The sequence below is a fragment of the Nerophis lumbriciformis genome, linkage group LG21, assembly GCF_033978685.3.
Source record: "Nerophis lumbriciformis linkage group LG21, RoL_Nlum_v2.1, whole genome shotgun sequence".
NCBI lineage: Eukaryota > Metazoa > Chordata > Actinopteri > Syngnathiformes > Syngnathidae > Nerophis > Nerophis lumbriciformis.
Window position 1 is genome coordinate 19,403,042 of NC_084568.2, and position 72,089 is coordinate 19,475,130.

A 72,089-nucleotide genomic window follows, 5' to 3' on the forward strand; every position below is an offset into this window, starting at 1 on the left:
GATTTGATTCATAATCGATACTCAATACAACACGATTCTCGATTCAAACTGATTTTTGCAATGTATTATTTGATTCATAATCGATACTCAATACAACACGATTCTCGATTCAAACTGATTTTTGCAATGCATTATTTGGTATAATAATAATACTATAACAAAACGTCTTACAGGTTACAAAACCTCCTTTTTGTTGCTGACGTATGACACATACGTGCACCAAGTAAGCAAAGAGATGGCCTAAAAAATGTTTTGGTTTTTTTTGGCCAAAAAAATTTGATTTAGGAAAATTACTGAAAAAATCTGGATTCAAATGTGATAAAAAATTTTTAGCACCCCTACTTATTATATACCGTTTAAATTTGTAAAAATAACAAATACTGAAATATCTGCTTGTCACCTTGGCTTACGATTTCAAAGCAAGTTATCCATCAATTTGTACGTACAAAAATCAAATAACCAAATGCATAGGCTATAATATATAATGAGGCTATTATACTTTTATATTCTTACATTCACTGTTACAAGCAGCCCTCTGAGGGCAGCCATGACTGCAATGTGGCCCTCGATGAAAACAATTTTGACACTCTTGGTGTAGAACATTCTTTAATATGTCTTCCGCTCTGCTGTTTTTAGCTAAACTCCGCTATACGCTGGCTGCTGTCTCGTGCGCCGCCATCCATCCCGCTCTGCTGCCAGACTCTGATGCATCTCGTCGAGGCCAGCTTGAGTCATGAGTTCAGTCGTAGGGTTTCTGCCGCGTGGGCCGCTACAGGGCTCTCTCCTCAGGATCCCGCTCCCGTCGTCGAGCTGTACAACGCCGTCATCCGTCACATCGCGGACAAAGTGTCTTCCGAGGAGCTCTCTGGAATCGCGTGGCCTCCTGGAGAGTTCTCCCTGCCTGACACCAGAGAGTTTGTTCCTCATCTGGGCTGGAACAGCGGCCCACACCTGGCCTGGTTACGCAGACTCATCCTCAGCCTGCAGCTGCCACAGTGGAGGCAACTTTCTACCACAGGTCAGTGAGCAGTAATTGTTGTAATTTATGGGTTATATAGTTCATGTGTGATGATCATTCATAATTTGCATGCTTGATTTAATTGCTGATAAATTAATCTATTATTATTTATAGTTAAAAAGAGTTAAAAGGGAATTGATTTGATTTATACATTTGATATTGATTATTTGAGAAACATTGAATTGAGTTGTTTTCTACTTCATAGCCTAACAAAGGGTTAACTAAAATACTGCATGTTCCACAATTCATTGCGGCAAACCAGGTGTTAGAAAGACCAGGAGCAGGTGCATTGTGGTTGATGAGATTGAGCCTACGGGTGAATGAATGAACGACAGATAACAAGATAAAAGGATCGTTTTGTACCGTTTTGGATGCCCATTTATTTCTTATATAAAGTACAACTTTATTACACATTTCCGACATCCTGTCCAATACTTTGATCGTAGTTAATCTACAGTAATTCCTATACAGCACATACCCCTCAATACAGTGTTACCTCGGTTTTTCATTAGTAACCCCTTCCAAGAAGTCTGACGAAAACCAAATTGTACACAAACTGACGCAAAAAATCCCCCATTAATTTGTTCCAGATATCCAAAAACACAAACAAATGTAACTGAGAAAAAGTATGGTTTTACATTCAGAAAACATGAAATACTGTACACATAAATGAGGAAAAACATTTTTTAGATTTATTGAAGATTTGATAAGCCAAGAGGGTTATTTTAAGGTTGCACAAAAATTTGTGCCATGGTCTTGCATTACATCATTCAAGAGTCAGCAGGTATGACGATAATAAGAATAAGATCAATAAGAAGATTTTTACAGAACAAGATCGTAAGAGGAGAATAATAATCCACACCAAGAGTATGTGTAGATCAGGGGTCTCAAAGTCACGGACTACTGGTCATTTGCAGCCCGCTGGCTCATAATTTGTGGCCCTCCCCTTTACGTCATTGGTATAACTGCAGCCTACACACCCTGGGCAGCTAGTAGTTAAATATAGTGGTACCTTAAAGGGGAACTGCACTTTTTTGGGAATTCTGCCTAACCTTCCCAATCATTATGAAAGACAAGAAGACTACCGTATGTATTTTTTTAATTATCCTAACTCGTAAATAAGTCTGCTTACAATGGAGCCAATGGGAGGTCCTATATTCCGCTTACAAAACCCAATAAATAACCATCCAAAAAGCACCAACAATACTCCATTTACATCTAGATCATCACAAAATGCCTCTTACCTTGATAGTAGAAGGATGAGGACTTAATCTGACATGTTGGTAGACTTATTCATCTAAAATGAGAATATAGATTCTATCAGTCAGCATCCTAATGACAGCAGACCTTGTACAGTAAGTGATGTTTTATTATGTTTGTTGGCTCTCATGAAGTCTGCAGTGAGTAACAATCAGTGATGTTAGGGAAAAAAGCAAACGGTGTGATTTGTTTTTGAAATTAATGTGCCTCAAATGAGCAAAATACGAAAATATTACATCTTATTATAAGTGTGCCTGTTACTACATTACATATATACTTACATTATGTATATAAAACCTCAATGCAGGTGTTTAGATGTTTTTTTAAGGGCTTTATAAGCAGAATAGAGCGGCTCCTATGGGCTCCATTGTAAGCGGACTTAGTCGCATTTTTTACTATTTAGAATGCTTAAAAAATGCAGTTCCCCTTTGCAGTAATTTGAGATACGAGCTGCCTGTCTGCTTTTTGTTATGCTTCATATTGAGAGCATACCTTGAGTTACGAGCGTTTTTGCTCTGTCGTTAGCGCAATAGAGAGTTTATATATTGTTCGGAGTCATTTACACTAGAAACAAACATATAATTTTTCCGGCAGCAGAACGCTCAGAGAGCGACATGCTGCCCTCCAACTATCAGAACTAAGAAAGTTAATGTGAAGGAGGAGAAGCGGACAACCGAATGAAAAACAAACCATTAAAAATATGTCCTACCTGTTAGCAGCCGACCCAGCGAATCAGTTTGCATCACACATGCTGCAGCGAGCCTCCAAGCATGCAACCACAAACGAAAAACATAACCATGCCCTACAAAGTCTGGCGCGTTCTCTCTCGATTGTCCCTCTGTTCTTGTGCTTCTGTCCTCATTGCTGCCCCTCCCTGATGGAGTTGTTTGGATGTTGTCCACTGAAACCTAAAGTTAGCCTAAGCGTGTGTTTTGTACACAACCCACCTTCGTCCACTCTCACTTCGTCTTGTTCCTGGCACCTCTTCTCACCATCGAAACCAAAAAAGATAAAAGACAGGGTGTACTCATTGTGTTTTGTCCTTGAACAGAACAAAGTGAATAGAGTGAGACTCCCTGTATATTCCATATTGCTTTAAGGTGGAAAATATTCCCCTAACATCACTTTAACCATTTTTCTGCTTCTATCTAGACACATGGTCAGAGTTGTGCTCGGGCATCTATATCTATGCTGCTCAGATCCCAGTGACACGGGGCAATCAGCCCCTTATCATGTCGCGTCTGGAAAGCCTACTGGAGCGTGTCAGACGAAAAGAGCACCACAGAAAAAGAAGCGCTCTCAAAAAGACTTTGGGCTTCTGGAATGAGGACCACAACACTGAGTGCTCTGCATACAGTCAGATCCCTTGGGTCGATGTGCTGTTCATCTGCATTGACCACAAGCTGAAAGACTGGCAGGTTCCCGGACCACCTGTCTGTGAAGGTAGGGGCATTATTGGCAGTATTTCACCTGTTGTTAATATTATATGATCTTAACATGAAGCATTTGTCCTTTTATTTAAGATGCTGTGACAGACGATGGGGAGATTCTGGTTTACTATCTCAGAGAGTCATTAAAGGGCTTCCAACCACCTGAGGAGTGGATTAAGGCTGTCAGACTGAGCCACAGAGTGAAACAGCAGGATGATGGGTACGTACTTTTGTATCATGGGCTTGAATGAAGTAATCATTGCTACTGATTAGCATTAGCGATTCTACAGACCAATTTCAACACCTCCTCATTAGAATCAAAACTAAATTACCGTATTTTCCGCACTATAAGGCGCACCGGATTATTAGCCGCACCTTCTATGAATTACATATTTCATAATTTTGTCCACCAATAAGCCGCCCCGGACTATAAGCCGCGCCTACGCTGCGCTAAAGTGAATGTCAAAAAAACGCTGCGCTAAAGTGAATGTCAAAAAAACAGTCAGATAGTTCAGTCAAACTTTAATAATATATTGAAAACCAGCGTTCTAACAACTCTGTCCCAAAATGTACGCAAATGTGCAATCACAAACATAGTAAAATTCAAAATGGTGTAGAGCAATAAATAGCAACATAATGTTGCTCGAACGTTAATGTCACAACACACAAAATAAACATAGCGCTCACCTTCTGAAGTTATTCTTCATTCGTAAATCCTTCGAATTCTTCGTCTTCGGTGTCCGAATTGAAAAGTTGCGCAAGCGTGGGATCCAAAAATGGCCGGCTCCGCCTCGTCGAAGTCATCGGATTCAGTGTCGCTGTTGTTGTGCAGCAGTTCTGTGAATCCTGCCTTCCGGAAAGCTCGGACCACAGTTGTGACCGAAACTATCTGCCCAGGCATTTACGATCCACTGGCAGATGTTGGCGTATGTCGACCGGCGCTATCTGCCCGTCTTAGTGAAGGTGTGTTCGCCTTCGGAGCTGTGTGAAAAAAGCCACCCGGCCTCTTCGCGTAAACTTCCCTTAACCACTCGCTCATCTTTTCTTCATCCATCCATCCCTTCGAGTTAGCTTTTATGATGACGCCGGCTGGAAAGGTCTCTTTTGGCAAGGTCTTCCTTTTGAATATCACCATGGGAGGAAGTTAGCATGGCAAGCTAGAACCACAGTGAAGGATGACTTCTCATTCCCTGTGGTGCGAATATTCACCGTACGTGCTCCCGTTCCACAGTGCGGTTCACAGGAATATCAGCTGTGAAATACGGTAGTAATCCGTGTGCGGATGGAGAGATTGCGTCTTTTTATGAACCGGATCGCTTAGTAGGAGCCATTTTGTGGTCTTTACAGATGTAAACAGGAAATGAAACGTACGGTGATATCCGCGCGTTTTTTCTTCTTCTTCCGGGGGCGGGTGGTAGCTTACAGTAGAAGAAGAAGCGCTTCCTGTTCTATGGGGGCGGGTGCTTTCCTTGGCGGTTGCTTGCGTAGAAGAAGAAGCGCTTCCTGTTCTACCGGGAAAAAAGATGGCGGCTGTTTACCGAAGTTGCGAGACCGAAACTTTATGAAAATGAATCGTAATAAAGCGCACCGGGTTATAAGGCGCACTGTCAGCTTTTGAGAAAAATTGTGGTTTTTAGGTGCGCCTTATAGTGCGGAAAATACGGTACAATCAAACAGCTGATGTGCATTACCGTATTTTTCGGACTATAAGGCGCACTTAAAATCCTTGAATTTCCTCAAAAAAAGACACTGCGCTTTAGGTATGTATTGATTCTGGTTGTGCTTACTGACCTCGAACCAATTTATGTGGTCCGCGGTGTAATAAGTGTAACCGGTAGATGGCAGTCACACGAGAGAGGTGTGGACTGCATTAAGCGAGCAAGACCAAAACGTTGAGGTTTCATTGAGAATATAAAACATTACCCACAGCGGTCGACTTTGGTAAGTGTTATTTACCTTAAAAAAATGTATTATTTAATTGTTTATGCTAATCATGCTATGCTGTTTGTTTTGGAAATGACTTGACTAAAACACAAGGAAAGCTCAAACTTGTTGGAGATTTTAGATGCAAGTCGATATCATTCAATACTTGGTTTTTGTTTCTAGCTGATATCAAACCGATATCAATATCGAATTGGAAACGCCCCTTTTCATAATTTCTGACTGCAGTAACTATTATTTGTAACTTCAGCTTTATGTGCAGCTACAGTACATTGTTTCTCTTCTTTATGCACAATCAAATTTATGCATAGAGGCTCAAATATATACAAACGTCCCCCCTAATATTTGGTCAAATGTCTCTTAGCAAATTGCACTTTGACCAGGCGTGGGGTGGTAGCACATAGGTGGGGAAAAACAAACAAAACAATATTGTCAGTGGATAACAACAAGGCTAGCTTTATAGTGCACACCATTACCGTTCTGCTGGAAACAGAATACCTTGTTGACCTTCTCTCTACACCCTGTAGGGCCAGTTCAGCCGCCAGTGCTACGCCCACCAGCTGGCTGTTCAGACAGGGATTGTTCACCAGTCTGGTAGAGCCACTGGAGGCCCAGACAGCACCGCTTGATGCATCCTACACACCCACAAGAGTAGAGGCGCTGAGCCACAGAGTGCTCCACACCTTAGAGGAGGAGAAAACTGAAAGCAAAAGGTACTGATTAGAATTGCCCAGCATGCTGTGCTCATAAGTTGACATACCCTTGCAGGACTTCTGATATCCGGGTCATTTTTCAGAGAATATGAATGACCCTACAATACAGTGTTAATTCCTCACTTAAAGTGTGTGTGAAGAATGCACTACCGACCTGATAAGTTTGAAGAAGAAAGACATGATTCAGTATTATCTGCTCACAGATGCTACCTGGTGCACACTGCAGTTAGTCCTACTCTTTAACGCCTATGTGTCAAAGTCGAGGCTCGTGGGCCAAATGAATTCTCTATGGCCCCCGGGATGATGTTTGATTAGTATTAGAACCGTCCCGCAGACCACAGCCGCCTGCTGCTGTTTTGCACGCACCAATACTTCAAAATGATGTCCCAGGGACCCCATCAAGTCATAAAAATGGGGTACCAGAGTAAATTTTTGGGGTTATATCTCACATTCTATATTGTGTTTTGGAAAAAGGTTGTCATAAACGTTACTTAATTTAAAAAAATTATACAAAAGAAAATACATTTAATGCATATGTAAATGTATTCAGTTATAAACATTCATTCACTTTCTTCATGGATCTAAACTTTACCGCTGCTTGTATTTTTTTCTATATTTTTATTGTAATATTTTCAGAATGTCTTTGTTCTATTTTTGGCCAAAGTAAGATAAAAAATTTTTTTTTGAAGTTGTCTTTATTTTTTTGTTTTAATGACATGATTTTAATAGTCCAGCCCGCATGTGCACAGATTTTCCTCCATGCGGCCCCTGAGCTAAAATGAGATTGACACTCCTAATGCTATTGTCATACGCAGTATTCTCACAGTAATGATGGTAAAATGCAACCTTACTTATTGTCCTTTTCATGACCCTGATCAAAAGTTGACACACCCTAAAGGTTTTGGCCTTACAACAAGGTGACACACAAAAGTTCACATGGCCACCAAAGGTAACCATCCTCACCTGTGATCAGCTTTTAATCAGTATGTGTATTTAAGATCAGTAATTTTCTGGGATCCTGACAGTGCTGCTAGAGTCCAAGTCATGGAGAAAGCTAAATAATTATCAAAGAATATGCAAGGAAGAGTAGTTGTATACAAAGTATACTGCAAAAAACAGGACAATTATATAAAAAGGGAATAAAGAATGCTCTTAAAAGGGTCATATTATGATATTTTTTTACATTGAAAACACTTCCTTGTGGTCTACATAACATTATGTAGTTCTTTGGTCAAACTTGTGCATAGATTTTGTTTTAAAAACATCTTCAAGCTGCTTTCTGACAGTCTTTTTTTATATTTCAAAGCCCTCCTCCAGGCCAAAGCCCACTTGGACTGCGTCTCCATGTTGTGGTTTTGAGGGCTTCAATATCAAGTTTATTGTCAGATATAAGTTAGAACTATACGCTTGATGCTGGTTTCTGTTGTATTTATGATTACAAGACCATTAGATAATAAATGTCCTCACCACTAACCAAGGGGGTAAAGAAAAGTGTTGCATCATTATGTATATTCTCTGATGAGCACGATGCACATATCCTAGTATGAAAGAGGTTTTTCTCACCGTATGTCTTATTTTTCACAGGACGACAGAGCAGCTTCAACACTGGCTAGATGGTGATTCTTTAGACAACTGGTGCACGCCACTTCTCCTCCCATCCTCCATCCTGCTCTCCATGCCCACTGCTCTCAAGCAAGGACCCCCAGCCAAACATCGCGATGCCCTTTACACAAAGGTTTGACTTATTCATGGAAAATATTCTATCCTGTTCCAGTATTGATATAGCTGGCAGATAACAGGTTGTCTCCTTGTGTGAGTTTTTACTTCAAAACACAAAAAAACTGGACATACAGAAATAAAGTACCATATTTTTTGGACCGTAAAGCACACTGGATGAAAGGGTCTGTTTTCATACAAAAGGCGCATTAAAGGGGTCATGTTATGATTTATTTTCCTACATTGAAAACACTTCCTTGTGGTCTACATAACATGTAATAGTGGTTCTTTGGTCAAAATGTTGCATAGATTATGTTTTACAGGTTGTTTTCAAGCGTGCATCGTTTATTGAACAGGTGTCAACCTGCAGTCCACATGGGTCGATGTGTGACTGCCATCTACTGGTCACACTTATCATTACACTTTCTACCATATAAAATTGGTTTGAGGTCAGCACAACCAGAATCAGTACATACACAAGGCGCTGATTGTAAGAGACACTGTCGAGAGTGTTTTAATTCCCACCTTTGGAAGAACTTTGAACATGTCACTGAGTCCGAGTGGACCATGTTTTGTGCCTCTGGTTAGTAGTGCCTGTCGTGGTGGTAATCCCAGAACCCCCTGGTGTCTGCAGTCAAGCTATGGGGTCCTTTTGGCTCTTGGGATTTCGGAAGTAGCGGAAAAGTACCAGCAGGCCAAATGGTGTGCGGCTTTGGCGGTCACAGAGGCGAAAACCTAGGCATGGAAGGAGTCCGGGCAAGGCATGGAAACAACTTCCGAATGGCTTCGAAGCGATTCTGGACCAACATCAGCTGCCTCAGCAGAGGGAAGCAGTGTTTGGTGGGGGTGGTGTGCTGCTGACCTCGACTCAGGATGTTGTGGATCGTTGGAGGGAATACTTTAAAGCCTACATCAATCCCACTTCCCATTTCTGGGGCTGAGGTTGCCAAGGTACCGGTAGTTAAAAAGCCCCTCGGTGGTTGAGATCCCCCTGGAGTTCCTTAAGGCTCTGGATGCTGTGGGGCTGTCATGGTTAACAAGACTCTGCAACATTGCGTGGACATTGGGGGCGGTGCCTCTGGATTGGCAGAGTGGTGTGGTGGTTCTTCTCTTTAAGAAGGGGAACCGGAGGGTGTGTTCCAACTGTGTGGGGTCAAACTCCTCAGCCTTCTGTCTAAGGTCCATTCAGGTGTACTGGAGAGGAGGCTACGCTGAATAGTCGAACCTCGGATTCAAGAGGAGCATTGTGGTTTTCGTCTTGTTAGTGGAACTGTGGACCAGCACTATACTCTCGGCAGGGTCCTTGCAGGTGCATGGGAGTTTGCCCAACCAGTCTACATGTGTTTAGTGGACTCGGAGAAGGTATTCAACCGTGTCCCTCAGGAGGTCCTGTGGGGAGTTTTCAGAGTATGGGCCGCCTGATTGAACTTGGTCCACATTGTAAGTAAGTTGGACTCTTTTCCATTGAGGGTTGGACTCTGCCAGGGCTGCCTTTTGTCACCGATTCTGTTCATAACTTTTACGGACAGAATTTGTAGGCGCAGTCAGGGCGTTGAAGATTTCCGGTTTTGTGGCTGCAGGATTAGGTCTCTGCTTTTTGCAGATAATGTGGTCCTGATGGCTTCATCTGGCCAGGATCTTCAGCTCTCACTGGATCGGTTCGCAGCTGAGTGTTAAGCGACTGGGATGAGAATTCCATGTCCGAGTCCATGGTTTTCGCCCGGAAAAGGGTGGGGTGCCATCGCCGGGTTGAAATGCGTCGGAGTGTTGTTTACGAGTGAAGGAAGAGTGGATCGTGAGAACGACAGGCAGAACGGTGTGGCGTTTGCATCGATCCGTCGTGGTGAAGAAGGAGCTGAGCCGGAAGGCAAAGCTCTCAATTTACCGATCTATCTACAGTCCCTTCCTCACCTATGGTTATGAGCGAAAGGACAAGATCACGGGTACAAGCAAAAAATAGTTTCCTCCGTCAGTTAGCGGGGCTCTCCCTTAGAGATAGAATGAGAAGCTTTGTTATTTGGGAGGAGCTCAGAGTAAAGCCGCTGCTCCTCCACATCGAGACGAGCCAGATGGGGTGATTCGAGCATCTGGTCAGGATGCCACCCGAACGCCTCCCTGTGTTTAGTGCACATCCGACCAGTACGAGGCCATGGAGAAGACCCGGGACATGTTGGGAGGACTATGTGTCCCAGCTGACTTGGGAACGCCTCGGGATCCCCCGGAAGGAACTGGACGAAGCGGCTAGGGAGAGGGAAATCTGGGATTCTTTTCTTAGGCTGCTGCCCCAGCGACCTGACCTCGGATAAGCGGAAGAAGATGGATGGATGACGATTTCTGAGAAAATGAAAAGATTTTAAGTTTAACCTTTATAGTCTGAATAATACAGTATGTCACTATAAGTTAGATGAGATACAAAATAACTTCTCTATGACATTCTAACATATAATAAATGCAATGAAAAATGTGCTAGCTCAATGCTCATTTAAATTGGCTATACCAAATATATGCTACTGATTAGCATTAGCGATGTTGCATGGCAATTGCAACACTTCCAAATTTGGTTATAAAACAACGGCAACTATGATGCATGTTACAAACAGCTGATATGTAATAAGTACAATATTACAGTTTAAAGACTGTCGGGCTCAAAAGTCATGACTGGCACAATCCACTTAATGGCAAAGACTACTTCCTGACTACGGCAACACAACTAGGACAAACTTCAATGCGTGCATACTTTTGAAAATGTAAGATATAACAAATACTGTAGTATATAGTCCAGGCTATGTTTGTTTAAGGTAAATAAGCACCTGTTGACAGCATGGAAAAAGCCCTTTTGCACCACATGATGTTCAATATAAACACAAATAAAACATGGCAGTGTCAACACACACATGAACTGATTAGATCACATGACAACAATGACTGGCTTTTCTTGGACAAGTTTGTTTTTCTTACCCATTTTTGTATGTTGTGTTTTTGAAAAAGAACTTACCGTACAGTAAAAATGTTTCCAGGAAGCGTCGACCTTTGTGTCAGCGGTGAAGGAGGAGTGGCCCAGGACTTCGTCATCCCTGACTGAGCGATTGAAGCACCTTCAGCAGCAGGTTCGAGCGAGCCAAGAAGAAGAGTCGGCCTGCAGACTGAAACTGAGCGCAATGATGAGCATTGTTGAAGACTGAGTGAACTATTTACATGAAATATTGTCTAACTTACATATAGTGTGCCATTATTTTTTATGACACTTTAGGTACTGAAAGAGCAGATCTGCTTCTAGCCAAACGTTTGAATCTGTAGTTTTTCTATAATAAAGGAAAGTGACAAACTTCTGCTAATCGTTGATCAAGATGGCTACTGTTGAGGGAGCGTTGGACATCATAGATATAGACGCCACATTGGATGCTGCGGCGCAGAAAATTCGACTGCCATTTTTAACCGGTCATCTATTTGAGCAGCAGAAAGAAGAGTATGCTAGAGCATTGTGCAGAATATTCTTTAACGTCACGCAGGATTACTTAACGACTAGAGTGAACATTGCTATAGGTTGTATTTTGTTTATATGTGTATATGTATATATGTGTATATATATATATATATATATATATATATATATATAATGTGTCTATATATATATATGTGTATGTATATATGTACATATATATATATATATATATATATATGTTTATGTGTATCAGTGCGGTGAGGTTCATGGCTGGTGAGGCACTGACTTCATCACAGTCAGATTTACAAACATATGAACCCTAAAGAGTATCTTATTCACCGTTTGATTGGCAGCAGTTAACGGGTTATGTTTAAAAGCTCATACCAGCATTCTTCCCTGCTTGGCACTCAGCATCGGTCCTCATCCCACTTGCTGGTAGACGGCTGCGTTGACCCTGGATCTCAGGAAACAGAGTGGACCGACACCAGCAGATGACATGGCACCCCAAACCATCACCCAACCATGCAAATTTTGCATTTCCTTTTGAAATCGAGGTCCCAGAGTCTGGAGGAAGACAGGAGAGGCACAGGATCCACGTTGCCTGAAGTCTAGTGTAAAGTTTCCACCATCAGTGATGGTTTGGGGTGCCATGTCATCTGCTGGTGTCGGTCCACTCTGTTTCCTGAGATCCAGGGTCAACGCAGCCGTCTACCAGCAAGTTTTAGAGCACTTCATGCTTCCTGCTGCTGACCTGCTCTATGGAGATGGAGATTTCAAGTTCCAACAGGACTTGGCGCCTGCACACAGCGCAAAATCTACCCGTGCCTGGTTTACGGACCATGGTATTTCTGTTCTAAATTGGCCCGCCAACTCCCCTGACCTTAGCCCCATAGAAAATCTGTGGGGTATTGTGAAAAGGAAGATGCAGAATGCCAGACCCAAAAACGCAGAAGAGTTGAAGGCCACTATCAGAGCAACCTGGGCTCTCATAACACCTGAGCAGTGCCAGAAACTCATCGACTCCATGCCACGCCGCATTAACGCAGTAATTGAGGCAAAAGGAGCTCCAACCAAGTATTGAGTATTGTACATGCTCATATTTTGAATTTTCATACTTTTCAGTTGGCCAACATTTCTAAAAATCCCTTTTTTGTATTAGCCTTAAGTAATATTCTAATTTTGTGACACACGGAATTTTGGATTTTCATTTGTTGCCACTTCAAATCATCAAAATTAAATGAAATAAACATTTGAATGCATCAGTCTGTGTGCAATGAATAAATATAATGTACAAGTTACACCTTTTGAATGCAATTACTGAAATAAATCAAGTTTTTCAAAATATTCTAATTTACTGGCTTTTACCTGTATATATATACATATGTATACATACATATATATATACATATATATATAAATATATATATGTATATATATACATACCCGTACATACACTGCTCAAAAAAATTAAAGGAACAATTTTTTATCAGGGTATGGCATGAATTCAATTGCACTTTTCTGATAAGGTTTTGGTCAGGTACGTGGCAAAGGGGGTTGTTAATCAGTTTCAGCGGCATTGGTGTTGATGGAATTAACAACAGGTGCACTAGAGGTGCAACAACGAGATGGCCCACAAAACAGGACTGGTTTTGCAGGTGGAGGCCATTTCAAGTTCCTCCCTCTTGATCTTTTTAAACTGTTTTTCCACAAGTGTTGGCTTTAGCTAGAGTCATTATCACGACTGGGAGCATGAGGCGATTTCTTAACCCTCCTGAAGTTGCGCAGATTGTCCTACTCCTCCAGGATGGCACATCCATGCGTGCTGTTGCAAGAAGATTTGATGTGTCTCCCAGTACAATCTCCAGAGCATGGAGGAGATTCCAGGAGACAGGCAGTTACTCTAGGAGAGCTGGACAGGGCCGTAGACGGTCCTCATCCCACCAGCAGGACCGATATCTGCTGCTTTGTGCAAGGAGGAACAGGTTGAGCACTGCCCGAGCTCTACAGAATGACCTCCAGTCAGAAACAGTCAGTCAGTCAGAAACAGACTTCACGAGGGTGGCCTCAGGGCACGACGTCCTGTAGTGTGCGCTGTGCTCACTGCTCAGAACCGTGGAGCTCCATTGGCATTTGCCATAGAACACCAGAATTGGCAAGTCCGCCACTGGCGCCCGGTGCTTTTCACAGATGAGAGCAGGTTTACCCTGAGCACCTGTGATAGACGTGAAAGGGTCTGGAGAAGCCAAGGTGAGCGCTATGCTGCCTGCAACATCATTCAGCATGACCCGTTCGGTGGTGGGTCAGTGATGGTCTGGGGAGGCATTTCCATGGAGGGACGAACAGACCTCTACAGGCTAGAGAACGGCAGTCTGACTGCCATTAGGTATTGGGATGAAATCCTTGCACCCATGGTCAGACCCTACGCTGGTGCAGTAGGTCCTGGGTTCCTCCTGGTCCACGACAATGCCCGGCCTCATGTGGCAAGAGTATGCAGACAGTATCTGGAGGATGAAGGAATTGACACAATTGAATGGCCCTCACCATTGACATATTTATTTGAGAAGCTGTCTCAGAAAATTATGATATAAAACAGCAACTCTTCCAGTTGGAGCTTTCCTAGTCACTGCACGACATGACGTGGATTTGAAACCAATCCCCTTTGAGTGAGAGCTAGCTGCCTTAAACACTCAGCTATCATTGGTCTGCTGGAGCAAAGATTTTGGGCCCCAATTACATATTTAATTGAGAAACTGTCTCAGTAAACTATGATACAAAAAAGTAAATCCTCCACCCGGAGTTTACCCAGTCACTGCTCGGCCATGACTGGGATTTGAAACCAGTCCTCTTTGATTGGAAGCTAGCTGCTTCAACCACTCAGCTACCCTTGGTTGGCTGAATAATAGATTTTTGTGCCCCAATGACATATTTAAATGAGAACCTCTCTCAGTTAACTACAAATGAACGTGTAAAAAACACTGCCTCTTTTGGCTGGAGCCTTGTAACCTGACCGGGATTCGTACCCAGTACCCCTTGGTTCACAGTTACCAGTGTTAACCACTCAGCTACATATATATACTGTACATACTGTATATGTATGTATACATATACAAAAATGAACATTTATACCGTATATCTAAGGGCTGTCAAGTGATTAATTTGTTTTAATCAGATTAATCACACTCTAGATATTAGGGGTGTGGGAAAAAATCGATTCAAATTCGAATCGCGTTTCTCACGTTGTGCGATTCAGAATCGATTCTCATTTTTAAAAAATCGATTTTTTTAAAATTATTTATTTATTATTTTTTTGTTTTTATTAATCAATCCAACAAAACAATACACAGCAATACCATAACAATGCAAATCAATTCCAAAACCAAACCCGACGCAGCAGCACTCAGAACTGCAATAAACAGAGCAATTGAGAGGAGATGCAAACACGACACAGAACAAACCAAAAATAGTGAAACAAAAATGAATATTATCAACAACAGTATCAATATTAGTTACAATTTCAAAATAGCAGTGATTAAAAATCCCTCATTGATGCCATTTTGGGATATTTTTTAAAATTGTGAGCCATGTATTATGTATCACAATGGAAAGAAAGGAACCTTTGTCCATGGGGTGGAATATTGTCTTTACAAGATCCAGGATAGCTCAGTCGTTAACACAGGGGTCACCAACCTTTTTGAAACCAAGAGCTACTTCTTGGGTGCTGATTAATGCGAAGGGCTACCAGTTTGATACACACTTAAATTGCCAGAAATAGCCAATTTGCTCAATTTACCTTTAACTCTATGTTATTATTAATAATTAATGATATGTATCTTTGTGGAAACACTGACCATATTAATGATTTCTCACAATAAATGTATATAGAAACAGATAAATATCAATATGCAACACTTTATTTTTACATTTTCTCTAAGTGCACATTTTTCAAATTGAACATTTTCAAATGATCACTTCTAAGACAGTCTTGTGAAATCACAATATCCCATTTTAACAAGCTAGCCACTAACATTTTTTAACAAATCATGAATTACTTTGCATCATGTTTGTACAAATAATAACTCATGTAAAATACAAAAGTCAACTCTCAAATTTTTAAATAAATCATGTCACACTTTGAACTGGACACCAAATCTGTTACCTGTTTCTTTGTCCAGAGTTAGACCAAGTCTTTAAAATATTACATGACCCAGAAGAGCTAATTGGTTAACGCGCACAATGATTAATTATTCATGTTCCTATTCCCACCCATCACCAGCCTAGGAATTACGATGGTACACTTACCAACTTTAGCCTCGGCACACAGGAGGAGCTAACCCCCGAGGTTACCCTTGACTTTTGGACTATAGACTATTTATTATTATTACCCATACTTACCTTTTTAACTCTAAGTTAATTAACCCACTACCACTTAGCTTTACTCTGTGTGGGGGAGGTGAAACACCCCCACATTGTCCGGCGTCCCCACTCCTGCATTCTTTTGGCTTGGCAAGCCGATCGACCTAGACTGGGATTAAACCCTGGACCCATTGATTGGGAGCTAGCTGTTTAACCATTCAGCTATTCTTGGTCTTCTTAAAGCAAGATTTGGGGCCCCAATGACATCTTTATTTGAGAAGCTGTCTCAGAAAATTATGATATAAAACTGTAACTCCCCCAGCTGGAACTTTCCTAGTCACTGCACGGCCATGACTTGGATTTGAAACCTAGTACCCTTTGATTGGGAGTTAGCTGCTTTAACCACTCAGCTATCCTTTGTCTGCAACTAAGAGTTTTTGGGCCCCAATGACATAACCTGTCCTAGTAAACTATGATATTAAACAGTAATTCCTCCAGTTGGAGCTTTCCTAGTCACTGCACAACATGACTTGGATTTGAAACCAATCCCCTTTGAGTGAGAGGTAGCTGCCTTAACCACTCAGCTATCCTTTGTCTGCCAATTCACTGTTTTCGGGCCCCAATGACATAACCTGTCCTAGTAAACTATGATATAAAATAGTAACTCCCCCAGCTGGAGCTTTCCTAGTCACCGCTCGACCAGCTCCTGCTTTACTCTACCTTTTGACATTTACCCGACCGGTATTTTACGAGCATCTAACCGCTGTTAAACTTATTTTCTACTACTACGACGCATAAACAACACGCTTCACCACCGATAATGCCTCCCAAATCTGCAAAACAGCAAGAGAAGGCAGAGGCCGGAGCTGCAGCCGTTAGCAAATCTGAGCTGATAGCCATACTATCGGACCACAGATCAACCTTGCTAACAGAGCTTATAACATCCCTTAACGGATGTAAATGATGTAAATAATTCAATGTGATGATCTTGTGCGATGACTGTATTATGATAGTATATATCTGATAGCATATATCTGTATCATGAATCAATTTAAGTGGACCCCGACTTAAACAAGTTGAAAAACTTATTCGGGTGTTACCATTTAGTGGTCAATTGTACGGAATATGTACTTCACTGTGCAACCTACTAATAAAAGTCTCAATCAATCAATCAAAAACGAGAAGCTGGACGGACTTCAAGAGACTGTCAAATGTCATAACCACAGACTGACCTCTCTAGAAGAAAAAGCTGAATCCCTACATCAGCGGTTGGAGCAGGTTGAGGCTGTTTATGACATGCTACAGACCGACAACCAGAAGCTAAAGGCTAAACTCACCGACCTGGAGGGAAGGAGCAGGCGGAGTAATGTCCGGCTCGTTGGCTTACCTGAAGGGATAGAAGGCCCGCATCCTACCAAGTTTTTCTCCATGTTGCTGAAGGAAGTACTTGGTGAGGAAGTCTCCGCCTCTCCACCTGAGCTGGACCGCGCTCATCGCAGCCTGGCTCCCAAGCCGAGACACGGGGACAAGCCCCGACCTATCCTGCTTTCTTTTCATCGCTTCCAGAGCAAAGACCTGCTGATTCGGGAGGCAAGGAAGAGGGGTACGCTGCAATACCACTGGCACGCGTTCAGAGTGTACGAGGACTACTCCAGAGGTAGTAAATCAACGGAGGGCTTACCGGACTGTGATGGCGTCATTGTACAAGATGGGACTCAAACCCTCGCTACTCTACCCGGCCAAGCTCCGCATCACACAGACGGACGGCATCCGCGTTTGGCTCGGATCAGTAGCCGAGGCAGGACAACTACATCAAGGCGTATAAAGACTCTTCATAACGGTCTCATCAAGAAAGTGTGTTTATGAGTCACAGTGAGTTTACGACCTGAACTGTATAATCATATTAAGTGTGTGTGTGTGTGTGTTTAGTGTAAGTGTTTCACTGGAGGTGGATACAAATGTGCCACCTGTACAAAGAAAAATAAACTAAAAAATATAATGGAAAGTGAATTAAAAAATATCTTTACCAATATTGGTAATAAGGAATTAAAATGTAGAAATACTGATAATAGTCATAGTAGTGAACTGTATAATAATTATAATCACATTCAACTAGACTTTTATGACAACATCAATTACAACTGCAATTCAAAGAGTTTGGCAGTGACATAGATCCCGATTGTAATCTTTACAATATTACCAGAAACTGAGTACTACACAGATGAACAATTTAAATGTGTGAATGTGGACAAATCATTTACCGTAATACATTTTAATAGCCGAAGCTTATATAAAAATGTTGACAATATTAGAGAATATCTGAGCCAGTTCAAAAAATTTAGTATTGTTGCAGTCTCAGAGACTTGGCTCGATGAGAACAAGTGTTGTGATATGAGATTGGAAGGTTATGAATTATTCACCACAGAGTTGGAAAAAGGGGAGGAGGAGTAGCACTTTTTGTAAATCAAGATTTAAAATGTTGGACAATTGACAGCAAATCAACTGCTATAGCTGGAGTCTTTGAATGTATAACTGTAGAAATTGAAGTAGAAAAAAAAAAAAAAAAAAAAAGTCAGTTGTGTTTATAGAACACATTCAATCAAAAATTGGACTATTTGTTTAATAAGTCAAACAAGATCCATATTGTGCGCGGTGATTTTAATATTAATCCTCTGAACCCCATGGACAGTACCAAAACAACACATTTTATAACAGGATTGTACAGCAATGATTTCTCTCTCCTTATCACAAAACCAACCAGAATAACAGTAGACTTTGCCACACTGATAGATAACATTTTCACCAATCAACCGGAGAATCAAATAACAGCAGGACTACTACTCAATGACATAAGTGATCATCTACCTGTATTCGGCATTTTCCACAATTTCTTTGATAAGAGAAAAACCAAAAAAGCAGTTCAATATAGATTAGTTAGACACCAAACACCAGAAACTATGGCAGCATTCAAGTCTGAGTTATGTGCTCAAGACTGGGGGGAGGTTTATACCTCCACAGACCCGGATGAGGCATATCAAACTTTTCTTAACATTTTCATAACACTGTATGATAAGCACTGTCCAATTAAAAAACATGACATTAAGGGCAGCACTGTTAAGGACAAACCGTGGATCACAAAGAGACTATTGAAGTCCTGCAAAAAGAAAAAGTATCTTTACAGAAGACATTTAAAGCACAGAACCAAAGAAACTGAACACAAATATAAAACGTACAAAAATGAGTTAACACAAATAATAAAGCACAGAAAAAGAACATATTACGGTACTGTAACCTATTAGAACAACATGAAAATAGCATCCAAACTATAAATGACCCTATTTTTAGGATTAACTAATTATTGTAGAAATTGAATACCAAATTATGCTGAAATAGTAGGACCATTAAGTAAATTAATGTAAAAATGTAATCATCTGTAGAGTGGCATTCAGAAGCTGAAGCAGCATTCTGTGAAATAAAAATATAATAGGATGTGCGGTTGTTATAGCAACTAAATGTTTTGAAAGCTATGAAATGACCATAAAATTACTCAATGCAAGCTGCAGAACAAGTAGCACTAATAGAAGCATGTAATGAAAGATCAAGGTCACAATATACACAGATAGCCAATATACATTTTCAACAGTGCACACATTTGCACAACACTGGAAAAATAGAAGAATGATAACGTTAACAGGAAAACCTGTAACACATGGAGAACTACTTTTAAAAAAATAGTAAAAGCAGTACAGCAACCAGCTAAAATAGCAGTATGCAAATGTGCAGCACACACCAAAGGAACAGATACAGTATGCTTAGGAAATATGTTTGCTGACAAAACAGCAAAACAAGCAACGGAAAAGGAAATACAAATTTCAAACGACAAACTAGTGACATGAATAATGATATACTAAAAGATATGCAACAACAAAGTACTCAAAAAGATAAATGGATTAAAAACGGAGTCACGTTTATTGTCCAGACAATAAACCAATCTTATAAAAGAAAAATCTGTATAAGTGGGCAGCAATATGGAGCCATGGTTGAACTCATGGCTCAACAGGAGGGATATGAATACCCTTATACAGAAGTACTATACTTCCTATAGTTTAATTCTTATTAAAAAAAAAAAAGTATAAAACATCTATGGATTTAACTAAATAAGAGTGAAGGAAAACATTATTGTCTGGTCATAGTAGATGCATCTTCAAAGTGGGTAGAAATATTTCCTAAAGGAAAAGCAGATGTGCTGACAGTAGCAAAAGCATTATGCAAAGATTTAGTAAAAATGTACAGTACATGAACATTACAAGTACAACAGGACTCACACCATTTGAAAGATAGTGGAAAGACCAACCTGAGTATACTTAGCACATTGTAAAAAGGTCATATAATGGGAAAAAAAGTATGTGGGATTGTATTTGTGTTATCAAAGGGACATGTTAATTAGCACACTACAAATTCCACTGTCACAGTTGTAAGCATACCATTTGATGATGTGTCAAAGTTTGATAATAATTGGTTCCTGTTTTGGCAATTAATTTGTTCCTTATGGCAGAGCAAGTGGGAAATGCTACAAAAACTGATTGTGTTGTATGTACAAGCGCAGACAATTACTCAAGATATCTTGAGTCAAAAAAAGTTTAATTGAAGTAATGAGCAAAACAAAATTTACCTTGTAGCTAAAGAGACAAAACAGAATCCAATATTTGATAAATATGTGAAAAAAAGCTAATTATACCTGCATTAACATGCAAGGCTCTGTACAACAGTTAGGAAACGTATCATAAGATAACTGCTTACACATAGCAAATGTATCAATATTTGTACGAGAATTGTTAACACGCCTGAACAGTTTGATACCTGAACATTGGAAAAGAACTAGACATGATGTAAACCGGCAAAGTGTTGTAGATCCAAATTAGATCGATGCAATGGGTGTCCAAAGAAGTGTATCTGGCGACTATAAATTGGTAAATGAAGTTGCAGCTGGATTTGAATCATCAGTCTACTGGTGGTGTACGATTAACAAGAATGTTGACAGAATAACTACGTCCACCATCATATTTGTACATGTCGTATTTGCTGATGTTGCTCTATTGTTGTTGTTGTTGTTTGCTGTTGTTGTTTTTGTCTCTGTCTAATCCCCCTCTTGTCCCCACAATTTCCCCCTCTGTCTTCTTTTTTTTCTCTTTCTATCCCCTCCTGCTCCGGCCCGGCTGCACCAAATGATAATATAAATACATTTAATAAAGTAAAATACAAATAAGGCAACAAGAGAAGTATCCTACACTTCTCTTTTGTAAAGTAAATCTGAACGGCCGACATGGGCATCTACATCAACTATATGATTTGCCTGAGAAGCTGCACAGGACACAAAAAAACAAAAAACAAACAAAAAAAAAGAATAACTACGTCCACTACAATGTACATAGATTGGAAAATTACACAGGACAGACTTGAAGCCGTCGCTGATCAACTCGCCGCCACCTCCCTTATGGCTTTTCAAAACCGTATGACGCTAGACATGTTAGCGGAAAAAGGAGATGTGTGCGCAATATTGGGTGAACAGTGTTGCACTTCATACCAAACAACGCTGATGCAGAAGGTAGCCTGACCAAAGCACTAGAAGGCCTGCACACCCTTAACGGTAAACTGAAAGAGCATTCAGGCATAGATACATCTATGTGGGAGGGGTGGTTGGACGTGTTTGGCAAATACAATCTCTTTGGTTTCTAGTATCTATGGCCGTGTTTGTAGCAATACTGACGTTGTGTGGATGTTGTTGTATTCCCTGTCTGTGTTCTCTGCTTAACTGTCTGATTACCACAGCGATTAGCCCAGCAGATGATAAAGCTGTTCAGATGCACTTCCTGGTGGACGATAAGGAAGATGAATCTGATGACGAGGATACCTACCTGGATGATGTTCCCAATTTGTTTCCAGAAATGTCATAATTATGAGGGAAAAATGTATGTTAAATTCTGAGTGTAAACATAACTTGGTCCTAGGGAAATGAATCACTAACTGAAAATCGCAAGAAGAAGTTATTGGGGATAAGAAGATTATGGGGAACTTATTTGATAAACAGGAGGGAAATGTCAGAAAAATTGTATGTAAATTATCAAAAAACTTTCCACTCTCTGTGTTTCCAGTGAACAGATATGACCTGTCTTTGTTGTACCAAGCAAAAGTCTTGGAAGATTCCGCTGTGTACGATGGAATGAGACGGGAGGGGTTATCTATTGTCCTCGAAGACCTGCTCAAGCTGAATCCAGGACCAGCCCAAGCCCGAGGCATCTTTTTCCTTTGTGTTAATGTGACCGAAAACAATGACTGTTTACATACTCCCCATTTCTGTTGAGACGTGTTGTTGCGTAAACATTGAATATCTAAATAAAAGAGACGACGAAAACCTTTTTTGTCAGAGCGTGGGTGACACTGTAGAGGTTACAGTGTCGACATGTTTTCTCCTCAATATTGAGTTCAAATTGAATTCTGCCTCTGTTTGATTCCTTGCCTTTTGTCTTGTTTAATAGATGTCATCAGTGTTTGAACCTGACACCCGCTCAGGGTGTAAAAGCGCGACAGCCGAGAATGAAGGAGGAGAAGGAGTTGGAGAGTCATCAGTGGATGCAGAGCGGAAGCGACTGAGAGCAAGACGCAGAAGATGCGGCCGGCTGAAAAGCGACCGGGAGAACGAGCAGTGGAAGAGGAAAGAGCTGGAAAGCGACCCGACCTGAGACTGAGGTTTTATTGAAAAATAAAATAAAGTCAACCATGCTCGAAGCAATGTCCTTCCTTGGTGGTCCTGAAAACCCGCACGACAGGCAGAGTCTGTCACATTTGGCACCCAATGTGGAAGGACCATCGGAGGCGGGGGAGGACGATCCGCTGTGGGCTCTTGTGGCCACGCTCACGAAGCTGGCGGCTGGTTGCGGCTCCTGCAAGCATTGGCGGACCAGACGGGGGGCGGGGCGGATGGCCCCCCGAACGAGAAGAAAAAGACAAAGAAGAAGAAGAAGAAGAAGAAGAAAAAGACAAAGAAGAAGAAGAAAAAGACAAAGAAGAAAAAGATAAAGAAAAAGAAGAAAAAGACAAACAAGAAGGAAAAGACAAAGAAGAAGACAAAAGAAGACAAAGACAAAGAAAAAGACAAAAGCAAAGAAGAAGACAAAGAAGAGGAAGAAAAAGAACAGGTGAAGGAGGAGGAGAAGACCGGGGGCACAGGTGGTCGTGGCCGCCTTCCCTTCCCGCTCCCTCAAAAAAAAAAAGGGGGGGGGGGGGGAGGGGGGAGTAGGCTCAGCCGGTCGGACTCCTGGCTTGCGTCCGGCGATGGAGGACTGTGGTGAGGCGGGGCTGGCAGACCGACAGCGAGGCGTGCCCCGCCGGGGCCGACTACAAGATGGCGGCGAGAAGGCGTGGCCGGCAGTCCAACAGTGCGGCAGGGCACACCGGAGCCCGCTCCAAGATGGCGGCGAGTAGGCGTGGCCGGCAGTCCGACAGCGAAGCAGGGCACACCGGAGCCCGCTCCAAGATGGCGGCAAGGAGGCGTGGACGGCGAGCAAGCAGCGAGGCGGGGCACGACGCCGCAAACGAGATCAGGTGCGTGGACAATTGAGTAATCCCCACTCAGGATGTAAAAGCGCGACAGCCGAGAACAACGGGGGAGAAGGAGTTGGAGAGCCAGCAGTGGATGCAGAACGGAAGCGACCGAGAGCGAGACACAGAAGACGCGGCCGGCTGAAAAGCGACCGGGAGAACGAGCAGTGGAAGAGGAAGGAGCTGGAAAGCGACCCGACCTGAGACTGAGGTTTTATTGAAAAATAAAATAAAGTCAACCATGCTCGAAGCATTGTCCTTTCTTGGAGGTCCTGAGAACCCGCACGACAGCTTGAAATTGTCACATAGCAATATAAAAGTATGGATAAAAAGGTATTGTCCAGAGCAGTCATTCAGTCTTCACCAGCGTCTGCTTCTCTTCTCCTCAGTTCCAAAAATCTTGACATATGTTCTAGCCGTATGGAGCCACGGTGAATCCACTCTTTGTGCTGATCAAACTAAGGCAATGACAGAAGAACAAGAGGTCATCTAAACAACTTAGGGGAAAAAAACTGTAGATAGCAGAAACAATGTCAGTATAAAGGCAGAACTAACCTTAAACAACACCTGTATCAAGCTGGAGTCCACCAGCTCCACCTTGCACTTGTGATACTCGTCATTAAACTCCACAGAGGCAGTCTGGCCAGGCTTGTACTGGGTTAGATGAGGGTAAGGCCAATCCCTCAAGTATTGAGCCATAAAACTTCTGTGAGCTTTGTCCTGGATGTCCTCTACAGGTTCTGATACTGATGGGGGATAGAAATGGTGTATTTAAGTATGCATGTGTCACACTGGGTCCAACACAAGTTTGCAAGAATGGCAATAAAATCAAGTTCTTATCTTCAAATTGAGCAGCAACGTTATCGAATCATTTCAATAATTTGTTAAGTGACGACAGACACGCCCTCCGTAGAGGAGACAGAGTCTGAGGTCACAAACGCGGACATGTCCATCACTGGAGTCGAAGTTGCTGAGGTAATCAAAAAAACTGCCCAGTGGCAAGGCCCAAGGAGAGGATGAGTGAGATTCGGCCCGAATACTTCAAAGCGCTGGATGTTGTGGGACTGTCGTGGCTGACACGTCTCTTCAACATAACGTGGAGGTCTGAGGCGGTACCTCTGGATTGGGGTGGTGGTCCCTCTTCTTCCTGTAGGGGGGTGCTCCAGGAGTACGGGGTCCAGGGTCCGTTGCTACGGCCATACGGTCCCTGTACAAGCGGAGCAGGAGTCTGGTTCGCATTGCCGGCAATAAGTCAGACATGTTCCCAGTGGACATTGGACTCCGCCATGGCTGCCCGCCATGGCTGCCCGCAGCACTTTGTTGTTAAGGCGGCCGCTTTAACAACAAAGAGCCACCGCCTAAACTAAAGTGTTAAAAAAAAATATATATATATTTTATTTTTTTCTGTTCAGCTTCTCAGGCAAATCATATAGTTGATGTCGATGCCCATAACGGCTGTTCAGATTTACTTTATAAAAGAGTCATTATTTTGTCTTAGTAAGTCAATATTTACTAAGTCAAAACAATGACATACTTAGTATCTCAGGTAACTAGGACGCACCGTTCCCCCTGGAGGGAGGGGGGTGTCGCCCGGGTGGTGTGACGCCCCTCTCTCCCTGGAGAGACACCACCTTAACTAACAAATATTCTGGGGGAAACACTGGTCACCGGTCCTGTTCATTATTTCATTATCTATATGGACAGAATTTCAGTGTTGCGCAGCCTCAATTTGGTGTTTGTTTATCTTGACGACATTTTGGTGGCGAGTCCTTCAGCTGAGGAGCGCCAGTCACACCTAACACAGGTGTTCACACGTCTTGACGAGCACGGCCTGATCGTCAATCCTTCTACATGTCAGTTTGGGCTGTCAGAGATCAATTTTTTAGGTCACCGTATTTTGTCGCTGGGTGCAATTCCTTTGCCTTCGAAAGTGCAAGCGGGGGCAGATTTTCCTCGTCCCTCCTCTGTCAAAGCTGTGCAGGAGTTTTTGGGCATGATCAATTTTTATAATCGGTTCCTTCCTCGTGCGGCCCACCTCCTGCATCCTCTTTATTGTGCCCTGCGGAACAAAAAAGCTAGCGATTCCCTCGAATGGACTCCTCAGCGAGTCCAAGCTTTTCAAAGGGCTAAGTCCGCACTCGCAGGGGCTGCTCTGCTCGCCCACCCTGTTTCCGCGGCGCCCGTGGCTTTGACAACGGATGCGTCCGATGTCGCTGTGGGCGCTGTGGTTGAGCAGCAGGTGGTGAATGTGTGGCAGCCCCTTGCGTTCTTCAGTCGTAAACTGCGAGATAACGAGCGGAAGTACTGTGTATTTGACCGAGAGTTGTTGGCACTGTATCTTGCAACACACCATTTTCGTTTTCTGTTGACCACAAACCCCTGACGTTTGCCATGTCAAAGGTCACAGATCCTTGGTCAGCGTCAGCCATCTCCGAGTTCACTACGGACATTCAGCATGTGGCCGATAAGGCCAACCCTGTGGCTGACTGTCTCTCACGTGTGTCCCGTGCAGCTGTTTAGATTTTTCGGGAATGGCCGCTGACCAGCCCGACGACCCCGACATCCGCGCACTCAAGACTGAAGGTACGGCGCTCATGCTCGAGGAGGTGGTGGTTCAGGATGGCGGTCCCGCCCTCCTCTGCGATGTTTCCACTGGCCGGTCGTCCCGGTAGACTGGCGCCGCCGGGTTTTTGACGCAATACACTCCCTGTCGCACCCTGGCGTTCGGATTTCCGTCAAGTTGGGTGGTGCCAAGTTTGTTTGGCCTGGCCTTAGGAAGGATGCTAGGCAGTGGGCAGCCGCATGCGTGGCATGTCAGCGCGCCAAGGTCCATCAGCACACTAAGATGGCCCTCGAACCATTTCCGATTCCGGTCAGGCGGTTTGACCTCGTGCACGTGGACTTAGTTGGCCCCCTCCCTCCGTCGCAGGGTTATACGCACTTGCTCACGATGGTAGATTGTACCACCAGATGGCCAGAAGCGGTTCCTCTTTCCTCCACTGCCTCCGTCGACGTTGCCTGTGCGTTTCTGTCAGCCTGGGTTGCGCGTTTTGGCACACCGTCCGGGGATCCCAGTTTGTGTCGGAGCTTTGGTCAGCGTTGCCGCAGTCCTTGGGTGTACAGGTGCACCGCACTACAGCCTACCATCCCCAAGCTAACGGCTTATGTGAACGTTTACACCGGTCGCTTCAGGCGGCTTTGCGGGTGGCGCTCGTTGATAGCAATTGGGTTGACCGTTTACCTTGGGTTATGCTCAGGTTGCGCTCAGTCCCTAAAGTGAATCTCGCAGCGGCCCCCGCTGATTTGGTGTTCAGTCAGCCACTTCGCGTTCCGGGGGGAATTTTTACCTGAGGGTTGCACCCCGCGACCTTTTCCCTTTTTGTCGAGGGGGTCTTTGGCTCCTAGCCCGGTCCACCACTGTTTCCCTAAGTCGTTTGTGCCGTTGGAGCTTAAATATGCCTGTTTTGTCTTTGTACGTCACAACGCCCACCGTTCGACCCTCCAACCCCCTTACGATGGCCCATTTAGGCTGCTGGAACGCTGTCCTAAAAGCTTTGTGCTGGAGGGTTGTAGGCCTAGCCAGCCATCCATTTCCTACCGCTTGTATCTTTTGGGGTTGCGGGGGGTGCTGGAGCCTATCTCAGCTGCATTCGGGTGGAAAAGCGGGGTACACCCTGGACAAGTCGCCATCTCATCGCAGGGCCAACACAGATAGACAGACAACATTCACAATCACATTCACACACTAGAGCCAATTTAGTGTTGCCAATCAACCTATCCCCAGGTGCATGTTTTTGGCGGTGGGAGGAAGCCGGAGTACCCGTAGGAAACCCACGCAGTCACGGGGAGAACATGCAAACTCCACACAGAAAGATCCCGAGTGCAGGATCGAACCCGGGACTACTCAGGACCTTCGTATTGTGAGGCACATGCACTAACCCCTGTTCCACCGTGCTGCCGTTGTAGGCCTATTTATGGTTCAAATGCCAATTAAGATCATTTTAATAGTGTATTCCACTATGTAACTGGAAAACACCCCTAAAAGCCTCATTGTCGGAGGGGTTTAAAATCCTCAAAAATAAAAATCCTCAAACTTACATGGTCTGCACACAAGGTGAAATAATGTTAGGCCAACATAGATGGGCTTGTGGTTGTCCAGGAACACCAAAAACCTGCAAATTGAATCAAACGTTAGAATTTTCAAATGTTTGACTTTAAAAATGTTTTTTCATCCCTCACTGCCCAACTTTATTGAGAAATCTATGGCTGCAGCTATAGATTAATTTATCTATGGCTGCAGCTATAGATTATTTTCGTAAATGACTAATCTATTGATTAGTCCGTCCAAGTAACAAGAGTAATAAGATCAAACATTTTATAGCCTCAATGCGTATTTTAGGTAAAACAATAAAAAAAAAAAACTTGCCTCTTCCTACTCCTTTTTGGACAGGTAATTAAAAAAAGTTGAAATATGTAAAATATGTTATCATATTGAAACTGTATACATGTTCGAAATAAACTTCAACCAAACTTCAACAAGTCAAAGCAACAGATTATGAAACAAATATTTTTCAGTCCCGCCAATGTTTTTTTTAAACTAAGTTGTTAAAAACCTGTGTGCATGTACAAAAGCCCAATTGTAAATTACCCCAACAGCTGGTTTAGGCAAGAGAATAAAATTCATATGTTAAGATAGGAAGAATAAATATCTGTAAAAACTGTTGTAGGTTTACAAATAAAACATAAACCACTCTAGATTGTGGGCTCTCTACGTGCACAGAAATTCTTCCATTTGGTATTCTAGAATGTGGCAGTGGATACACATTGGCCACTTCAAACACCTACCAGGTCAAAGACAATCTGAACCTGTTACCGTCACGATGTGTGTCCGTCCTGAAGAGTAGAGTCTTTAGACAAAATAACCCAATATCCGTGTTTCACACTACAACCAATCAACTACACCAACCAATCAGAAAAGTTCACAATGCACGCCTTTAGAGTGCCAAAAGTGAGAAGCACCGCTCGGGGAGAGAGTGGTCTTTTTGCACACTGATTTTGGCACTGTTTTAATACCATAAAATGTCACTTATGAGGCGCATTGACATAAACAGGTTGGACTGTAAAATTATTTGCATTTCTTTTCTGACATAAAGTCAGGCTTTAATTTATAAATATCAATAAACTTTTCAGCACACCTGAGACGATTCTTTTTGCCGGGGAGCTCTGCCAGCATACCAGGTCTGAACACAGTTGCATCATCTTGACACTTGACCACAACACGAGCGCCAATATATAGGTGCTCCAGTTTTGGAATGGTTTCAAAAGCAATATGGTGGCCCGAGACCAGACTCTTTCCTTTTTCTTCGAAAATGACTTTGTACTTCAATCGTCCATCTTCTGCAAAAGACAAAAATAATTATTTTAAATACAAGAAATACATATTTTACATTAAAAAACATTTTTTTAAATGAGATTTTTACCGTTTACAAGTATTTTTAAGACAAACTAAAAAAAAACATCCTTTACATACAAATTTGAGTGTAACAAAACATCAAGTTGTTCTTCACTTGACCATACCTTATTCAATAACAATGTCTCTAAAAATAAGATGAATGTTTAACGATTAAAAAATGTGTTCTTTGTTCCTACCCTTCATAACAACCTCCACAATCTGACCTCGATGCCATCTCAAGTTCTTATTTTTGGCTAGCACAACCATGTCCGCCTTGATCTCTTCTTCGGGCAGTTCAGGACGAGTCTTAAGGGTTTCATGAGGAGTGTAGGCAAACACCGATGAATCAATTATAGGGGTATGCTCTGAAAAATAGACAGGGGATGGGGCGTGGCAGGCACAGAATGTGAATATCTGATTGATATAAGACGACGTTGGAACAATAAAGTACAGTATGTACAAGGGCTTCCAAACATTAACAATGAGGGTCTTTCTACATGAAAACAAATTCAAGTCATACATTGTATGAATAGATATATAAAATATAGCCGATTATTTATGCAGTATTGACCATCCATAAATAGTAGAGGTGGGGGAAATATGGTAATCACATTTTTTAGAAGCATCGCAATTCGGACATGGACGAATATAAAATCGATTAGTAAACGTCAATCGATAATCGGTTTATTTATTGTAAATAAAGTAATGCAAAAAGTTTTAAAATTTGGCTGACTGCAGCGAGCCACCTCAGCAAGAGATCCGACCAGCTTCTTTATTTTAGGGCACTTATAGTCCAGTTTTACACACATTTCTATTTATTTAATAAATGTGACCATTTATTTAACAAATGTGACCATTTATTTAACTGTTTCTTATTACAAATGCACTATTTTTTAAAGTTGCAAGTGATAAAGGCTTAATTAGTGAAACGAAAAGAAATGTAAAACTGCATCAATAATCGATGCTTCAATAATCGATTTTTAATCGAATCGTAAGGTGCCCAAAGATTCCCACCTCTAGCCAATATCATAAAAAAAATGTTCCTCTATGCTTTATTTTGAAAAACGCGCATTTGAGTCGCCTGTCCGCATAAGCTTTGCAGCTGGCCGCGCACCTGATCGACCCTGCAACGGAGTTGGCACTCTGGATAAGTAAGCTGAGAAAGTTCAAGCGAAAGGTATTTCTCGTTGTCAGGTTTAAGCACCGAACTATCTATTAAACAGAACAAGAAGCAAGGAATCAGGCAGAGACAGAATTACATTTTGCTCATGAGGAGAACGCATCAGTTACAGTCTCACCCTACGCTCTGAGGAACAGCCCACACGCCCCCAATTTTATTCAGGAGTTCCCTTGTTACATCGCTGAGGCTGCTTCTAAAGGGAGGGGTCACATTATGCAAGCAGCTCAGTCCACACAATACGTGATTATTCAGAACGGATTTGTGCTGGGGGCCTTGTGATTGCGCCCTGTCTCTGCTTTGTCTGCCTGCTGTTATGCCTTATCTTCGTTGAGGTGCTTGAGATTCGTCCTTGGCGGTTAGCAGGCTGAAAGACAGAAACATCTGCGGCGAGGCAACTCCTCACATTGCAGATGAAGATAACAAGTTGTGTGCCTTTGCACGAAAAGAAAAAGTACAGCTTGAACACAATAGATAATAACGAGAGCAACGGCCTTTAAGCATAAGAGTTGTGTGATAACTGATATATAATTATTCTAACACCCGTTAATTAATGCATTTCTTGTTCAAGCCTGTAAACACGACCCTAACTTTATAATTACTTCCGGCAGTAACGTCTGAATTTACGCCATGAGCGTCTTTGAACCTTTGTATGAACATCTGCAAGTTCTCGCCGTGCGTGTGTGGGTGGGTTTTCTCCGAGTACTACGGCTTCCTTCCACATTCCAAAAATATGCATGTTGGGTTCACTTGAGACTCTAAATTGTCCATATGTATTAATCGGAGTGTGAATGATTGTTTGTCTGTATATGTGCCCTGCTAATTTTCGTTAGGCTGTCAATGAGCTGGTCCACAGTACATTTGCATTACGCTAGCGGCATAAGAGTCAATCTTCATCCTATTGCTTTTTTCAATTTATAACAAACTGTACTGTTTATGTAACATGACTCCTACATACTCCATACTTTTCATTCATCCACAATCTTTGTTTTGATGGGGGGGAAAGGACTCAGCAAGACCGCCAGCTTTACACACACAGGAAGCATTGACAGGGAGCCTCGCAACTCTATATTAAGAAGTTCCACAAGGTAGCAGCCGATCTCACGCAAGGAGAATCAGCATGGGCAGCATTAAACCCTGATCAGAAACATCCCTAAAATTAATCATTTGACAACACTAGTGTATGTAACGAGATGGCACAAAATTACTGACTTTACATGCATGTTCTTGTCTCACATTAAGATAATGAATGATAGGCAAAATTCCAGTTCCCTTTAACACGCCAACAGCTGCCCAATTAACACAACAGCGCTAGCTTAACCAGTGGCCACAACAACAACACATCACTGCCTCATTATGTACCAATGATGAGGTTGCATTCACAAACATCGGAATTATGAGAATCAATATAAAAGTAACATTTTGCACGTTCTCTATGTTCTGTATTTATGCAATACTTGTGACAGTTTGTTGTGGATTTTATAACTTATAATTGAATGTTAGTTATAATTTAATTTGTATAATTGAAGTATTTCAATTACTAGTCTGGTTAACTAAAATGTCAAAATTGCCTAAGAATAAAAAGTTTTTTTTTCTCTTTTTTTCTTTTTACAAAAATGTACATGTTTTCCATTTTTTTAAGGACCAGTTAAGGCACCATTTAAGTACAGTACTGTTTTGGTAATAATGTCAGTTAAAATATAAACAATATCCATCCCTAACAAAATGCTTGATGCACTCATTTACAGCACAATTTATTTGCTGATATAAACTTCTTTCAGTGTTCCTACTTAGTGGATCGAGTCTTTAAATAAGTTCTTGACAGTTCGGTATTTCTTGAAGCTGAACACACGGAAGGGCCCCGGGCCGGATGGTGTCTCTCCCTCCGCCCTGAGACACTGCGCGGATCAGCTTGCGTCTGTCTTCACGGACATTTTTAACACCTCTCTGGAGCTATGCCGCGTGCCGTCCTGCTTCAAGACCTCCACCATCGTCCTTGTCCCCAAGAAACCACCGACCACAGGACTTAATGACTACAGGCCGGTGGCGCTGACGTCTGTGGTCATGAAGTCGTTTGAGCGCTTGGTCCTGCCCCACCTGAAGGACATCACCGCCCCCCTCCTGGACCCACTGCAGTTCGCCTACAGAGCCAATAGGTCTGTGGATGATGCAGTGAACCTGGCCCTTCACTTCATCCTAGAGCATCTGGACTCTCCAGGAACCTACGTCAGGATCCTGTTTGTGGACTTCAGCTCTGCCTTCAACACCATCCTCCCTGGACTGTAACGAGACAATCTCTACCAGCTCAGCATGCCCGACTCCCTCTGCAGATGGATCAATGACTTCCTGACGGACCGAAGACAGCACGTGCGACTGAGGAAGATTGTCTCGGACAGTCGAACCACGAACACTGGTACTCCTCAGGGCTGTGTACTTTCCCCCTGGCTTTTCTCCCTGTATACAAACTGATGCACCTCCAGTCACCAGTCCATAAAGCTGATCAAGTTTGCGCACAACACCACCCTCATCTGGCTCATCTCGGATGGCGATGAGTCTGCCAACAGGAGAGAGGTGGACCGGCTGGCGTCCTGGTGCAGACACAACAACCTGAAGCATAACGCCCAGAAGACAGTGGAGATGATCATCGACTTCAGGAAAGTCACAGCCCCACCATCCCCCCTCACCCTGATGGATTCTCCACGTCTCCATCATGGACTCATTCCTTTTCCTGGGCACCACCATCACCCAGGACCTCAAGTGGGAGCCGACCATCGGCTCCCTCATCAAGAACCCCCAGCAGAGGATGTTCTTCCTTCCTTTAAATTTGTAGCCACAGCTGCCGTGGGGTTCGACTGACAGAAACATGGCTGCTAATTTGCAGCCACCCTCCAGTTTCTGGACAGCCACTCTACCATATGAGCCACACCACCCACTGTTAATGTTTTACTCTTTTTTCCCCCCCACATAAAATTGATGCTGACATAGCATTCATTCATGAAAATAATCAAGTGGTAACCTAAAACTTTCACCTAGTATGGTACTGTAAATGCAAACTGATGCGTGTAATCGTCACAACAAGTTTCTGTCAAATAATGGTAGTAAATGTTTGTGAATCACGAGTCCTGACCCTGAAACCGTGTGTGTTAAGAATTGTAATGGTATTCATATTCAAGGGTTGCAAATAATTTTGAGAAAAACTGTACCTCTATGAAATGTTAGCAATACAGTAGCTATGATGTATTGAATTTTGCACATTACTTACCAGGTTTTGCTGGGTTTATTTTCTTGCTTGTGCTGCCATTTTCTGCTACTTTTCTTGTTTCTTTTGTGTTGTTTGCCGTGTCATTTTCTTTTAGTTCTTTTTTTTCCTTTGCCTTACTTGTGTCATTTTCTGCAAATTTTAGTTTTTCCTTTGTATTGTTTGCTTTGTCATTTTCGGTTGGTTTTCCATTTTTCTCTGTTCTGTTTATGTCATTTTTTGTTAGTTGTCTTTTTTCCATTGTGTTGCTTGATGTGTCATTTTCTGTTTGTTTTCCTTTTTCCGTTGTGTTGTTTGTTGTGTCGTTTTCTGTTTTTCCTTTTTCCGTTGTGTTGTTTGTTGTGTCATTTTCTGTTGGTTTTCCATTTTCATTTGTCTTGTTTGTTGTGTCATTTTCTGTTTGTTTTCTTTTTTCCTTTGTCTTGCTTGCTGTGTCATTTTCTGCCCGTTTTCTTTTTTCCTTTCTCTTGCTTGCTGTGTCATTAACTGCCCGTTTTCTTTTTTCCTTTCTCTTGCTTGCTGTGTCATTTTCTGCTGGTTTTATTTTTTCCTTTATCTCGTTCACAGTGTCGTTTTCTATTGGTTTTCTTTTTTCCTTTATCACGTTTGCGGTGTCATTTTCTGCTGGTTTTGTTTTTTCCTTTATCTCGTTCACAGTGTCGTTTTCTATTAGTTTTCTTTTTTCCTTTATCTCGTTTGCAGTATCATTTTCCGCTGTTTTTCTTTTTTCTTTCATCTTGTTCACAACGTCATTTTCTTCTAGTTTTCTTTCCTCCTGTTCCTCGTTCTGTGTGTTGTTTTCTACTGGTTTTCTTGTTACTGTTGCATCGCTCACAGTGGCCTTATCTATCTGGCTGAGTTCAACGGAGGATATTGATAAATTCATTGTGTTTGCTGGTAATCTTTCAACTGTAACACATCTTCTCTTGTTTGATGACAGCTCCATAGAATAATTCAAATGGTTTGCGTCATTGTCAGGTTCTAAATCTGACAGAAAAGGGCTTAAGCAGGGATGATCTTCAGGACTTGGTTGTAGCAAATCCACTATTTCACAACTGCTTGTTCTGGTCAAGACCACTTTGTGTTGTGGTGTTGTTGTACAAGGGATTTCTGCAATAAATACAAAATAAGTTTAACTTCAGCATGCAGACAAGTAGGAATGATACACTTGTATTAGGCCTGTCCACACGGGAACGCTTTAAAGTCAAAACAGTATTGTATTGTTTCAGCCTTTCACCCACATGGCAACAGAGTTCTGGGTTCCTTAAAACGATATTTCTTGAGAACGGCTTCAAAACAAGCAAACCACTACTGTGAAAACGATGGTGTCGCTATCCCATCACGTGACTAGTAGAGCAAGAGAGAACTTCACACGCAACAGCCAGTAACAACAACACAACAACGGCGAACAATAAAAGTTGTGTTAGTGCAAGAGTTGCTACTATTTCAAGAGAGCTATGTCAACTAAACATTAGCAAAAATCTGAACCGTTTGGTTGATCTGACTCAACGTGGCGCGCAAAAATCAATTTTTTTCTTTTACAACTCAGTTTGGATCTCTGTGTAGTTCCGATCATACGCAGCTTTATCATCGGAAAAAGTACAGGAGGAGTTACAGCAGACTGTGGTGACAAAGATGTCAAGACCACCAGAATGTCTCACAGTCTGTATCCCCAGGCTGTGAGACTGCTAAATGAACAGCATGCCCCTTTACTGCCCCCGTCCATCTTAATACCTCACTCTTCACCACCTCAATAATTGTGCCCTGGACATTCCATTGCTGCAACATTGACGTAACACTCTTCAGACATCTGACTGTTCCCAACCCCAACCCCCACCCCTTCTTATCGCGATCTTCTTGACAATGCTAATGTAAACTATGGTCAACCTGCAGATTAATGCAGTTTCTATGCCGCTAGACAAAGCTCAAACTAAATCTCATTGACATGTATGACTTCAGTGTTATAATGACAATAAAGGAATTGATTGATTGATTGATTGATTGATTGAAGGGAAATAATGGGGTATCAAGCTTGATGTGAGGGGAATGTAAATAGCTTCTTTTAAAAAGATCATTCACATCCAGAGGGAGGCGGTAATGCACTAACTTAGTTTGCAACCACCGTGAAACAACAAACAAGAAGAAGAAGGTGAAAATCAAAAAGTTTTTGGAAGGAGCCATTTTGTGGGTGTCGCTATATTTGGAACACAAATAAAAGGCTGACAGTCTTTCTGCCTCCTTTATATCGCTACATACATTACAATACTGTTGTTGAAATAAAGTTAGAAAAAAAAGCAGCGATTGGTCAGCTTGTTTTCTGGGGTCCACCTTTGCAAATGTCTTCTCTTATGGTTTCGAAGCAATGTGACACCAGATGTCTTTACATCCGAAGCCACTTCAATGCTAGGAATTAACGACATGTTAAGTTTTGGGCTTTCTTTAGTTATCTTACTGACTGGAGTTGTGTCTGTTTGTGTGGAATATGTATTAAAATCGTTTTCACCTGTCCCCATCTGAACATGACTACTATTAATCCAACACGTGTGTGGACGGTTTTATTTTTAACAACACTACAAAGGTTCTCGTCTGGACAGGACCTTAGGTTACATTTCAAAAATCTAACTGAAGAAAACTGTACTTCTGTATAAAATCAACTATAAGCTAGAACTATTCGTGCTTATCAATTATCTACTAATTTACCACAGCATGTGATAACGTCGTCATCGTCAGAATCATCGTCTTTGTACTCCCACCCCAGCAAAGCGTACTGCTTTTTCACAAGGGCTTCACACTCAGCCACAGACCTGCAAGACAACAACAAAATCAAATGGTCTGAAAAAGAACAAAAATAAGAGCCGCGGTCCTTACACAGATCCAATCCAATCGACTTTACTGTATTTCTATAGCACATTTTTAAAACAGTTGAAGTTTTGAAGTGCTCTGAGGTATTGGAAAGTAGTTGGTAGTTTATTCTATGTAATGATGTGTACTGGATCAGATTTCACCTTCATTGGAAGTAAATTTGCCCAACTGCTATCTCAACCAAAAGAACAACAGTTGGTAGCAAAATCTAAGGTTCTGGATCATCATTTGTCCCAAAGTAGTAGTTGTCTTTCATGAAGTCTGAACGTGATTAGTGGTGGTAGGTATTGTTGAAGAAAATAGTGAACGTTGTGCTGCATCTGTGAAATTAATGTGCCACTGTATGCTTAAAAACACAAAAATACGCAAATATTACATGTTATTATGAATGCGCCTGCTACTACATTACATATATACTTACCGCGTTCATACAAAACGTTGATTGAGGTTTTTGGATGTTTTTAGAATGCTTTAAAGGCAGAACAGAGCAAATACCATTACTGCCGTAGTTAGCTGACCATTGCTAGCGCTTATTTTCGAGTTAAAATGCATAAAAAAAGCAAAACGTGTGCATGTCTCACATAACGATTGTGAATAATATGTGAAGTGAAGTATATTTATATAGTGCTTTTTCTCTAGTGACTCAAAGCGCTTTACAGAGTGAAACCCAATATCTAAGTTACATTTAAACCAGTGTGGGTGGCACTGGGAGCAGGTGGGTAAAGTGTCTTGCCCAAGGACACAACGGCAGTGACTAGGATGGCGGAAGCGGGGGTCGAACCTGGAACCCTCAAGTTGCTGGCACGGCCACACTACCAACCGAGCTATACCCCCAATAATAGAGAATATTTCCAAAAAAAGTACAGTACCCCTTTATGCGAGGTCTGCTTTGTGCTCCAAGCTACTCAATAATACTGTCAGTGAGTTATACAGTATGCATGAGGTCGTTCCTTCATTGGACGAAGTATGCGACGTGTACAATTACAATGATTGAACTATATATTCATGTGAACTTCATTTGTTCTTTATTTATTTGTTTGTGTTACAGACTGAACCCATTAAGTGAACAAATGTGTTAGTAATTGCTGTGAAACGGATAAAAAAAAAGCCTCAAATACTTTCTTCCTACTGCTTTTTGAACATGTTGAAGTGTAAAACTGTAAATTTCTGATGTACCACCATGCATGGTTATGGTTTTGGTATTAGTTTATTTCAAACATCCATATAATGAAAGTGTTTACACCGCTTCACTTTTTCGACATTGTTACAGTCCTATTTCAAAATGGAATAAATAAATTTTTGTCCTCAAAATGCTATAGACAATACCTCATAATGACAATGTGAAAAAATGTTTTTATTTTTTTTTTATTGCAAATTTAAAAAAGTAAGAAAACAAAAAAATTCACATGTACATAAGTATTAACAGTATTTGCTCAATACTTTGTTGATGCACCTTTGGCAGAAATTACAGCCTCAAGTCTCTTTGACTATGATGCGACAAGCTTGGCACACCTCTTTGCAGCACTCTCAACTGGTTTTCATCCAGGATGTCTCTGTACATTGCTGCACCAATCTTTCCCTCTATCCTGACTACTCTCCCAGTTCCTGCCGCTAAAAAACATCCCCACAGCATGATGCTGCCACACTATGCTTCACTATAGTGATGGTATTGGCCTGGTGATGAGCGGTGCTTGGTTTCCTCCAAACATGATGCCTGGCACTCACGCCAAAGAGTTCCATCTTTGTGTCATCAGACCAGAGAATTTTGTTTCTCATGGTCTGAGAGTATTACAGGTACATGTTGGCAAACTTTTTACGCAGAAATGGTTTCTGTCTGGCCAGTATACCATACGGGCGTGATTGATGGATTGCTGCAGAGATGGATGTCCTTCTGGAAGGTTCTACTCTGTCCACAGAGGAATGCTGTAGCTCTGACAGTGTGATCATCGGATTCTTGGTCACCTCCCTGACTAGACTAAGATGAATGCAGCAATGTACAGAGGCATCGTTGATGAAAACCAACGCTTCCCATTCAACCTGATGGAGCTTGAGAGGTGCTACGAAGACGAAAACGCAAAGAGGAATGGGCGAAACTGCGAAAAATAAATGTGCCAAGCTTGTGTTTTGTGTATTCAAAAATACTTGAGGCTGTAATTGCTGCCAATGGTGCATCAACAAAGTGAATACTAACAGTATTTATATGTGATCTTTTTTCTTTTTAATAAATCTGAGAAATAAAAAAATTAAAAAACCTTTCACATTGTCATTATTACAGATTAGCATAACAAAATATGGGGAAAGTAAAGCGCTGTGAAGACTTTCCGGATACATTTAACATGTTGGCACATCACATATTTCCAGTTTTCTCATTACATGTCCCAAAGGTAGTAGGGCGAAGCACAGCTTCTTCAATCCTAGTCCTTTTCCGTTTGATAGCGATTATTAACACATTTGTTTGTTAACTTCTTGTGCTGAAATACAAGACGTTACCTACATACATGTTGGAAATAAACTATTACCATAACCATAGATTGTTTAACGACCTGATGCACCCAAAACAACATCACATCTCCCTGCTTACATTCGCTAAGACTTTACTTTCTATGGTAGAATTTGTTTTACCAGCTGAGATGTAACAAAAAGGATATCAATTATATAAGAAACGTCAAAAAGGTTTCTGGAGGTGTGCTATGGGGACAGCATTTCTAAAAATGCCTCCAGACCATAATGTTGAAACGAGGTACGGTAACTAAATTAAACCTGCTCAGGGGCCTTGTGGTTAGAGTGTCCGCCCTGAGATTGGTAGGTCGTAAGTACAAACCCTGGCCGAGTCATACCAAAGAGTATAAAAATGGGACCCATTACCTCCCTGCTTGGCACTCAGCATCAAGGGTTGGAATTGGGGGTTAACTCACCAAAATGATTCCCGAGCGCGATCACCGCTGCTGCTCACTGCTCCCCTCACCTCCCAGAGGGTGGAACAAGGGGATGGGTCAAATGGGTGTGTGTGTGACTATCCGTGGTACTTAAACTTTAAATGTAATTTTAAATTACACTGCTGGGCTTACATATATCTTTTATTTTTGAAATGACTTTCATTCAGCTTTCTGTTAGGTGTGCATCACATACCCTCGCAATTGGTGAAATTATAATTTTGTGTTTTAGTCCGTTGGTGTGGTCAGCAATCACATTCACAAACGGATCTGGAGAGGTTGAATGTGAATGCAATACAGGCCCTTAGCAAAGATTAAATAGACTCACTCACGTGCAGAGTTTTAGGAGACGGTCGGCTTGTGTCTTCCTCTTTTCCAGTAGGCATCGCAAAAGCTTGCATTTCTCCTGCACATCAGGCGTGATCACGCCGAGATTTTTCAATATCTCTGAAACCCAACTCTGGAGCTCCTCTTTGGTCATTTCCAGGTCTTCCATAATCACTGCAACATACAGACATAAATGTTTGTTATAGTGAAGATATAGCAGAGAAAAGCGTGTCTGAGGTTGAATAAATGATTTACCCTTTCCTAATGACCTAAACAACACGGTGAATGCAAAACCAGAGCTGTACAGTGCGAGCAATTAAGTCGCATTTGCGGAAAAAAAGTAGCATACGTGCGTATACTGATTTTACCCTTTAATTAGCGTGTTGCTCCTGAAATAAATCCATCCAAATTTGATCAAAATTTCACCCATCTGTATAAAAAAATTTAAATAAACTTAAACCATAACGTTTAACGAAATGGAGAAGTAATAGACGCGGAGGTGTCACTGATAACTCTGTGTGCGCTGACAGCTGTGCACAGAGGGGAGCGAGGCTGTGTGTGAGCTCAAAGTCTGGCAACACGCATTAAGCCAAGGTCTTAGAGGAACTGGTCAGTTAAAGACGTTTTTTTCACCACCTTAAAACTTGACACTGAAGTGACTTAATTAACTCATATTATGTTCTACATATGGTGAATGTTTATATTCACCTTGGAGAAAGCAAACCACCAGGTTTAAGTAAATAATGGTTGAGCCCATAATAAATTAAGGAGCCTTAGATGGACATTCGTATGTCGACTGGGTTAACTCTCTCACGAGAAGAGGCAATAAATTCAGATTTCGGAATGCAAAAGTGATAGCTCTATCCTGGAGGAGAGACTCCATGTTATCTTAACGTCAACCTGCAAGTTATGGTATACATATGTTGTCTTCCCAGTCACTGACAGAGGAACATTTCCTTACATGGTCAGGTTGTACTCTCCTGAATTAACACACACCCAGACAGGCAGAGAAAGAAGGAATATAAGACTGAGGTTCGGCTCCTCCAAGTTAGGAGAGACACATTTTTTTGACCTGACCTCCTCCTGGTTCAACCCTCTGCGCATCGCTCTACAAAGTATCGTGACATGCTAATTTAGCCGCTACCAAAACAACTAGCCCGTCCCCGCTGATCTGATTTCAAATATTAAAAATACAAACTTCATTGTAAATAAAACCATGTTTCCACTGCTCCATGCTGTGCTTATTCATGTTGATTATGTGGTAACGTTTAGGGGACGTGCTGTAACGAAATAAAGAAAACATAATACGGTGGTGGTAATGAAAAACCACATTGAATGTTAGCTGCCAATTTGGTTATGCTCAAAGGGCGTCTCCGCATACATCACACTTCCAACGAGATCCCGTCTTTTCTCGCGTAAACAAGCCCAGTAACATGTTGTATGCGGCTTCTACAGGCACACGTAAGTGACTGCAAGGCATACTTGATCAACAGCCATACAGGTCACACTGAGGGTGGCCGTATAAACAACTTTAACAATGTTACAAATATGCGCCACACTGTGAACCCACACCAAACAAGAATGAAAAACACATTTTCGGGAGAACATCCGCACAAACACAGAAACACAAAAATTCCACCCAAGAAAAAGATAAAACCTATTGCAGGTGAAGGATTTGACCATTTTTAACGCTAACTACACATTTTGCGAGCATACACATACACTTAATAACATGAGTATATTGATCTTACTATCATATTTCTGCATGCTAAGTACCATATAGTTGCTATAGTAAATCATAGGGTATTACTGTAAATGGTTAGTTATAAAGTAACACATATAAAAGGGACACACAGTAGAGCCCTGACATGAGGGTGTGAGGTATTTGCAAGCAGCAATAATCATCAAGATAAGCCTGCAGAGGAACCGAAGTCAGAGGAGACAAAGACAACCCAACCCCCCTTTGGAAAATAATATATCAGTCCTTGGGAAGGAGGAGACAGACATTTTGCAAGGAGCCAGAGGTGGCAAGATGTCTCCCTTTCCCTGCTTGTGGCCATGAGGGAATTGTATTTATTTGCTTCAAAAAATCACACCGTAAAATAAATCTAAGATGGTGAATAGGAAATTTGACAACGACTTGGTGAGCTTTATTAAAGATTAAACGAACACATGTAGGAGAAAAAATACCATTTGAAGGTCAGCAGACTATTGCATCTGTATTTTCTGCTCCCACTACCTCTGCACTCCTCCATGACTCTGATCAGCCTAGACCAAATGTAGTCAACATCCGGCTCGCCAAAGCTTTTCATTCGGCCTGCCGAACAGCACCCAAGCTTGCTGAAACCATTTAAACAAGGGTTGCTCATGTATGCAGTACTGCCGCCATAAACTTTTCAGATTTGGAATTTTATTTGTTTAACTTCAGATTCATTTTGAACATACATGAAAATATATGTCATATAATCATACTTGCCAACATTGAGACCTCCGAATTCGGGAGATGGTGGGTGGGGGGGTGTATATTGTAGCCCGGAAGAGTTAGGGCTGCAAGGGATTCTGGGTATTTGTTCTGTTGTGTTTATGTTTTGTTACGGTGCGGATGTTCTCCCGAAATGTGTTTGTCATTCTTGTTGTGTGTGGGTTCACAGTGTGGCGCATATTTGTAACAGTGTTAAAGTTGTTTATACGGCCACCCTCAGTGTGACCTGTATGGCTGCTGACCAAGTATGCCTTGCAGTCACTTACATGTGCCTGTAGGAGCCGCATACAACATGTGACTGGAGAAAAAGCGGACACGATGACAGGTTGTAGAGGATGCTAAAGGCAGTGCCATCACGGCACACCCTCAATATTGTTGTCCGGGTGAAAATCGGGAGAAATTCGGGAGAATGGTGGCCCCGGGAGATTTTCGGGAGGGACACTGAAATTTGGGAGTCTCCCGGAAAAATCGGGAGGGTTGGCAAGAACGCATATAATACCACCATCAAAAAAGAGTTTAACACTCAATAAAATTTAAGAAAAATAATAATATAAGAAAAAAAGACATTTTTGAATTGAATTTCCCAGGGACCCACTCATCTCGCCACCACCGAAATTGAAAACCTATTGTATGTGGGGCGGCATGGCGTAGTGCAGGGGTCACCAACCTTTTTGAAACTAAGAGGTACTTCTTGAGTACTGATTAATGCGAAGGGCTACCAGTTTGATACACACTTAAATAAATTGCCAGAAATAGCCAATTTGCTCAATTTACCTTTAACTATATGTTATTATTAATAATTAATCATATTTATCTTTGTGGAAACACTGGTCATCTTAATGATTTCTCACTATAAATATATATAGAAACAGATAAATATCAATATGCAACACTTTATTTTTATATTTTCTCTAAGTGCACATTTTTCAAATTGAACATTTTCAAATGATCACTTCTAAGACAGTCTTGTGAAATCACAATATCCCATTTTAACTAGCTAGCCACTAACATTTTTTAACAAATCGTGAATTACTTTGCACCATGTTTGTACAAATAATAACTCATGTAAAATACAAAAGTCAACTCTCTAATTTTTAAATAAATCATGTCACACTTTGAACTGGACACCAAATCTGCTATCTGTTTCTTTGTCAGTTAGTGAAGACCAAGTCTTTAAAATATTTTCTTGGATTTTCAAATTCTAATTGAGTTTTGTCTCTCTTAGAATTAAAAATGTAGAGCAAAGCGAGACCAGCTTGTTAGTAAATAAATACAATTTAAAAAATAGAGGCAGCTCACTGGTTAGTGCTGCTATTTGAGCTATTTTTAGAACAGGCCAGCGGGCTACTCATCTGGTCCTTATGGGCGACCTGGTGACCCCTGGCGTAGTGGGTAGACCAACCGTGCCAGAAACCTGAGGGTTGCAGGTTCGCTCCCCGCCTCTTACCATCCAAAATCGCTGCCGTTGTGTCCTTGGGCCCAAGGACACTTCACCCTTGCCCCCGGTGCCGCTCACACCAGTGAATGAATGATGGGTTCTCACTTCTCTGTGAAGCGTTTTGAGTGTCTAGAAAAGCGCTATATAAATCTAATCCATTATTATTACCGTATTTTTCGGAGTATAAGTCGCACCGGAGTATAAGTCGCACCTGCCGAAAATGCATAATAAAGAAGGAAAAAAACATAAGTCACACTGGAGTATAAGTCGCATTTCTTGGGGAAATTTATTTGATAAAACCCAACACCAAGAATAGACATTTGAAAGGCAATTTAAAATAAATAAAGAATAGTGAACAACAGGCTGAATAAGTGTACGTTATATGACGCATAAATAACCAACTGAGAACGTGCCTGGTATGTTAACGTAACATACTATGGTAAGAGTCATTCAAATAACTATAACATATAGAACATGCTATACGTTTACCAAACAATCTGTCACTCCTAATCGCTAATTCCCATGAAATCTTATACGTCTAGTCTCTTATGTGAATGAGCTAAATAATATTATTTGATATTTTACGGTAATGTGTTAATAATTTCACACATAAGTCGCTCCTGAGTATAAGTCGCACCCCCGGCCAAACTATGAAAAAAACTGTGACTTATAGTCCGAAAAATACGGTATTATTATTTCTGGCTTGACACTTGGTGGAGGCGGTTGCATTTTTCATCCCTCTCTCTCTCTCTCCCTACTTGCTCTCTAGTCTTTTCCTGTCTGCACTTTTTAAGAGCCTCTCTTCTCTGCGCTGTCCTCCGAAATCTAAACACCAGACATGGAATAAAATAGCTGGACTCTCGACTCAATTGACAATATCTTCTTGATGAGGAGAAGAGGTTTGCGGTACGTGAGAGACTCCTGGAAGAAATGGAGAATCATGTGCCTCACAGTGCTGTCCGTAGAGGACGTGGAAGATATCTGCCTATTTGGAACCGTGATCGCAGGGCATCTGCTGATTGGGCTGGACATTGCCCTGGTGTATCTGACGGCAGGCATTCAAAGAACACAAAGCCTGCCCGTCGAAATGGAAGGCATGGGTTGAGCTGTGGGATCACAGACTGTGGTGATTTTGAACTGAATTGTAAGTTGTATCACATCATGGATAGGCTTACTGAAATGCAAAAATTGGTCCAGAGAGCATGTACGATTAGATCAGACAAGCCATCAAAATGTCTGCTCGCTTGGAAAACAACAATCCTAGTCTGCAATTTGACTCCCTCGCATGGCCTTGACGCTGCTCATAACAAGAATGCTGTTCTGTAAACATCCCCCGAGGATACCTCAGTGAGGGATACTCTGATATCCCTCCCTCCTTCAACAACATGTGAGAGTTGAACTTTGCTCGTAATTCCTGCAGAGCGACTCCAGGCCTACACCCTGGACAATGGGCATATGCACACCTACGCACCCCCACCTTCACCACCGCTTGACTCCCTTAGCTGTGATGGGATGGCTGGCCAACGCCTAGATAGTAGCAGCATGCCTCCGTAGCCCCCACTCCCTTCCCTCTGTTGCAAGTCTTGTGAGTTATTTCTAACTTGAGGTTTTTTTCCTGGCCTCAGTCTGGACCCCCTACCCGGGAGTCCAGCGTTAGACTGAATATTTTTTTACTAATCCCCCCAATGTTTACCTGTTTTCCACCTTTTTAAGGGGCGCCAGAAGTTGGCTGACCCGTCAGCGGTCCTGCTCTGTCTCCCTGTAATGTTTGTCTGTTCTTAAGTGGCCCTGCGCTGAAAAAGTAATTTCAATTCCGTGTATGCCTTGTACATGTGAAAAATTGACAATAAAGTTGACTGTTGTTTTTTTGACTACCAACATCACTGTTGCCATTTCTCATAGAAAGTAACGTTTAGTTATAATTCATATCTATAATATTATCTACAATATGATCGTATCAACATTTGGTTACGTAGACCACAAGGAAGTGTATTAAATGTAGAAAAAAAAGATTTAAGATTTTAAAAATCTTTATGTGTGTACCAGCCTTACAGTAAGTGAGCATCCACCGGCATCTTTACATGCCCACTGTTTAATGGAATGGTACTCTGTAAAGAAGAGGTGATCACTGACACTGATTAAGAACAGATTTGTGAACAATATTTAAGATAAAAATGCCTTTTGTGTATGACGTCTTTGAAGTCAACATACAAAAAGTATTAGATCTTTGAGCTCAGATCATGTAAGACGGGAGAAACAACATGTGTTTCGTTTATATTTTTGTTGAGTAAAATTAGTCCACCCACAATGCATTTCTTTGTTATGAAAGTGAGTTGTGCCAAACCTATAACAGCAGTTCCATAAAATTAACTGACAACCATGTCTTTTTCAAATCTGACATGCAAAACATGATGAAAACTGTCAGTTTAATCTCCTGACAAATACCTTTCTATTTTACAGCAAACTAAAATCGATGGGTTTGATTCGGGTTGCGTTATGCTTTCCTAAAAAGACTATAATTTCCAGAGACATTACCTTAAGCAACACCTGACTTACATGTCTATGGATGTTCTTATTCATCCAAATCAATGCATTCTCAGGGCATTCAATCGATCGCAACTGGACTGTTTGGTATGTCTTAGAAGCTGTTTCGCCTCTCATCCAAGTAGGCTTCATCAGTTCGTGCTCATAGACTCAGATTGGTCAGATCTAGTTTGACCGCATCTGATCAATCTAAGTCCAAAACTCGGTCTGACCAATCTAAGTTTATGAGCATGACCTGATAAAACCTACTTGGATTAGAGGCGAAACGTAGGTATGTGCCGATCGGCCGCTTTACTTATACTGTATTTTCCGGACTTTAAACATTGAACCGTGTGGCTTATTATTATTATTATTATTATTATTATTATTATTATTATTATTATAATTTAGCCGTGTGGCTTATGAAACGGTGCGGCCAATTTATGGATTTTTTCTTGCTAATGTTTTGTTTGTTCAACTTTTTTACTGCCTTGTGACACCATTTGGAAACAAATCAGGTATGTAAATAAACATTTACAAAATCTTTCGTACTGTTAAATAGCAGCAGTTTATGGTCCCGTGCAGCTAATATATGTAAAAATAATTATTTCTTCTAAACTTTGTTGCGTACGGATTAAATACAGGTGCGCTCTATAGTCCGGAAATTATGGTAGTTTAAGATGTTTTATACATATCTGTCCTTATAATCCGGAAATATGAAGTCAATCAGAGAATTGAAAAATGTTTTTTGTGCTGGCTAAAACTGTCTGGGGCCGCCGCCATGAACATTTCATCCAGAAAAACTCCACTATGGTCAGATAATATCATACTAATGCACAATGATTCGCTCTAAATGGCGTTTTAAGATGTTTTTAAGAGGGAACTGCACTTTTTGGGGGGAATTTTGCCTATCATTCACAATCCTTATGCAAGACAAGATATTTTTCATTTTTTTAATTCATTCTAAATATTAAATAAATGCGATCAATAGTCTGCTTACAATGGAGCCTATAGGAGTTGCTCTATTCTGCCTATAAAGGTTATTAAGAAAACATCCAGAATACCTCCATAAATTGTTATATACATGTTGTAAGTATATATGTAATGTAGTAACGGGCACATTAATGATAACATTTATTATTTTCGTATATTGATCATTTAAAGCATAGGCGGTGCATTAATTTAAAAAATGCATCATGGCGTTCGCTTTTTTTTCTCACATCACTAATTATTACTCACTGAAGACTTCGTGAGAGCCAACAAACATAATAAAACATCACTTACTGTACAATGTCTGCTGTCATTAGAATGCCGGCTTGCAAAATTGGCTGTCAGAGTTTACCAACATGTCGGAATACATTCCCGTCTGTCTAATATTCAGGTGAGAGGCATGATTTATGATCTACAACAGGGGTCACAAACGCGGTGCCCGCGGGCACCAGGTAGCCCGTAAGGACCAAATGAGTCGCCCGCTGGCCTGGTCTAAAAATAGCTCAAATAGCAGCACTTACCAGTGAGCTGCCTCTATTTTTTAAATTTTATTTATTTACGAGCAAGCTGGTCTCGCTTGGCTCGACATTTTTAATTCTAAGAGAGACAAAACTCAAATAGAATTTGAAAATCCAAGAAAATATTTTAAAGACTTGGTCTTCACTGACAAAGAAACAGATAACAGATTTGGTGTCCAGTTCAAAGTGTGACAAATTTGAGAGTTGACTTTTGTATTTTACATGAGTTATTATTTGTACAAACATGGTGCCAAGTAATTCATGATTTGTTAAAAAATGTTAGTGGCTAGCTAGTTAAAATGGGATATTGTGATTTCACAAGACTGTCTTGGAAGTGAATATTTGAAAATGTTCAATTTGAAAAATGTGCACTTAGAGAAAATATAAAAATAAAGTGTTGCATATTGATATTTATCTGTTTCTATATAAATGTATTGTGAGAAATCATTAAGATGATCAGTGTTTCCATAAATATAAATATCATTAATTATTAATAATAACATAGAGTTAAAGGTAAATTGAGCAAATTGGCTATTTCTGGCTATTTATTTAAGTGTGTATCAAACTGGTAGCCCTTCGCATTAATCAGTACCTAAAAAGTAGCTCTTGGTTTCAAAAAGGTTGGTGACCCCTGATCTACAGTAAACTTCCACGAGCAAAGGAAGCAAAGAAGCAGCTTTGTAAACATAGGCACACGCGCTAGTGATCACGGTGTCGCTATGAATAGTGTGTCTGCATTTGCGCTTATATTAACGATATCACTAATACGTGGTTAATATTTAAGACACAAAATGTATAGTATAGTATGTATGTAGTATTGATGGCGCTTTTTGGATGTTTTTCATCGGGTTTTGCAGACGGAATAGAGGACTCATTGTCCCCGCTGTAAGCTGCCTTTTATTTATGTTTATTTACGAGTTAGAATGCATTGAAAAAAATATACATCCGTTGTAATGTCTTTCATAATGATTGTGAACGATAGGCAACATTTTTAAAAAGTGCAGTTCACCTTTCAACCAATTACACTTTGTATTCGAAACAATATGCCCGTACCGTAGGTATGCACTTGAAGCTGATTAACTAAGTAAAATAATAATTAATCTAGTTTTTATTTTTTTAGTAAGTGATTATCTTTGGGTTACTGAACTAATCAATCAATTTGCTTTTTATGTCATGCATTTATGACAAATAATAAGGGAGTTATGTTTTCCAAAATTTTCCAAAATATAGGTAACAATTGTATTTATTTGACCAGATGTCCGAACCACCTCATCTGGCTCCTCTCGATGTGGAGGAGCAGCGGCTTTACTTTGATCTCCTCCCGGATGACAGAGCTTCTCACCCCATCTCTAAGGGAGAGCCCCGCCACCTGGCGGAGAAAACTCATTTCGGCCACTTGTACCCGTGATCTTGTCCTTTCGGTCATAACCCAAAGCTCGTGACCATAGGTGAGGATGGGAACGTAGATCGACCAGTAAATTGAGAGCTTTGCCTTCCGGCTCAGCTCCTTCTTCACCACAACGGATCGATACAGCGTCTGCATTACTGAAGACGCCGCAACTATCCGCCTGTCGATCTCACGATCCACTCTTCCCTCACTCGTGAACAAGACCTCGAGGTGGTTCCGGCATCTGGTTAGGATGCCACACGAACGCCTCTCTAGGGAGGTGTTTAGGGCACGTCCGACCGGCAGGAGGCCACGGGGGAAGACCCAGGACACGTTGGGAATGACTATGTCTCCCGGCAGGCCTGGGAACGCCTCGGGATCCCCCGGGAGGAGCTGGACGAAGTGGCTGGGGAGAGGGAAGTCTGGGCTTCTCTGCTTAGGCTGCTGCCCCCGCGACCCGACCTCGGATAAGCGAAAGAAAATGGATGGATGGATGGCATTTCTTTATTGTCTCAATGGATAATTCAAGACAAAAAAGTGACGGATTCTTTGAATTCAAAAATTCGTAGCACCCCTAATATTTGGGCAATCACAGTACCATTGGAAATGTTTTTCCAGGTCATATTTGAAATTTTCTGTCACGTACATACGAAACGTCTGTGTTTCTTTGACGTTGGCAAATACTAACAAGCCTTCAGACTTTGCACCTGGAATAAGACGTTTACAGTACACTGATTTTTGTGGGTGTGGATCAGGTTTTGTTTATATTCTCAAGTGTAGTCAAAATCTCTGTTCCAACCAGAGTTCTTGTTAACAAATCCTCGACATGTTTTTTTTAAAGGCTTTCAGCGAAAGTCCTAGATATGTTCACTTAAGATTAAACAACGCGTCAGTTTTAAAAAGTCAACACTGATGTTGCCATGTTGTACCATGAATTGATTAACGTGGACCCCGACTTAAACAAGTTGAAAAACGTATTCGGGTGTTAACCATTTAGAGGTCAATTGTACGGAATATGTACTGTACTGTGCAATCTACTAATAAAAGTCTCAATCAATCAATCAATCAATCAATCAATCAATCAATCAATCAATCAAAAGCCGTTATTCGAACGAGTGGAAATTCCCAAAGTACGTACCACATCCAGTCCGAAAACGGGCGGTGACACTGTTAAAGCTACCGTTGGTGATATAAAAAAAAAAAAAAACTTTAAAATTACACTCGTATTTCCTTCATGAACTAACTTTTCGTAGAGTCTGGAATCGTAAAAATGCTCATAGAAGGCTCACCTCATCAGGATCTAATGCAACCTGCTGTGTGTTGTTCTTCTTCGGCGTGTCCTTCACACCGCGATACTCAGTGCAGCCGCCTGCGTCCGCATGACCGAACTACAAGGTGGGTAAAATGATTGCTCAAAAAAAAGAAGCGTTTTTTGCAACACATTTGTATTTTCCCTCTGTATAATCATATTTGGGAATTATATTTAAATAGTAAATAAACATACATAAATAACATGTCAAACTTGTTTGTTTTGGTTATTTTACTAATATATTTTATACATATACACACACACCCACGCACACACATACATACATACATACATACATATATATATATATATATATATATATATATATATATATATATATATATATATATATATATATATACCTATATGTATGTATACTATATTGCCAAAAGTATTTGGCCACCTCCCTTAACTCACATATGAACTTGAAGTGCCATCCCATTCCTAACCCATATGATGTTGGTCCACCTTTTGCAGCTATTACAGCTTCAACTCTTCTGGGAAGGCTGTCCAAAAGGTTGCGTAGTGTGTTTATAGGAATTTTCTACCATTCTTCCAAAAGCGCATTGGTGAGGTCACACACTGATGTTGGTCGAGAAGGCCTGGCTCTAATTCATCCCAAAGGTGTTCTATGGGGTTCAGGTCAGGACTCTGTACAGGCCAGTCAAGTTCATCCACACCAGACTCTGTCATCCATGTCTTTATGGACCTTGCTTTGTGCACTGGTGCACAGTCATGTTGGAAGAGGAAGGGGCCCGCTCCAAACTGTTCCCACAAGGTTGGGAGCATGGAATTGTCCAAAATGTTTTGAGCATTGAATGGAGCATTCAAAGTTCCTTTCACTGGAACTAAGGGGCCAAGCCCAACTACTGAAAAACAACCCCACACCATAATTCCTCCTCCACCAAATTTCACACTCGGCACAATGCAGTCCGAAATGTACCGTTCTCCTGGCAACCTCCAAATCCAGACTCGTCCATCAGATTGCCAGATGGAAAAGCGTGATTCATCACTCCAGAGAAGGCGTCTCCACTGCTCTAGAGTCCAGTGGCGACGTGCTTTACACCACTGCATCCCACGCTTTGCATCGGACTTGGTGATGTATGGCTTAGATCAGGGGTAGGGAACCTATGGCTCGAGAGCCAGATGTGGCTCTTTTGATGACTGCATCTGGCTCTCAGATCAATCTCAAATCCCGGCCGAGTCATACCAAAGACTATAAAAATGGGACCAATTACCTACCTGCTTGACACTCAGCATCAAGGGTTGGAATTGGGGGTTAAATCACCAAAAATGATTCCCGGGCGTGGCACTGCTGCTGCCCACTGCTCCCCTCACCTCCCAGGGGGTGAACAAGGGGATGGGTTAAATGCAGAGGAAAAATTTCACCACACCTAGTGTGTGTGTGACAATCATTGGTACTTTAACTTTACTTTAAGTAATGAATAATTCCCCTGGTAATCACAGTGTTAAAAATAACGTTCAAAATATAAAACATTCTCATGCATTTTAATCCATCCATCCGTTTTCTACCGCACCTGTTCAAGAAGTCGCATTAAAGGTTAGAAGTATTTTATTTATTATTGGCTAGCTTCAGAATAACAATGTTATTAAAAAGAATAAGAGACTTATTGTACTCTAAAAATGTTGGTCTTACTTAAAAATGCACGCATTTAGTTGTATTCACTGTTAAAAAATATTATATGGCTCTTACGGAAATACATTTTAAAATATTTGGCTTTCATGGCTCTCTCAGCCAAAAAGGTTCCCGACCCCTGGCTTAGATGCAGGCCCTCGGCCATGGAAACCTATTCCATGAAGCTCTCTGCGTACTGTACGTTGACTAATTGGAAGGTCACATGAAGTTTGGAGCTCTGTAGCAACTGACTGTGCAGAACGTCTTTGCACCATGCGCTTCAGCATTCGCTGACCCCTCTTTGTCGGTTTACGTGGCCTACCACTTGGTGGCTGAGTTGCTGTTGTTCCCATGTTCTTATGATAAAGCAGACAGTTGACTTTGGAATATTTAGGAGCGAGGAAATTTCAGGACTGGATTTGTTGCACAGGTAGCATCTTATGACAGTTCCACGCTGGAAATCACTGAGCTCCTGAGAGCGGCCCATTCTTTCACAAATGTTTGTCTCCACGCCTAAGTGCTTGATTTTATACACCTGTGGCCAAGTGATTAGGACACCTGATTCTGATCATTTGGATGGGTGGCCAAATACTTTTGGCAATATAGTGTATATATACATATATATATATATATATATATATATATAGACACTTTTTTTCTCTCAATGTGGCCTCTCGAGTCAAAATAATCGTGCTGGCCTGGTCTGGAGAAAGTGCTAGACTTTAGGGTATGTCTTCTCTCCAGCGCTGCTATTGCTTCTGTTTGTGCTTACTCCATTTGAATAAATTATTAATCTTCAAATATAGTCTCCTCACCCTATTCAGACAAACCATTGGGACACAGGTGACAAACTCAAGGCCCGGGGTCCAGATGTGGCCCGGGGGCCGGCACTTCATTTTATTTGGCCCTCGAAAGCTTGGAAATACTATGCATCAATAAAGTACTGTAACTTTTCTTACTAGATGTATTCTTTATTTCAATTTTGGGGGAAAAAAAATATATGTACCCCAATGGAATTGCAAATTATGCTAACTTAAATATTGTCTAATTATGCAAAAATATATTATCAAACATTCAAACCATTTTTTAAATAGAAAATAATAATAATAATGATTTCAAAGCAAGTTATCCATCAGATTGTGCAATGTAAAAGTAGCAATAGATTTCATTGTAAATTGTGAAATTTACTGTGGTTTTTACAGCATTTTTCTCTAAATGAAAAAAACAGTACTTTTTTTTTACTGTAATTAACTGTGGTGCCGTTTTGGCATTTACAGTAATACACCAAAAAATCTACAGTTGTTGATTTGACAAACTGGCAGCTCAGGTGCTAACATTTTAACATTTAAAACTGCACTTTTTTTTATTTACAGTAAAAAAAAACAAATGTAAATATTGCAGTAAAATTCTGGCAACTGAGCTGCGTTTTTTTTTTTTAACTATAAAAACAACAGTACTGTCTTTCCATTTACAGTAAAATATTCTAAATTTTGAGGTGAAATTATTGCAACTTACTATATATTTTTTACATTTTAGTTTAAAAAATCTACTAATAAAATGCATTAAAAAATGGTGTAACAATAGTATTCACTGTTAGAATCGGCCCTCCGGGGCCAAACATAACTGCGATGTGGCCCTAAGTGAAAACAACTTTGACACCTCTACAGTAGAACAAAAGTACCTGGGAGGACTTTGCCCATTTAAAAGGGGAGTTTCGAGGAAGGTTGTAGGCCTATTTATGGTTTATATGCCAATTAAGAAAATGTTAAATACAGTATATTCTTAGTTAAATAGTGTATTCCACTATGTAACTGGAAAACACCACTAAAAGCCTCATTGTCGGTTATGTAGTCCACAAGTCTGATCACAAGTTAACACTAGCTTACTTTAACAGAACTAATTTTTTGAAGCGCTTGCGTGACTGTGAAAGAGCGTGTCCAGTTTGTAGTGAGCTCTTAAAAAACCAAACATTTGCATAAAACAAAGTGATCTGTCTCAAATATACTTATTAGAAATCAACGTCTATCTGCGATTAACTACGAACAAAATGGGATTAATCGCAATTAAATACTGTATTTTAAATTTCTTTGCAGCCCTTGCTTCGAAACATTGTTTAACCTGGCTTCCTCTCGCTAAACACATTTTTTGCTGATAAAGTTCTGTGAGAAAAAGTAGCTTACCAGGTAATTTCTATCGAGTAGGATCAAGCATCCCCCATCCATTCATTTTCTACCGCTTATTCCCTTTTGGGGTCGCGGGGGGCGCTGGAGCCTATCTCAGCTACAATCGGGCGGAAGGCGGGGTACACCCTGGACAAGTTGCCACCTCATCGCAGGGCCAACACAGATAGACAGACAACATTCACACTCACATCCACACACTAGGGCCAATTTAGTGTTGCCAATCAACTTATCCCCAGGTGCATGTCTTTGGAGGTGGGAGGAAGCCGGAGTACCCGGAGGGAACCCACGCAGTCACGGGGAGAACATGCAAACTCCACACAGAAAGATCCCGAGCCCGGGATTGAACCCAAGACTACTCGGGACCTTCGTATTGTGAGGCAGATGCACTAACCCCTCTGCCACCGTGAAGCATCTGAAAGCAAAACTTGCATACAACTGTTTTATCTTAGGGAATAACGAACACTATTAAAGGATACATAAACCAGATGCCTTTCAAAAGGTACAAATAACTTTAGGACATACATTGTACCCAGAAGTTTTTATTTATCTGCTGTATTTTGTACAGTTTTTTCGTGAAAAATCCACACATCTACATTATATGAAGATGCACTGACCTTTATCACAGCATAAATGCTGCACTCATATATTTTTACACTCTTGCAAGAAGTACAATTACCTCGGTTTTTGTTAGTAATTTGGTCCGACAAAGGCCAAATTGAAAGAAAACAGAATCATATTTTCAATAGGAAATAATACAAATGCAGAAAACAATATGAAATACAAATAATTGACAAATGAAATAGATAAATGAACACGAAACATCACTTATAACTTTATTGAAGACTAGTTAACAAAAACAGCGGTAGGCGAAGAGTGAGGGACGCAATGGTTGTACTTTGCTACATGGTCTTTTTTTGAAATGCAACCGTGTTTCTCACCTTTCAGCAAAGTGCTGGTGGCACTTGCAACTCTTTTTGGCCCCATGGGGGCTTATATTGCGGTCAAATGTGTCGTTTGTTAGCAAAAGAATTACAGAGTCAATCAGGGATGATGTCATAGTGGGGCGACGGCTAAAAGAGAGAACGACTTTCAGGTGGGAAGTGAAGAGGAGGCCAACAGACATGTTTTGTAAAGACAGGTCACAAATAAAGCTGGAGTCAAGCAATTTATTATTAACATGGCAAGAATAAGTCAACGCGAAGCACTTTGATTACGGCACTCGATTCCACCAAATGTTAGGCAAACAAACTAGTTTGTTATGTGGCTGTTTGTCCGTATGATAACCGAGATGATAAACGAAAACCGGAGCAAACTTTTGGCGACATTTTTTTGTTGAAAACCGGATCCTATGAAAAGTGGAAAATATAACAACCACGATAAGCTGTGACACATAACTGACAGAGCAAAAGTGTATTGTCCTGATACAACGTTCCACTTAACATTCTTAAATATCAGTTCATTCCATATTAACGGTTTCGCTTTGAACCACTATCATTTGAAAAAAAGTCTGTAGGCATTAGACGACAGGATGAAACAAGGACTAATTATAATACACCAAAGTAGAATGTCATAAAATCCTGAATTCCACCATTATTTCCCAGAAAAACCTGCCTCTAAAGAACAGAACTTCAGAGGATATCGCTTCTGTTAAGATAGTTGGATTTCATCATTTTAACAAATCGGACCAGGAACCCGTGTTCTATGGAGGGTCAAATGGGACACAATGAAATAAATACATCTCTAAATCATTACTTAAATGTGTTATTGATGAATAACAATTAGAATTGACTCAGAACATGTAGTTAAATTTGAGGAATTTAATGAAGTCGTTGGAGTTACTTCTGCACTTTCAGACCAGTATTACTCTGCTCTGCTCTTCTGGGCGACAGGTTACAAAAATGAGGGGAAATGTCGGGTAACCGATCAGGTTAGGTTATACCCATTGACTTTGACAGATAAAATACATTGCTGGTTGAATAAAAGTATCTTCAAGTCAAAATCTGCCAGGTTGTGAATAATTTGTACATATGTATGCATGATGCCATTTCCTCAAATGGTAATCTTGGTTGGCTCCGTTTGATGTAAAGTAACGGATGTTTGCCTGTATAAAATACAGCTGCTTGACAGAATATATACACATTTTTTAGTAATAGTTGCATGTACAATAGAGCAGAGTTTTAGCTAAACGATAGAAAGACACCCATTAATTGGCCTCGTGAGAAGTGTGGAAGGCTGGAGGCTACTACTTGAAACTCATTTTCTACAGCATTTTCTGAGATTCGCTGTTGATTCTCTCACCGTAGAGATTACAAATCATCCATCCATTTTCTACTGCTGGTCCCTCTCTGGGTCGCGGAGGGCTTGAAACAAATTGCCTTTTAACATAAGATAGTTGAGCAGGTTTGAAAAGTGTCTTCCTTTGGATTTTATCATGTTGCTGAAAGTCTCTCGGAAGTCTTCTGGCACCTACCAGGGGGCTTTTGAAAAGTGACAATCTATCATTTGTACAATTACTGAAGAGAAAAGTAGCAATATAAAAGTATGGATAAAAAGGTATTGTCCAGAGCAGTCATTCAGTCTTCACCGGCGTCTGCTTCTCTTCTCCTCAGTTCCAAAAATCTTGGCATATGTTCTAGCCGTATGGAGCCACGGTGAATCCACTCTTTGTGCTGATCAAACTAAGGCAATGACAGAAGAACAAGAGGTCATCTAAACAACTTAGGGGAAAAAAACAGTACAGATAGCAGAAAACAATGTCAGTATAAAGGCAGAACTAACCTTAAACAACACCTGTATCAAGCTGGAGTCCACCAGCTCCACCTTGCACTTGTGATACTCGTCATTAAACTCCACAGAGGCAGTCTGGCCAGGCTTGTACTGGGTTAGATGAGGGTAAGGCCAATCCCTTAAGTATTGAGCCATAAAACTTCTGTGAGCTTCGTCCTGGATGTCCTCTACAGGTTCTGGTACTGATGGGGGATAGAAATGGTGTATTTAAGTATGCATGTGTCACACTGGGTCCAACACAAGTTTGCAAGAATGCCAATAAAATCAAGTTTTGCTTTTAAAACTTGTGGTGTGAATGAACAAAGAAGGCAGTAACTTCTTATCTTCAAATTGAGCAGTAACGTTATCAAATAATTTAAATAATTTGTTAAGTGACGACAGAGGAGACAGAGTCTGAGGTCACAAACGTGGACATGTTCATCACTGGAGCCGAAGTTGCCGAGGTAATCAAAAAACTGCCCAGTGGCAAGGCCCCAGGAGAGGATGAGTGAGATTCGCCTCGAATACTTCAAAGCGCTGGATGTTGTGGGACCGTCGTGGCTGACACGTCTCTTCAACACAGCGTGGAGGTCTGAGGCGGTACCTCTGGATTGGGGTGGTGGTCCCTCTTCTTGAAAAGGGCGACCACCACCCCAGAGGGTGTGTTTCACTTATTGAGGGATCACACTTCTTAGGCTATGTCTACACTAAGCCGGATAATCCCTTAAACAAATAATTATTTAGCCTAAGCCCCGCTTCAGCCACACTAAACTATCGTTTAAGGTTCCCCTCCTTGGACAATTTTTTACACGGGTAAGTGCGCCGTGTATTTCTTGAATCTCCGGCTCTTAGCTTTGTATGGACTTAATGATCTTTAACAAACTGAGTTCGGAGAGGAAGTGACGTCAGAAAGAACGCGCCACAGCCAGCTTCATAATAAAGCGGTTTCGTAACTCGGAGCTAAGCATTGGAAATATGGAGGCGAGTCAACCAGACATGGCCGTGTTTCTCATTCTTCTACATGTACAGACGCTTGTGGAAATCACACATGAATGCCTTAAGTGAAAGCGATTGCAGCTATTTGGGATACAATACTTCTCAGACGGCAAGAGAACTTTCGAATGTCGAGGTCAGCTGTGATTCCACTTAGCAAAAAACTTTGTCCATTTGTCGAAGGAGAGTCAACAAGAATGCGAGCTCCCATGGATGTGATAAAAAAGGTAGCGTGTGCTTTATATTACCTGGCCGTCGAGGGAAGACTACGGAAAACAGCGAATGCTTTTGGACTGGCAAAGCAGACTGCATCAGTTATTGTCCGCCATGTATTTTGCGGACTCAACGTCTAGGTTCAGAGTATATAAAGTCACCAAAACAAATGGACAATGAAGGTGAACGCAAAAGAGTGAGGAGTGTCCTGACCAGATTTCTAGATCCCTAGTTTGATTGATGTAAAATGTTCTTTATCACATTGTTTACGTGTCCAATAAAGATTTGATTAATTTATGATGGCTCAGGTGTGATTCACTACAATAGGGCCCCAGAGCACACTGGATTTCAGTTAATTGAAATACCACAACACCGGTGCGCATTTTCTGCGCATGCCTATTAGGTTGCGTTGTGCCGGCGGACGGAGGTAGAGGGGGTCTTAAACGGTGGCATTGTTTTGTGTGGACACGGATAAGGTTAGGTGGGTTTTACCCCGGTTAACCTTATCCGGCTTAGTGTAAACGGGGCCTCAGCCTCCCGGGTAAAGTCTATTCCAGGGTGCTGGAGAGGAGAGTCCAGCTGTAAGTCAAGCCTCGGATTCAGGAGAAACAATGTGGGTTTCGTCCTGGTCGTGGAACACATGACCAGATTTATACCCTCGCGAGGGTGCTGGAGTGGGCATGGGAGTTTACTCAACCAGTCCACATGTGTTTTGTGGATTTGGAAAATGCCTTCAATCATGTCCCTTGCGGTGTCCTGTGGGGGGGTTCCAGTTTGGTGGCCATAGGATCGCATCCCTGCTTTTTGCATATTATGTGGTCCTGCTGGCTTCATCGGGCTGGGACCTTCAGCGTTCACTGGGGCGGTTTGCTGCCGAGTGTGAACCTGCTGGGATGAGGATAGGCACCTCCAAATCTGAGGCCATGGTTCTCAGTCGGAAAAGGGTGGACTGCACACCTCTGGCCGGGAGTGAAGTTTTGCCTCAAGTGGAGGAGTTCAAGTATCTCGGGGTCTTGTTCACAAGTGAGGGAAGAACAGAACGTGAAATTGACAGACGGATTGGTGCGGCGTCTGCAGTAATGTAGTCACTGCACCAGTCTGTTGCGGTGAAGAAGGAGCTAAGCCAGAAGGCGAAGCTCCCAATTTACATGTCAGTCTATGTTCCCACCCTCACCTATGGTCATGAGTTTTGGGTAATGACCGAAAGGACAAAGTCTGGAGTACAAGTGCCAGAAATTAGTTTCCTCCGCAGTATGTCTGGGATCACCCTCAGAAATAGGGTGAGGAGCTCGGTCATCCGAGAGAGACCTTAGAGTAGAGCCGCTGCTCAATCACATAGAGAGGAGCTATCTGAGATGGCTCGGGCATCTACTACGAAGGCCTCCTGGACGCCTCTCTGGTGAGGTGTTTCAGGCATGTCCCGCCAGGAGGAGACCTCAGGGCAAACCTAGAACACGTTGGAGGGACTATGTCTCACAGGTGGCCTGGGAATGCCTCGGTATCCCCCCTTTAGAACTAGAGGAGATGGCCGGGGACAGGGAAAACTGGGAATCTCTGCTTAGACTGCTGCCCCCGCGACCCGGACTCGAATGAGTGGCGGACAATACATGGATGCATGGACTACATGGACTACTCAGTGGCCTAGTGGTTAGAGTGTCTGCCCTGAGATCGGTAGGTTGTGAGTTCAAACCCCGGCCGAGTCATACCAAAGACTATAAAAATGGGACCCATTACCTCCCTGCTTGGCACTCAGCATCAAGGGTTGGAATTGGGGGTTAAATCACCAAAATGATTCCCGGGCGCGGCCACCGCTGCTGCCCACTGCTCCCCTCACCTCCCAGGGGGTGATCAAGGGTGATGGGTCAAATGCAGAGAATAATCTCGCCACACCTAGTGTGTGTGTGACAATCATTGGTACTTTTAACTTTAACTTTTTTTCCACTGGCGAAAAACGAGATAACAAATAGGGGTGTAACGAATACGTGTATATATCTTTCTCTATATATACATTGAGCTGTTGGATACCGTGAAACCATACCGTTGCAACACTAACTAGTTGCACTCTGTGACTGGTCTAAGCCAGGGAGAAAGAGAGGTTGGTGGACACATCCACGTTTGAGGCCTCAGAAAACATGACACCGTGTACAGCGATTATAACCACTAAAACAACAAGTTAAGCAAAGAAAAGTGACAATTTGCACAATAATCTGTTTTTTTAATATATGTACTGTCATTTTAGTTCCAATCAAATTTAGCTGTATTTGTAGACCACTTTAAAAATAACCACACTTGACCAAAGTGCTTTCCAGAATAATGAATCAAAAGACAATGAATAAAACAGAAACTTAAAGACAATAAAAAAAACTGCTAAAAAACACCTAAAATAAAACAGAGATAGAAACGTGGATAAAAATAAAAAATAAAACTGATATCAATAAGCTAAAACCAAATAAAATACACAGTATGCAAGAATTATATTAACAATTTAAAAAGTGCCAATGGCCAAAAAAGAGACTTAAATAGTTGACTAAATTTATGTTGTGTAATTTAGTCAACTAAAACTATATCAATTTAGATGACCAAAGCTCACACGCTCTTTCGCTACGCTTTCAATGGGATTCTTGTGCAGAAAACTCTTGTTAGCCCACCATGAGCCCAAAGTAGGAATGTAGCGCTATGAATATGCCTTACCACGGTTAAAATTATAACGGTATTTTGAAATAAGATCAAAATGTTAAATAACTTGTAACAAAGTTTTATTTACCAAAAACAAAAACATTTTTGCAGAAGAAACATTATTGTAGATAATAACTAAAGAACACTTAGTAAGTAGATACCCAATATTCATATGAAGGCAACACTAGCCTTATTGAAAAAGTAATGTGGCAGAAACATAAAATTACCGGTAAAAACAAAAATGAAAATTGTGCAAAATGACACCGCATGGTGAAGTTGGTAGAGTGGCTGTGCCAGCAATCGGAGTGTTGCTGGTTACTGGGGTTCAATCCCCACCTTCTACCATCCTAGTCACGTCCGTTGTGTCCTTGGGCAAGACACTTCACCCCTTGCTCCTGATGGCTGCTGGTTAGCGCCTTGCATGGCAGCTCCCGCCATCAGTGTGTGAATGTGTGTGTGAATGGGTGAATGTGGTAATACTGTCAAAGCGCTTTGAGTACCTTGAAGGTAGAAAAGCACTATACAAGTATAACCCATTTATCATTTATTATTTATTTACTGCACTTTTTGTGCATGTAGATAATACTTTCCTTCACATTCATTGCTCATATGAGATCTAGTCTTACACATAACTATTACAGAAAGAGCACTTTCAATGTTTGCTGTACGTTAAGTAATCAATTAAAATAAACAATACAGATTTAAGGGAATAAGCGGTAGAAAATGGATGGATGGATGGATTTAAGAACAATTCTACCATATGTAAACAAACTATATATACCTCAAATGAACCACAGAGAGTCTGTTCACTCCTTCATGACAAAAAAGTAACTTAAGATTAGAATGTAAAAATATCATATTTAATTTTTCCGGGGTTCACACTGCCCACCTTGGTGAAAGTCTCTTCCTATGGTTTTGAGACTCCAACATTAAAGTGAGTGTCGCTTCTAATACTACAAACAGGAAAATGTGTGGAAGAGAATTGCAAGCAGGTCCCAACTGCGCGTATCGAAACAAATATTGTGGATGACTGACAAAAGTCTCACTTTGTTCATGTAATTCCACTGTCAAATACCGTAAACGAGCTCAGGTGCTGAGAGCGATGCACAGAGTGAGACCGCTTTTATGCAGTTTGAAAGCCAGAAACAAAGACGTAGCAATTTATCGATGACGGCAAAGTTATTGAGTTCCTTTGCAATTATCGTTCGATTCATTGACCTACTGAATATCAGCCCAGACCTGGAATTGTATTACATTTTTTTCAATGTCTCTGGACATCAAATGTAATGCTTTTTAATGCAATTTAAGGTTTTAATTCTGCTAGATCCATTTAATGACTTAATGCTTTTTAAAGACCCACGGAAACCCTGTGCAAGCTTCAAGGCCTCCCTCTCCTGGATACAGTTGGTGGCCTCAGGCTCAATTAAGCTGCTTTTGAAACAAGGGCCAATGAAACAAGCAATGTGTCATTTCTCCTGCATTTTGTGCAGATGTGCTGATTAATCTTAAGTATTTCTCCCCAGTAAACTTTACAAATCCAAAATCTGTACAGACTTCAGATTTGTCCGCTTACTTACTGTTAATCGTTACATTCCTAGTCCGAGGCGACAGCAACTGGACATGTCTCACATGCAATGCAAGGGTGTACTGTACTCCTACTTCCAATGGGTGTCATTTAACTGAATTAAACAACAAACTAAATGCTACTTGGCCCCTGCTGCTTTTATCGGAGTACAGCACTCCATTTTGCCCCATTATCATTAACACACATTGACCAAATTAGGTTTATCCTCGCTTGTCTCTTTGGTTGGAACATTAGAGGATGCCTGCTGATACGGTTTACTTCATTTTGTTTTGCATGAGAATAATGACATCATATACACAAACATTTGACTGATGTTATTATTTTTAAATTTAACCCAAGGTAGTTTGAATTTACATGCAAGAGAAAATACAATTTTTTAATAAACACACAACAGTTTAATAAATTCAGGGGTTTAAAATACTCAAGAATAAAAATCCTCAAACTTACATGGTCTGCACACGAGGTGAAATAATGTTAGGCCAACATAGATGGGCTTGTGGTTGTCCAGGAACACCAAAAACCTGCAAATTGAATCAAACGTTGGAAATTTCATATGTTTGACTTTAAAACATTTTTTTCATCTCTCACCGCCCAACTTTATTGAGATATCTATGGCTGCAGCTATAGATTATTTTAGTAAATCACTAATCTTTTTATTAGTTTGTCCGATTATAAGAGTAATAAGATAAAACACATTTTATAGCCTCAATGCGTATTTTAGGGAAAACAGTTTAAAACAACTTGCTTCTTTCTACTCCTTCTCGGACATGTAAAGAAAAGAAAAAAGTTAAAATATGTAAAATATTGAAACTGTGTACATGTTCGAAATAAACTTCAACCAGTCAAAGCAAAGATGAATCTAATGAATCGATTGATTGTTGCAACCATAGGGACAACTGTTTACCTGAATGAACAGGGACTACAGTGGAACCTGCTTAAGTCAGTCTCGCCAATGTCAACAACCCGTCTGTCAGGTTCCAGTCCACCATGTTCTTCTTAATGATAAAACGCATCTACTTTAATCAGACCGATGTCAACCCTTTTTGCTGACATACAATTTAAGACGTAAAAGGGGTCATTCCAGTAAAAAAATTAAAATAAAATGTCGGTCTGTTTTTCGACGTGCATTGTAGTACTGTTAACATCTTCATTATCACTAAGCAGAGTGCAACGACAACTATTTGTCACACAGCATGAAAATGTGCACACAGAACTTCCTGTTGACTTAAAATAATAGCATAGTGTATTAACTCTGATTATTTTTTAGTTTTTTTGCTTAAGTTGTTAAAAAACCTGTGTGCATGTACAAAAGCCTAATTGTAAATGACCCCAACAGCTGGTTTAGGCAAGAGAAAAAAAATCATGTTCGGATAGGAAGAATAAATATCTGTAAAAACTGTTGTAGGTTTACAAATAAAACATAAACCACTCTAGATTGCGGGCTCTCTACGCGCACATAAATTCTTCCATTTGGTATTCTAGAATGTGGCAGTGGATACATATTGGCCACTTCAAACACCTACCAGGTCAAAGACAATCTGAACCTGTTACCGTCGAGATGTGTGTCCTTCCTGAAGAGTAGAGTCTTTAGACAAAATAACCCAATATCCATGTTTCACACTACAACCAATCAACTACAACAACCAATCAGAAAAGTTCACAATGCACGCCTTTAGAGTGCCAAAGGTGAGAAGCACCGCTCGGGGAGAGAGTGGTCTTTTTGCACACTGATTTTGGCACTGTTTTAGTACCATAAAATGCCACTTATGAGGCGCATTGACAAACAGGTTACACTGTAAAATTATTTGCAGATCTTTTCTGACATAAAGCCACCCTTTAATCTATAATTAGCAATAAACTTTTCAGCACACCTGAGACGGTTCTTTCTGCAGGGGAGCTCTGCCAGGATACCAGCTCTGAACAGAGTTGTGTCATCTTGACACTTGACCACAACACGAGCGCCAACATACAACTGCTCCAGTTTTGGCATGGTTTCAAAAGCAATATGGTGGCCCGAGACCAGACTCTTTCCTTTTTCTTCGAAAATGACTTTGTACTTCAATCGTCCGTCTTCTGAAAAAGACAAAAATAATTATTTTAAATACAAGAAATACATATTTTATATACAATTATTATAATTTTTTTAATGAAATTTTTACCGTTTCCAAATATTTTTAAGACAAACTAAAAAATAAACCTTCTTTACATACAAATTTGAGTGTAACAAAATATCAAGTTGTTCCTGACTTGACAAAACCTTATTCAATACCAATGTCTCTAAAGATATGATTAATGTTTAAAGATTAAAAAATGTGTTCTTTGTTCCTACCCTTTATAACAACCTCCACAATCTGACCTCGATGCCATCTCAAGTTCTTCTTTTTGGCTAGCACAACCATGTCCGCCTTGATCTCTTCTTCGGGAAGTTCAGGACGAGTCTTAAGGGTTTCTTGAGGAGTGTAGGCAAACACCGATGAATCAATTATAGGGGTATGCTCTGAAAAATAGACAGGGGATGGGACGTGGCAGGCACAGAATGTGAATATCTGATCGATATAAGACGACGTTGGAACAATAAAGTACCGGTACAGTATATACAAGGGTTTCCAAACATTAACAATGAGGGTCTTTCTACATGAAAACAAATTCAAGTAATACATTGTATGAATGGATATATAAAATATTGCCTATTATCTATGCAGTATGACCATAATTAGTTTAAAAAAAAACATCTCGAATAGTAGAGGTGGGGGAAATATGGTAATCAACATTTTTAGATGCATCGCAATTCGGACATGAACGAATATAAAATCGATTAGTTATTGTCAATCGATTTATTTATTGTAACTAAAGTAATGCAAAAAGTTCTAAAATTCGGCTGACTGCAGCGAGCCACCTCAGCGAGAGATCTGACCAGCTTTTTTAAATTTAGGGCACTTATAGTCCAGTTTTACACAGATTTCCATTTATTTAGTAAATGTGAGCATTTATTTAACTGTTCCTAATTGCAAATGCACTATTTTTTAAGTTGCAAGTGATAAATGTTTGATTAGTGAAACGAAAAGAAATGTAAAACTGCATCAATAATCGATGCTTCAATAATCGATTTTTAATCGGATTGTAAGGTGCCCAAAGATTCCCACCTCTATCAAGTATCATAAAAAAATTTTCCTCTGTGCTTTATTTTGAAAAACGTGCATTTGAGTCGCCTGTCCGCATTAGCTCTGCAGCTGGCCGCGCACCTGATCGACCCTGCAACGGAGTTGGCACTCTGCAAAAGTAAGCTGAGAAAGTTCAAGAGAAAGGTATTTCCCGTTGATTAAGGCATTTCTTGTTCAAGCCTGTAAACACGACCCCAACTTTATAATTACTTCCGGCAGTAACGTCTGAATTTACGCCATGAGCGTCTTTGAACCTTTGTATGAACATCTGCAAGTTCTCGCCGTGCGTGTGTGGGTGGGTTTTCTCCGAGTACTACGGCTTCCTTCCACATTCCAAAAATATGCATGTTGGGTTCACTGGAGACTCTAAATTGTCCATATGTATTAATCGGAGTGTGAATGATTGTTTGTCTGTATATGTGCCCTGCTAATTTTTGTTAGGCTGTCAATGAGCTGGTCCACAGTACATTTGCATTACGCTAGCGGCATAAGAGCCAATCTTCATCCTATTGCTTTTTTCAGTTTATAACAAACTGTACTGTTTATGTAACATGACTCCTTCATACTCCATACTTTTCATTCATCCACATTCTTTGTTTTGGTGGGAGAAAAAGGACTCAGCAAGACCGCCAGCTTTATTGACAGGGAGCCTCGCAACTCTATATTAAGAAGTTCCACAAGGTAGCAGCCGATCTCACGCAAGGAGGATCGGTATGGGCAGCATTAAACCCTGATCGGAAACATCCCTAAAATTAATCATTTGACAACACTGGTGTATGTAACGAGATGGCACAAAATTACAGACTTTACATGTATGTTCTTGTCTCACATTAAGATAATGAATGATAGGCAAAATTCCAGTTCCCTTTAACACGCCAACAGTGGCCCACTTAACCCAACGGCGCTAGCCTAACCAGTGGCCACAACAACAACAAATCACTGCCTCATTATGTACCAATGATGAGGTTGCATTCACAAACATCGGAATTATGAGCATCAATATAAAAGTAGCTTTTTGCACGTTCTCTACATTCTGTATTTATGCAATATTTATGACCGTTTGTTGTGGATTTTATAACTTAAGTGAATGTTAGTTATAATTTAATTTGTATAATTTAAGTATTTCAATTACTAGTCTGTTCAACTAAAATGTCAAAATTGCATAAGAATAAAAAGTATAGTTCCCCCCCCCGTTTTTTTAATACAAAAATGTACATGTTTTCTATTGTTTTAGGGACCAGTTAAGGCACCATTTAAGTACAGTACTGTTTTGGTAGTAATGTCAATTAAAATATAAACAATATCCATCCCTAACGAAATGCTTGATGCGCTCATTTGCAGCACAATTTATTTGCTGCTATAAACTTCTTTCAGTGTTTCTACTTAGTGGATCGAATCTTTATAAAAGAAATACAGTTTTAAAAAAATTCTTGAAGGGTGCAGTGGAAGGGGACACGGTTACAAATAACTACCATATTTTTCGGAGTATAAGTCGCATCTGCCGAAAATGCATAATAAAGAAGGAAATATATAAGTCGCACTGGAGCCCGGCCAAACTATGAAAAAAACTGCGATTTATAGTCCGAAAAATACGGTATTCGAAAAAAGTGTTGCTTAGCATTTAATGCTAGCTGAAAATATTATGAGAATAATAAATAAAACAAACATTTTAAAAGTAACAATCAATAAATTGAGTGTTGACTGATAGAATTAGTGAAAGTAGTGGTTAGACAGAAAATGAAGGGCTTACCAAGACTGTTGGCTTTAGCTTTTGGAGTCTTTGAAGACGAATAATCAGAATCACTCGAGTCTTCTTGTCGGTCGTGAAGACCAGAATTAGAGCTGCTCAGCGATTCATCTTCACTGTAGAACTGTGGCGGCGTCGGTGGTCGAAGGGCGCTGATCTTATATTCAGGAAGCCTGAACAAAGAAACCTCTACCCTTTTTGATAAGCCGTATTTCAGATGTGCCCTGTCGTAAGGAAATCCACTGGTGGAAGGACCTGACTCAGGCATATTTTCTGGGAAAAAAACAACAAAAAAACAGGGTTGCATGTATACAAATTGCCTGTTGCTAAACTACTACTAAGACTATTTTAGGTCAACTCACAATTACAATCCTATTGTTTTCGGCCAATATTATACACACTTACCAATTGCCATCATTTTTCTCTTTGCCCTGGGCTCTTGGAATTGTGACATCATCTCCAACTGATCCTCCATCTTCATGGCCTCTCAAACACCGCCAAACCACAGCTAGCAAACACACAATTGAATCCGTCAGTATACAATTATTTGCTGATGATGTGATTTCATGAAGGCAAAATACTTTTAGCAGGTACAGTCTTACGATTTGCATATGTGTGCAAGTGTAAACCCTTTTTACGAAAGCAGAAACTACAATCTTTGCAAACAAATTATCCGTCAAACGCAAACAATCACATCAGGCTAATCTGACAAAAGAAGTACAAGAAACATGTATAACAAATAAAAAAATATATGCCATATTTCTGATACATTCTTGTGGCGGCCCTTAATGTACTAAAAGGGGACATATTGTGATTTTTTTTCTACACCTAAAACACTCCCTTGTGGTCTACATAAAATGTAATTGTGGTTTTTGATCAAAATTTTGCAAAAATTACGTTTTATAGACCCATCCATTTTCTACCGCTTGTCCCTTTTGGGGTCGCGGGGGGTGCTGGAGCCTATCTCAGCTGCATTCGGGGTACACCCTGGACAAGTCGCCACCTCATCACAGGGCCAACACAGATAGACAGACAACATTCACACTCACATTCACACACTAGGGCCAATTTAGTGTTGCCAATCACTTTCTGACAGTCTCTTCAGAAGTCTGTCTTTTGTATGTGCCTCCACTTTGTCTGCTCACCATCAGCCATGTTGTAGTTTTTAACGCTTCCATATGGAGTTTACTGACATATAACCTAAACTACCCGCTACTTTGTATTAGAAATGGCAACAGCTGAGGATGCATGTGCATCTGTACCAATGGGTAAAACAAGTCTTCTTCAAAAGAGCACCTGGAAGTTCCACAGCACTACTGGCAAAATATTCTTTGGACAAATTAAACCAAAATTGAGCTGTTTGGAAGGAACACACAACACTAAGGGTGGAGGAAAAAAGGAACAGCACACCAATATCAAAACCTCATTCCAACTGTGAAATATGGTGGAGGTGGCATCATGTTGTTGACTTTGATGAACAGCAGAAGACATTTTATCACCAATGTATGCAGAAATCAAAGTAATCCCAATATATGTATACACACACACACACACACATATATATATATATAGATATATATACATACACACACCAGGGTTTCCCCTTAATGTAATTGAAAGTGGCGTGCTGTCACAGCATTTTCATTACCGCCACACCTTGAAAATAAGGGGTTTATTTTTTTACTTGAAAAAAAATTAAATATCATACATATTGTAGCCCCCTAGAAGAAACCACACAAAGTCCGACGCAATTTTTAACTTGTATTACCAATCTTATGATAACAAACGGCACAATTCCAACAGGTTTTACCTCCTGTGCAAACACTTTGGTGTCCATGAGTCTGTGCTTCACCAGACACACAACAACACTTCTTCATTCTCCGCCAATCACCTTTCAGGCACGGATGGTGTGTTTGCAAACATGGGAAAAACTGACATCAAATTCAAACCACACGAATATAAAACATTAACACCAGCTGTTCATTACAGTATGAATTTATATATATGGACTATTATTTGCGCACTATTGACAAGTGATGTACTGAAAACTCGGCCGCAAAAAAAAGACGTTGATTACCGAAAACTGCGCTGCCGAAACCGGAGGTAAACAAAACGCACGCCATTGTCTGGAGCGCTGTCAGCATGTATGCGATGTGAGCATAATTTTAATATATTCCAGATATACCCGTGGACAGCCACCTACAAAATATGCATATATTAGGAGGACAGTGGCGGCTTTTAAGGAGAGAAAGTCCAACTGGAACAACAGCGCGAAGCAAGTGTGAAGTCATGCTTGCAGCAGCTCGACTCCTTCGTCGAAGAACATCTAGGGACAGAAGCAGTCTCTAAACACGAGTATAACACCTGAAAAAGATGCTAGATTGGCTGCTAATTGTTTTTAATTAAAAAAAACCTCACTCATAAGCAGCAACAATTCAAAATATGGCAAAACTATAAACAAATATATCAACACTAATTAATAATAGATTTGTTTTTAAATGTATTTATAATTTTTTTTGTCTTTTTAAAAGAAAATCATATAATAGCAAATTACTCGATGACGTCATAGTGACAACGCCCACAACCGCGCCCCCCACCGCCACGGGTATCTTGGTAGTCTAGGGGAAACCCTGCATAGTATTAATTTTGTTGTAGTCTTGTGCCCACATATTCCCCCTGTCTTCTTTTCCCCCCTTCTTTCTACCTCCTCCTCTGCTGCCCCGATCCGGCAGTGCCAAACACTAAATATATACAAATATTTAATTAAATCAAACACAAATAGGGCAACAAGAGACGTATATCCCATACTTCTCCTTTGTAAAGTAAAGCTGTAGAGCAGATATGGGCATCTACATCAACAATGTGATTTGAGCAACTGGACAGGACATATTTAAACAGATTTAAAAAAAATATATATATATATATTTTTTTTTATAAATAATTTTGTTTAATTTGGGTCGTCCCGCGTGCAATGTTCCCTCTAATTGTTCATGTGTGTGAGCAAACACAAAAACTCCCTGAGCATTCAGTGGAGCACATGTGAACAACACCACACGTGGCAATACCAGCAGCACACCTGTCTCAAACCAATCTTTTATAATAACACTCAAATGAGAGGAGTCATTTTCATGAGATTATTTTGTAATATTAGTGATTTGGCCCACTTGTAATGAAAATAAATCTTGTTTTTCATAAGCTATGGATTAGTATTGTACAATATGTCTGGGTGGGGGTCCTGCTTTGGAAATCATTTGTACCCCTTTCAGAGATCACATTTAGTTCCCCTTAAACATCCTCATGTTGCACAATGAAATGTAAGCATAGGATGAAGTGTGCATTCCTGTAACTTTCTCTAGTAACAGCATTCAATGATTAATATAAATAAATTAACATTAATAATAAATGACAGTAGAATAAGCACACGCATGACTGAGGAGTCATAGTATAACTTTGTGTGGTGTTTGAGTTGTCCGACTTTTTGTGTGGCAATAAACGCACCAGTGGCTTAGTGGTATGCGTGTTGGTGACAGATGACAAGTTGGTTTTGGCCCGGTTTGTACGGCAGAAAATGACTAGTTTTTCGAGATAGAAGTTTTTTACTCATGATTTTGGTGTGGTTATGGCCGAGTATAAACAGTTTTGCTCAATAAAGTGATCGATATAATTCCTGTCCACGTAGCATCTCGATAGACGTTACAATAATTGAACGGTGTTCAATTGAACGGCCGCTTGTTGTCACTGTCACTCAGAGTTGCATTGCAAAATTACACAGAATAAATGTGTTTATTTTGTTTAGAATTCAGATGGGATTTGATTTGGTGCGCGGCATATATTTGCTGTGCGCAGAGGACGCTTGAGCAGTGCGCAATTGAACAGGCGCGCACCTTAGAGGGAACGTTGCCCGTGGGCCGTATTGTGGATGCTGGCGGGCCGTACCTGGCCCACGAGCCGCAGGTTGAGAACAACTGGAGTAGATGATCTGTTGAATTGCATCTGGTCGCCCTAATCAAAACAATCCTATTTATATTTCGGCACCCTCGTACAGGACTTGGCAAGGTGACTGTTGATAACTCGCCTAATAAGGGCGCGGCAGTGAGACGCTCCTGAGACCCCTTCCTCCTTCCCTCAGGAACACCTGGACTTGACTCCATTGGACTAGATCTCGGAGGCTACCATAGCAACTAGCTGTGCTATCGTGATGTCCCTCTGCGGAATACTGAGACGCCGAACTGAGGGACTATCAGGCTTATGTACACACACTCATCCATGGATAGTACTATACAGACACGCACGCACACACACTGGGACAAATAAATTGTGTTTACATTGTTATAATAAGGGAAACATTTTCCAGTTTTCAACAGAACGGATTAATGACGGAAACCGAGGTACCAATGTATCGCGAGAACGTGCACTCTCCAGAAATCCTATGCGGAATTTAGTCTTTTCTGATAAATACTGTAGTACTATTTTCATCCAATCTAGGTATGTGTACAATAACACCGACATGCAACATTCAGTTACAAAAATGCTGCTAAAAGCAGCTTTTTAAGGCAGTGTCTTAAAGTCCCTGGACACAGGAGGACTTTAAGGGCAGAAATCAAGGGATTTAAATCAGACCCAATAGTAGGAATTTATCTAAATATTTAAATTAATATTGGTACACCACCATCCTGTGTTTTTGTCTAATTATAAGTTTAATTGAAAATGTAATCATTCAATGATCTTGAAAATGAAGGGCATTTGTAACCCGTTTTGAGATAATTCTATTATAATTTACATACCAAATAATATATCATGATATATATCGTTATCGCAGGAGGCTGCAATATATAACGCAATATAGATATATCGCCCATCCCTAGGAAAGACTCAAAAAACAGGTTATAAAAGTGACCGTTGAGCAAAATTTACACCAAAACACATCCCATACCTATTATCTTGACCACAGGGAAGTGCTTTAAATGTAGATTAAAATCATCATAGGTCCCCTTAACTTT

General features: G+C 40.9%; 3 protein-coding genes across 7 annotated transcripts in view; 1 reads left to right on the top strand and 2 right to left on the bottom strand.

The window, feature by feature from the left end:
* Nucleotides 1-11,645, top strand: part of mcm3ap (minichromosome maintenance complex component 3 associated protein) — a 38,648-nt gene extending 27,003 nt beyond the window's left edge. For both annotated transcript variants that reach the window (XM_061982766.2, XM_061982765.2), the window contains 6 exons: nucleotides 637-1,018; nucleotides 3,431-3,721; nucleotides 3,802-3,928; nucleotides 6,177-6,362; nucleotides 7,947-8,097; nucleotides 11,096-11,645. In XM_061982766.2, coding sequence (XP_061838750.1) covers nucleotides 637-1,018; nucleotides 3,431-3,721; nucleotides 3,802-3,928; nucleotides 6,177-6,362; nucleotides 7,947-8,097; nucleotides 11,096-11,260 — 1,302 coding nt within the window. In that variant the 3' untranslated portion in view covers nucleotides 11,261-11,645. The remainder of the gene's footprint in view (nucleotides 1-636; nucleotides 1,019-3,430; nucleotides 3,722-3,801; nucleotides 3,929-6,176; nucleotides 6,363-7,946; nucleotides 8,098-11,095) is intronic.
* Nucleotides 11,646-23,673: 12,028 nt separating this feature from the next.
* Nucleotides 23,674-50,226, bottom strand: LOC133621004 (uncharacterized). Of its 2 annotated transcripts, none has more exons than XM_061982763.2 (9): nucleotides 50,110-50,226; nucleotides 39,488-39,656; nucleotides 36,061-36,164; nucleotides 33,364-34,470; nucleotides 29,122-29,289; nucleotides 28,668-28,869; nucleotides 27,571-27,644; nucleotides 24,028-24,218; nucleotides 23,674-23,930 (listed from the first exon to the last, which is right to left on the bottom strand). In XM_061982763.2, exons 2-9 carry the CDS (start codon nucleotides 39,649-39,651, stop codon nucleotides 23,826-23,828), a joined length of 2,115 nt encoding a protein of 704 aa, XP_061838747.1. In that variant the 5' UTR covers nucleotides 39,652-39,656; nucleotides 50,110-50,226; the 3' UTR covers nucleotides 23,674-23,825. The 2 variants fall into 2 exon arrangements, with proteins under 2 accessions (XP_061838747.1, XP_061838746.1); XM_061982762.2 differs by lacking the exon at nucleotides 50,110-50,226 and adding an exon at nucleotides 49,959-50,103.
* Nucleotides 50,227-55,094: 4,868 nt separating this feature from the next.
* Nucleotides 55,095-72,089, bottom strand: part of LOC133621003 (histone-lysine N-methyltransferase SETDB1-B-like) — a 23,509-nt gene continuing 6,514 nt past the window's right edge. For all 3 annotated transcript variants that reach the window (XM_061982760.1, XM_061982759.1, XM_061982761.2), the window contains exons 2-8: nucleotides 67,495-67,597; nucleotides 67,093-67,362; nucleotides 64,511-64,678; nucleotides 64,053-64,254; nucleotides 62,629-62,702; nucleotides 56,727-56,917; nucleotides 55,095-56,626 (exon numbers count right to left, since the gene is read on the bottom strand). In XM_061982760.1, the coding sequence (XP_061838744.1) occupies nucleotides 56,522-56,626; nucleotides 56,727-56,917; nucleotides 62,629-62,702; nucleotides 64,053-64,254; nucleotides 64,511-64,678; nucleotides 67,093-67,362; nucleotides 67,495-67,570 (1,086 nt within the window). In that variant the 5' untranslated portion in view covers nucleotides 67,571-67,597 and the 3' untranslated portion in view covers nucleotides 55,095-56,521. The remainder of the gene's footprint in view (nucleotides 56,627-56,726; nucleotides 56,918-62,628; nucleotides 62,703-64,052; nucleotides 64,255-64,510; nucleotides 64,679-67,092; nucleotides 67,363-67,494; nucleotides 67,598-72,089) is intronic.

Bases quoted from the DNA above. Each gene is read 5' to 3' on its own strand.
- LOC133621004 (XM_061982763.2), bottom strand. From the start codon at position 39,651: ATGGAAGACCTGGAAATGACCAAAGAGGAGCTCCAGAGTTGGGTTTCA. The intron at 27,645-28,667 runs GTGTGCTGAAAA...TTCAATTTGCAG, and splicing joins GGCAAAAAGAATCGTCTCAG to GTTTTTGGTGTTCCTGGACA. The intron at 24,219-27,570 runs GTAAGTTTGAGG...ATCCCCCATCAG, and splicing joins TCACCTTGTGTGCAGACCAT to TATCAGAACCTGTAGAGGAC.